A 52,861-nucleotide genomic window follows, 5' to 3' on the forward strand; every position below is an offset into this window, starting at 1 on the left:
AAGGGGTTGGCGGTAGAAATAGGTAAGATGGCAGTAATTCCTTGGACGAACTCTTTTACCAGGAGTTGTAATACTACTATGACTAATTATTTATAATGTACATACATAGGGCGCACTATAAGTTTCCGGAACTGGCCACTTACATAAACAATATTTAAAAAGTAATTACAACATTTGAAAATTGAACTCTTTGGCTGTAGAATACAGTTTAATTCATATAACTGTCACCTGTTTTTACATGGTGGCGTCATTTTAGAAATTGGTTGTCTACATCACCATGGATTTAAGTCGTGAAAATTTTCGTAGTATGATATTCTACGACCTTAAGTGTAATGTAACAGATCAGCGGAGCTTCGCTCGGCTTCAAACTGCTTTTGGCGATGAAGCACCATGCAAGATGACTATTTATAACTTTTTTGCAGAATTCAAACGCGGTCGTGTGAATCTCAGTGACGAATTTCGTGATGGTCGCCCGTCCATTGCTATGAACAACAAAAACATCGATGCGCTGATCTTTGCGCCGTATGATCAAAACAGACAGGCATGTGACATACCATGAAATTCGGGCATCTTTAGGCATAGGCATGAGTCAAATACAATCGATACTACACAAACATTTGGGTGTGAAAAAGCTGTGCTCTCGGTGGATCCCACACAATTTGACTGAGGCTCAAAAAACGGATCGTGTCACTTGGTGCAATGCCATGCTTACCAGATTCAACGAAAGGGCGTCAAGTTTGGTGTGGGTCATAGTAACAGGTGACGAAACATGGATTTATAGTTACGATCCCAAAACAAAGCAGCAATCGAGCGTATGGGTCTTTCAAGATGAGCCGAAACCAATCAAAGTGGCGAGCGTGCAAAGTGCCTCTAAGCGGATGATTACTTCTTTTATTATTAAAACTGGACACGTGGCTACTGTTGCTTTGGAGAAGCGTTGTACCGTGAATAGTGATTGGTAGACGATCATTTGTTTGCCGGAAGTTATTGACAAACTCCGTTAAAATAACCGTTAACGCCGTATCATCTTGCACCACGATAATGCCAATTCTCACACGGCCAGACAGACAAATGAATTTTTGATGGTGAACAACGTTAACCTTATGAGCCATCCCGCGTACAGTCCCGACCTGGCACCTTGTGACTTTTATTTATTTCCAAAAATTAAGAACCAGTTACGCGGTCAACGATTTTCATCGCCAGAAGAGGCTGTCGAAGAGAATGAATAATATGTTTCAGAGATTGTCACAGAGGAGTGGCATAAATGTTTTCAAAATTGGTTCATTCGTATGAAAAAATTCATTAACGCTAGCGGAGAATATTTTGAGAAACAATAAATTCATTTCTGACCATTTAGAGTCTTTTTTTCTTATTCATTCCGGAAACTTATAGTGCGCCTCACATATTAGGTTCTATTGATAATACTATTGTCATTTAAGTCTTATATAGGGTTATTTTTTAAATACCACCAACCTCGCAGGTCTATATTACTAATATCATAAAGATAGATAGATAAAGAACAATTCTGCCATCCTCATCATCTTATGCCAAAAAGCACACGTGTCCATACACAATGCTTTGCTGGTTCTTACAGTGACGTTTGGTAGTGAGTGTTGGGTATGACCAGGTATGACAGAAGAAGCATGAAAGTAGAATTAAAGTAGTGGAGATGAGATCTTTGAGGAAAATTTGTGGAACAAAGTTGAGTGTAGAGTGAAGACTACAATAATACGTGAAAGACGTGGCTTGAAAGAAGATGTAGTGACTAGAATAGAGAAACGGATGTTGAGATGGTTTGGGCATGTAGAGCGGATGGATGTATTACTAAACCAAGAGGAATTACCAAACCAATTTAAGATGCGAATGTGGATGGAAGGATTTTAAGAGGACGTCCCAGAAGGACTTACATTGACCAGATCAGTGATGTCCTCAAAAAGGCTGGGATCCGAAGTGACAAGAATAAAAGAAGTTGTATAAAAAGGGTAGTTGACGTATGTGAGGCTTGAGAATTGTGTCAGGATAGAGCAAAGGGGCGTTGCGTGGTCTCCGCCTACCCCTCCTGTGGGACAAGGGCGTGAGCTTATTTATGTTTGTGTTTCTTCCATGACTTTTAAAAATTCAACAGATTTCATAGATCGCTATAAACGGTAACTCTGTGCAGGACGGGGGTGGGAATCGTCGAGGACGTTTGCACGTTCGAACTTGTTCCACCAAGGACCCAAAAAGTGTCAGATAGTACAACAAAAACTTAAACGTTCATTTTCGGTAAATTTATTAGGCTTTGTCAAATGTCATGGAATAAAAGGTGTGTTGTTTATGATGTTAGTAATATATTCCCGCGAGGTTGTTAGTGTTTTAAAAATAACCATGTATTGTTTCCTTATAAGTGGGCTAGAGCATTGGAATTCTCACGTACGGCGTTGGTATTTCAATCAAGAGGTCGACGGTTTAAATCCCTATGCCACCATAGGGATACATACCTTTGGCTTTGATGTTCAGGTTTGTGAACGTTTGGTAGCAATATTTCTCGCTGAGACAAAACAATGTGACGCTTGCATGTCGAAAAAAGGATCACAACCTTTTGAAAACATGTGAAGTCCCCAAATCGGGATGGTAGAGCGTCGCGAATTTAACTATGGCCTAAAACCTTTCCCGTCACTTGATATTATAAAAAAATGTATAAGTTGATAATGATGCTGAGACTTGTTTCTGATTCCCATGACACTTGGTAAAAGTGCAATATGATAGTGTAATGTTTTATTGTCAAGAATATTTACTAACAATGTCCAAAGAGCTATACACTTATAGAATGAAGATTTAGACTTACCTACTTACCTTTTTGTCTGAATTCAGTTAGGCATATTTTCTCTTCCAAAGTACAGTCATCAAAACATACCGAAACTCTGATTCTTCGAATGTATTAGCGTCATATAAGGCCCTGTACTCTCGTTCTTCATGCGACATACCTACGTCCAAAACAATTACTGTCAAATAATTAATACTCGATCAAATTTAAGATATACGTATACTTATATCAAACAAGCGTATGGAAAAGTTCGTAATGTCCGTTGGTTCGTTCTGTCGCTTAGTTAGCACGATTTGCTGGAAGACGCTGGTTCGAATTCAGCCGGATGGAAAGAATTTTTTCTTAGTGTTAGATCTTTGTATTAATAATTATAACAGACTAGTGGAGTTATTTAACAAACATAATAGATTTAAAATATCATGGTGCTCGAACATCGTGACATTCCATAAACTCAAAAATGAACATTTTATAGTTCTGTTCGACGTTGCGACGGCAGAATTGTCCCAAAAAACGAGACAGGGAGAGAAATAGAATAAAAACTAAATGATAATATAAATTAAGCTGTTATTAAAGTAAGCTGATATTTAAGACAACCTCGATGGCCCAACGGTTTGCCCTCACTTCAGCACGTACAGTGGTAGATTCTCTCCTAAAGCACGCCCTTCTGGCGGAAGTCTCCAGTAGCGCCCTGAGTCGAGGTCCGTGCCCATTTGGGCGCCCCCAGGCCCGCTACTTAGCTTTAAGTTTATTTTAGGGGTTATGAGCCTTCAGCTCGCCCTTTTTCTCCGGTGGCGCAGCAGGCCATCAGCGGCCAACTGCAAAATATCCTTCAAAAAAAAAAACCAACGGTTTGTACTATGGATGCTGGACGTGGCGGGCTCAGGTTTGATTCCCGGAAGGATCAATTTGCAAAAAATGAAGTTTTCTAAATTGCTTCTGTGGAGTAATTTCACAAAAATAATTGAATATCATGGTGGTGAAACATCCTGGCCTTAAAAATTATTACAAATGATTTCTAAAACACCTGAACTAGAATTTCTCTAAATCTCCAGTAATGAACACCAAAAATCCACTAGTTAAATCACTGACACTTTACCAATACAAACAAACGTGTTACCTACTATGATAGAGAATTTTGTCCTACCTAAATCTTATTAGACATGAATTCAAAAAAGATGTCGAACAATGGTACTTGTCGGTCACTGGTGCCACCACCATAACTACTGAATTCCACGTTATCATCCCATTATCCCTTCAACAAAGGACTGTTCCATGAACGCTAGGTTACCAAATCAACCTTCTGCCAAGAACTAACACGAGAGACAGAAATTACTCAAATTATTGTCAATCTTTACTTCTTCACCTTGCAGTTACAATGTGACCTTTTTTAAATAACTAATCAAGGGCTCAACAAATTGGTGTAACAACCGCTATGATGCACATATAATACGATCCAGTCACGAGATACGACAATTTTGTACTGATGTTATGGATATATCATTTCATATCGTTATGAGAAATGACAGTTTAAAAAAGAAAATACTTTTGGTCTTGCCCTGAGTTGAGGGACTGGGAACCAAATACATCTCAAAACACTAGCACTTCTGCAAAATATTGTATTATACTTTTTTTGCAGCCATCATGAGAAAGAGATGGGCAGCGGTAACAGCATCGTGAATATTATCGCTGGCAGGGTCCAGGGTTCATTTTTGAACATTGGACCAAACTTCATGTGTACCCTAAGCCCAGCACATATTTATAAGTTTGTAATTACTAACATTAGTGTGTAAGTTTTTCTTTGTTATACTAACCAATAAGGAGGAATAATCCGAAATAAAGTATTTTGGATTTGAATTTTTACAATTAGAATGAATGACATTATTGAAAAATCTAAAGTTCTTAATCGTGTCCGAGTTAGGGCGCGTTTCCATTATGTCGTAACGTTTTATTTATCATGACTCTTTGTCGTGACTGTATCGTCGACGTTTATTTTATCGTTGAACGACTGTCGTGTCTAGATCGCGACGACAATTTATCGGTTCACGGCAGCTGCCTTGTCGTTTGCACGACAGAAACGTTAGAAGCTGCGATTATCTGTAGTCACATTTTTGTCGTGACGTTTTATTTATCATTGCAGCACTTCCCATTGTCACGACAGTATGTCGTCGTAACTCAAAAGAGTCGTGAACGACAGTTAATCGTGTTGAACTATATGTGAGCAACTTCATTTTTTAAATATACAAGTCGCGACACTTTAAACTGCATGACTATCTGTCGTCACGACGTAATGAGAACGTGCCGTTAGCTCAGAAAAACAATGGATAACGAGTTTTACCTACCTGCTTAGCAAACCCATCTGATGAGCTGTCTCCAAAATTATGCTTCGAAAACGCCATCAACGTTTAAAAATCCTATTTAACAGTAAAGCTCCCTGTGCAAGAGATCGTCCAGGGAAATACTGCCACCATATCTATTGCTGCCGCCAAGCAGTGTTGTGAGCATTACTGCGTTCCGAGGGCAAGGGTGCTGGTGAAATTACAGGCACTGGGGCTTGTCAACTTGTCTCCGGGTAACTTAAGTAACGTACTTGGTGGCACTATAACTGTTATGGTTAAGCACATTGTTTACCACAATGCTTATGGACTACTCAACGAGCTACTCTATTACATTATACGTACATTAGTACTGGAGGCCCATGTAATACAATCCTCACAGGCATGTCTGAATAATGCATGCACTAACTTACTAATAAGTCTTCAATCTAAGTATTAACTATTCGGCGACGAGTCTTTTGTAGGATTGAAGCTTTCAAAACGTCCAGAACTAAAACTTAATACGGAACATTCCGTCCTTATATCGTGGATATTTACCTACCACCCATTCGGTCAAAAGAATTGAATACACTACCGTCACTAGTTTCTCGAAAACAGCAATTTGCTGTGGGGCTGTTTCAAACTGGATCGCTTAAAGGTAAAAATATCAGATGAAATAGTGACCAAGCGCGTCATTTTTCATGAAGTTACTTGCATGGCTTATCTATCTACTTAAAATGCCCACCCTTCGTATACAGGCTGTTCCAGGGTTATGCGGCACCCAGGGAAAGTACTTTAAATATTTTGCTTCATGGAGACGAATTTTATTTCAATAATTAATATTATTCGCCTTATCTGGGAATCGAACCCACCATGTGTGATAGACACCTGTATTTTTTTATGATGCGTATCGAAAGGATCAATTCCTTTTAAGTAACTATAAAATATTTACAATATTTAAAACACAGTCACCAGCACATCGAGCTATAACACTTTTATGCGAATATCGCCTCCAGTGCAATGAACAAAATTATCCGTCAAGGTGTAGCATGATATGCTGCCGTCTCTGCTTTGCCTCCGTGTCCCATAAACGTGAGACGACCTTATAATATTGTTTCCAATGTTCTATCAGTGTTCTAACATAATGTTATTAAAACAACACTCGTAAAGGTAACAAAAAAACATAAAATTTGACTTCACACATTTATTGTATTTTTGTCTAATAAAAATACTATATCATAAAGAGGATATCTACAGCAATTGACAGTCTTGCTGGTTGTACACACTCCATAGTGCATATCATAAAGATCCTTAATGCTTTTGGTGCACTGTCGAACCACAGTTTACAACGGCAGTAATAATTTTACCTACAAAAGCGTGAACATATTTAAAGCATAAGCGCAACATGACAAATTATTTGTTATCCTTTACATTCGTACTTCCCCGTGTCATTTTATTATATGTCACCGTCACATCATGTACTACATACATGTCGGTCAACAAATGAGCGCATGTTACTCGATGGAACAGATAGTTCTTTGTTATCTACACCTTTACGTAACTTAGTCCTAATTGACCAATATGTACGGTATATAATGTCCCGCTTTAATTCACTGCTTTTCTAACATATAGGATGACCACAAAAGTAAAACCACTATTGCCGTTGTCAACAGAAAGTTTCACTTTTTTTTTACGGATATCATTTTCTAACAGAACCTATTTTAAACCTTAATTTACAGCCCTATAAAACCTACTTTTGAAGAAATTACTACATGCGGAAATAACACCATTCAATGGACATTTCTCATTGCACTGTGGAACCAGAAAATCTGCAAATTTCACACTAGCAATGGGGAAACATTAAGAAATAAACATGAAAGAGAGAAAATATAGTGTATTTGATATTATATAAGCAATAGTTTCGTAGTTATAGAGCTACCATACATATAAATAAAAGTAAGTAGAGAATAAATAATTCGATTTGCCCCATTCAGTGTACAATTTTTCAATTTTCACAAACAGATATTTTATCAGAGTAAATTTTTAAGTACTAAAGTGATCCAGGCGCATTAATATAGCTTCAAGTAGTTATAAGTGTGGTTTGTTTCGTCAACGAACACCGTACCAACTCATGGAAGTTCAATCCATCTTGGTCTAATTTTACAACATCAATAAATTTTCGCATGGTACAATTAATAAGTAGGTTATTCGAAATTATAAAACTAAATTGCATACAAAAGGTATATCTTAAGACTCGAGAACATTGTCAGCGTGATCACAATCTCTCGATTGGAAAGAACTGAGCTTTATAACAATAAAATACATTAAGACTTCAACAAGATGTGACTCTTTGACCATTCTCACATTGGCGTTCCGGTGCGGCATTAACTTTTCAATATGAGAAATATTAACAGTTTCGAAGAGACGGCCCCAGTTAGTCTAGAAAGAAACCTTTCGGCTTGACATAACCCTACCAACCATCTTGGTTATACAAGCCAACTCCCGTACAGCGCAAATTTTTTTCGAGTTACATTTTAAGCTTATTTTGTACTTGACATTACAATTTTGTCTATGTTTTATCACATTGAAATTCTTGACTTGAATAACTCCGAAGCTTGGGTTTCAGAAGAAACGATAGCTGCACGCCGTGCTTGCTCGAAATTCTTTCCTACATACTATCTACAATTTCTTGTCCAGTCCCAGTGAACACTTCTCACCTATCTACATAGGCGCACACTTTTCATTAAAAAATAGTCAAAATAATCTTCATAAATATATGCCGTGCCGGTGTCGACCAATGTGAAAACGGCCATGTTCACGGGAATAAAATTGTTCATCACACAAAGCTCGCAGCACAAATGCATGTATCGGATGTTTCAAGTGTACTACTTATTCTATGTTATTTTATTATGTACATGAACTAATTAACTGTCTAAATGATAAACTCATTTGCAACATTCACTTTTAAGGTAGCAACACATCAGGTGGAAATCGCAATGGATTTTTAGTGCATAGTCGACTAATACCTGTATTTGTAATGTTACAATCGAGTTGGTGCAACACTAACTCGTGTCGCAATCGACTTGTCCCGCACTGTTTCTTTCATTTGACATATTTCGTCCCGCGCTTCTAATAAAGCCTGTCGCTAACAAGTTCAAGTGAACTGTTCAAGATCCACCGATTTTTCCAGTATGTCGCTACGCTTAATAGGAATGGATATAAAATAAATTACAGAACTAAACTGAATGTGTACTTTGTCGTATTAGGCATAACTATGATAAAGAGAGAATTCATAGCCGTTTGAATCTCCAGTCCGCATGCACGTGAAATATATAAGATTGCACCACCAATGATGTAGACGCCCGTGTAGATGTTAGTCGCTGTACAAAACATACGCTAATTTTAAGCATTCGATTGAGTGCCTCTACAACAGAACCATAAACTTTTCTGTGATGGCGCTAAAATAACTCTGCGCTGAAAAACATACTACATATGTATATCACAGAAGTTAGCGGCTCTGTACGCGTAAGCGAAATAGCTAAAGACACTCCACACTCTCTAATAAGTCTATTATTAAAAAAAAAGTTCCCAACATCCACACAGACTCGAGTGATTTCGCAACTAAAAACGAGAGTAACCTACATTAAAAATAATCTGTGTATTATTTTTTTATTTCTATAATTTGTCTTATACTAACAGAGTGAAACCATCTACAGAACTACACACAGCATACACAGTATGTACAATTGGAACTATATACACTCGTAACATGGCAAAGGTTTTAAAGGAGCGTCACTTCGCCATATTGAAAACACGCATGAGCATTTCACTCTTCAAACATCAATTATGAAAAAATAAAACTTATTTCCTTCGTTTAGGTACTATGATTCTCTTGGATTTTACATTTATCCTACACGTGACAAAAATGCAAAGAGAAGAGAAGCGTGAAATTATATCCATCTCTTTCCTTCGCATAGATCCATATATATGAATAACAACAACGGCAATATAAGGCAAATTCTGATGCATGCTCGCTACACACTGTGACCTGGCAGACTCTGGTAACTAACGATTCTTATTGTCCAAAAAGTGAAGGGTTTGTACCCGATTGTTAGCTACACATTTAATCATACAGGTCAGATATTTTTAAATATTGAAAAATATTTTTTTAATAGGTATAGAATTTTATTGTGCGTTTTTGTCACAGTACACTAGAATGAACTACGTTCAAAACTATAAGTTTACATGAACAATCATTTTATTTCAACAGCTTATTCAAGGCCCGTGGAGGTGTAACTGCGACCAAAGATTTCATCCGTTGTGGCCACCGCTAAGTACATACATACTGGAACCAAGTCCAACAGAAGTAATAAACTTTAGGATTAATTTAGCTCCCATTTTTCGTTTGGGGTAGATCTGCCCAGGACAGAGTTTCGTATGTCCACTACAAGACTTCATGGCAGAATAGTTTACTAGAACATGTGATTATTTAATCCACGACGTCCTGCAAAAGCCCTGCTCAGCATTTGGATGCTATTCCTGTCCAATGCCAGACCTCTACAGCGTTCGATCCGAGGGCCTTTGAGTGTTCAAGGTCTAGGTGTTCTATGTTGATCTCGCACTGATTGGTGCTACCCTACTACTAGACGTTAACCAGGGCATTACTTTTAATTACACTTCATAAAAACCACCAAATACTGAGATGGTGTAAAGCGTATCCGAAGTTAAATAATAAGTGTTAATAAACTGATTGCTCACGTCATAAACTAGGTAAAGTACTTCGCTTTGAAATCTATTCAATTAATTATAATGGTACAATAAGTAGTAGGGCACGGTATACATATAGATAACACCTAGAAAAAGCGAGACAACAGCGTTTTTTTCAGTTTATACAACATATACTTCCTACCGCTTTAATGATTTCAATGCAAGATGACTCTCAAAGGTCTTGAATAATCCCTAAACGAAAGTGGGAAATCTTGCTTATCCAGACTTCGTAGACCTCAGACTTACAAATTTCTTCATATTAAAACTGTACAAAAAAGCGCTGTTTCGAACCGCCTTGTCCGTGTGATCTCTAAGTTTGCCTTTACCCAGCCTGAAGCGTGATTCTAATTCATCTGATATGTAGGAGTGACATGATGACTGTGTGAAGCCACTTACGTCATAAAACACGCAATTTACTGAAAATAGCACTTTGCTGTATCTACCGTCTTAACTATACACCATGTCACAAAAATATTATTATTTTACACAGATGTATATTCATATACTCATCATAAATATATTCATTTGTACATGACGTGTGTGATTTTTTTAATTATTATTATTTTTTAAACTATTTACAAATGAACAACGTTCAAATCTCCCACTTCTGTACAGGACACAATCGTTTTATATCTACTTTAGTGAATTAAAAGTATTCAGGGCTGTAAAACCTAATAAAAAATAATAACTAAGTACTAAAAATGTGGTTTATGAAAACTAAACTAGTGTTTCTATTAACAATATTATTAAAAATGACACTAAGCGAGTTTCGGCTTTCGAGACACATCATGAGTTAATGGCCGATAAACATCGGTATCTTAAACGGTACCATCTCAAGGGTTCATGGCCTTGCACTTGACAGAGTTACACTTAATAACGATCTTGAATCGCTGTTTAAATAATCTTTAGATCCTCCAAGATCTAACGTCTTAAGACCGGCATTCAACGTTTATTACTTTTCATATATACTGTCCCTGTCTATTTGAAAATTACAAAACAAATGGGTAACTGACTGTTTAAAGATTGTGTTAACTGGATATGACTTCCCATATAAAGTATGTTCTCGGTCATAAAGTATATGAAAAGTGTATTATAAATAATTTTCGATAATCTTGAAATGGAAAAGTTACACACTTTATTCAGTTCTGGAAAGTTCTACATTGTTATAAGATTATGCCTTTGTTACCCCAGATGAGCAATATAAAAATGAATATTTGTTTGTATATCTGTTATGTATGCATTCCATAATTATTAATCCGCTTGCGCTATGAAACTTTCGTGAAAACCATGGGCCCAACAACGAAAAGTTTCATTTCGTTGTTGTGTCCATGCCTAGTTTCTAAAGTGTCAGGTGAAGCAGTTGTTTTAACAAATGTGTCTACAGCCGAAAAGGTGGTTCTTTTGCAGGGCAATGCCAATGAAAAAAAAATTGTTTTTTTTTTCAGTGGCATTGCACCGCCGGGCTCGAGTAAGTTCTCTTATAAAATAGAAGCGGTCAAGTGAATAAAGAGCCAAAGAACCATCTTTAAAAAATTATTCAATTGTGATTTACAGTACCAAGTTTAGTTTCCAAAACGCCACAAACTAACATAAATTGAAGAGAATATTCAATACATTAGTGAGGCGAATAAAGACACAGTAAAAAAGAGTTTGTTCTAAAACGTTATTTTGATTTAAAAAAAAAAATTAAATTGACATAGGTGAGAAACGTTTGCGCGGGAATAAAAAATATTACAGGATATTATTTAGGAACAGATTTTTCTAAGTCCCATGCAACATAAATTACCTGGAATGAAACTAGGAAATCCCCTGTAGATAACGAATTTAACATCGGGCACACTATTCAGAACATTACATAGAATTTAAATAAGTTAGTTTCCCAGATTAATCTTACTACTCACCTAGCGACCACAGGCCACTGCGGTCTTCATAATGGCGTTGTTATATCAAAAACAAATTCTAAATATTATTTATAGTTTAACAAATGCATAACGGTTATTTATTATACACTAGAAAAATAACAGTGACTCCGACGTTCTTTATTCGCTCTCTATATGCCGTGTGAATGAAACCGTGTTTTATAATAATAACGTACAACGCGAGATTATTTAATTATTTATCTATCCATTTGGTATGTAAATACTGTCCTGAATGTTAAATATAAAATAACCAGTTGTACTCTACATTTTACTACGATGTCACAAAAATGAAACTTGGGAACGCTATTTGCGGAGGTTATCGTCTACTTATGCTGGCATTAAATATTACAAATGCAATCAAAATGTAGAGGAAATACGATTTAAATTACTTTGAAGAAGCGTTATTATAGAGTTATTCAAAGAATGACATTGTTGACATATTTACTAGCTAACAGTTCCGTTTATTCCGTCTGTTTTTCAGTTGATTATCGTGAAAATAATAAAGCTATCCACTGCATATTACCCACTATTCTAACCTAAGTTACACTAAAAATAATCTAGGATTATCCCTGACAGTTCATTAAAATCTACACAATATAACCTTGTAACGACGTGCACTAATTTACGTATTTCATAAACAATTTTATGAATCTCACTTTTAAATGAACAGTCTTTGTTTAAATAAATATATTACATTAAAGTAAAAATACCACCAAATCAATGTTAATTTGTTCAATCACACCACCAAATCAATGTTTGTATTCATTATTTTTTCCGTCATCGTGCAAAGGTTACACTGAACTTACTAGATATGAGGTATATCGATAAAAAGTTTTCGATAATTTAATAAATAAACGTATTGTGTGTTCATTCTTAAAGTATGAATTTTAATCATTGGCAACGAATTAGCACATCGGTATTATTTTATTACTATTTTTACCTATAAATTAATGATATGATAAATGTTTTTTGAAATTTTCTAAAATATCTATTGGAATTATCAATTCAATTATAAAAATCGACTTTACCTCGTCCCAATGCCAAACGTCAAATTAAGTGTCACAGGGATCATCCTAGATTGCGTTTAGTATAATAGCAAAATATATTATAATGAATTTGTATACGTTGTAAATATTTAATGTCCTTATTATACTGTTAAAAAGACCCATAATCGTATTGATAATTAAACTTAAGTTTAAGAATACTGTATCAAGTTTGTTAAGCGCAAATATTGTCTATAATTTTTCTGACATCGTTGTAAATACTGTAATACATCTTTACTAAGGCCCGTATTAATAAATACTCTGATACGACCGTGACGTCACTTATACTTAGTCCAACCATTTATTTTACTGTTGACATCTCGAATTCTAATCCATTAGTGATATCCTAATATGTTTCCGATTCGATTTTATTCATGCAGAAGTGAATGTGAGCGGGTATAAAAAAGAAGATATTGTCTGATCGGTATTGTATAATTAACAATATAATTAATGTTTCCGAGGATTCAAGTGATAATTCCCGTTCATATGGAGAAAAATCCGACGATTCATTATAATAAACGAAAAGAATTTATTATAATTATTTATAGTTTATTTAATTTCTTTATCATTTATTAGACAGGTGCCATGATTATAATCTTCGTTACATAATCTGTCGGCTCGATAAATATCGGAGCTAAAGAGCAGTCAGTTTCGATTAATGATGTCAGTTAATATTTGTCAAAACGTCAACGTTTCGGTAGCAACAAGGTATTTATTTTTAGATGAATCCTAGTGGCCGCCATTAAGGAAATAGAATAGAATAGCTAAAGAGCACGTCGCTTCACTATAGTAAAGAAAAATAAACACCCATGAAATATTGCATTTTTTTGTCCATTTGCCTGTCAATATTTATGAAACTGGTAGGTGAGCTTATGTCAAAAGTAAAATAAATGTACAGAAGAGTACAGATGCACAACTATGGGCATCTTGGATGCCATATCAAGAGCCCAAGTCTGCACTTTGGCTAGTATCGCATTATGCCTTAAAACCGTAGCACCGTTAGGATGCATAAAGGAGCTTCCCCGTACGACGTAACATTTCTTTCCCATACGTCGGTGCACTCAGGGCAACTATTAGAAAACAATTATAGTGTAAGCCATCGATACGATAGCATGCATTATAATTGTTACGACTGTCGCTCAAGTGCTGAGTGAGATTTATTAATAAGCGGAAAATTTGACAGTCACTCAAGTGACAAGTACGATCTGAATATTAATCGTGTACTTGAATGTATTAATACGGGCCTTGATATTGTATACCAAAAATTGTTTAAAGGTTCAATATCTCGTTTGTAAACGAAAGAACAACAACTTTCACAATGTTCTTTGTTTTCCGGTTCATTATGTTCGCGTTATTTTGTTTTTAGGTGCGTTTTAAATATGCAACAACAAATACAACGTTATAATTGTTACTAATCAAATTGCGTAAAATCTGCGATTTGAAATCGCACACTAATTGGTCTGTTTTTGTTTAGAGCTCTATTTCCCCGGTCAACAGTTTTCGTAATACTAAACATAAATCTAATTATTCAACATTTAGAACGTAAGCTACAATGGAATTTATATGACATTCTAAAATGGATATTGTGTACAGCTTTCTCTCGATTGCACTAAGTTGTTCTGGTTTCCAGATACAGATTATAGCACTGTCCTGCCACTATGTACAGAGCCAGTTGCGTGAATTATGCTCTATTGTATCTATAACCTAAATTTTAAATATGTACTATCGATGAAATTTTAAATAAAAACTAATACAATAAAAATCTAATTTATTCCCGTCTGTTTTGCGTTAAAATTGGTCATTGTGAGACCGAATAAAAGAGAGGGGTGTGTTTAAACAACCAATAGGATTACGTTGTACACATCTCACTATTTAGGCGCTGCGCAAACAAGTGTCTTGTGTTACAATTCATTGTACTGCCAACAACAAATCAATTAATTAATTCAATGAATCGATTCGATTGAATGAAATAGTTGGAATAACTGGGTTTTATATAACAAAATGCGTGCATCAATTCCGCTGCTGATTAATATAAAAAATATGTGATTCAATACTAAGGGATGATATTTCATACATAAGATTGTTTTTCTTACATTACCTATAAAAGCAAATTTAAAGTTCTCCTAACATTTTAAATCCTTCTTCAAATCCTTACACTTGGATATTCGTTCACTGTGATTAAATTTTCAATTCGCAACACGATTACAAAAACTTTAATTGAATTTACCAAATGAGTTATTTCCGTACAGCCCTATGCAACCACAGACTATTCACAACCAAATTGCTGGAAAAAGTGTTTAGATATCAAGTCGAAATCTTAAAAATATACGTGAGTGTTACTTATTACTTTACTAGTATAATGGATTAGAACGGACTTTAGAAATGAACATTCTATTTTCATACAAAAAACCGGATACAGTCGCCAGTTGCCGGTTGCTTGCATCTAACACAAGACACGTTTGCGCGGCGCCTTAGTGTTAATAATAACATGCCACTGGTTATTTAAAGACACCGTCTTGACCATTGTCAATTGGCCAAGTCGTCCGAAGTAAAGACGAATGCACAAAACACAAGTACAATGGGATGTTACTCATAAAAAGGAAGTCTCTCAATTAGACCTGATTAAGACGTGGTTATTCGCGTTCAATCTACACCATGTACACGAATATTTGACAAAGCTCTCTGCCACTCCTCTTAGATATATCCCGCGTCAAGGGCGAGTTTGCCGTCGCGGCACGACATCAAGACTACTCTACCCAAAACTAACATGTACTCCCTCACGACTTACTGTTATACACTACGGAACAAATGCGCCGCTTTAGGGCGTACTTCGTTTCACATTTTTAATAAAGAATGTGCTGTAAATGTTGCTAGAAGCGTGAAAATATTTTTGAAATATGATTACTAACGCGGTTTGGCAAATTGGTGTTATACATATTCGCGTCATGCACCCAGTGAAAAAAATTGTAACCGCACAATCACATCGTTTTAATGTTACGTGATATGCGGTAGCGAATCTGGCCAATCACATGGTTTTAATGCCGGCGAAACGACAATTGAAACTACTATAATAAAGCAAACCAGTGATTATTAGTTTTAGCCTCATTTAGAGGTAAGCTGGAGAAATTGGTTACGCCTCGTACGTTCCGTTTTCTACAATATCTTTAAGCCGCATTTTCAAATTCTCACGATTCAAATGTAACGTTCTCATGGACAACAGGGGGTTCACTGGTGAAAGCGTAACATAGCGAACCATTTCCTATCTTACCGTGCGGCGGTGTAGCCGCAGAATTTAGAGTGCATTTCGGGTAGGTCGCGACAAGAGGCTAGACCGTTTGCCACCGTACTCAATTGGCAAACCTTGCAATTCATATTTGGTACGACAAACGGTACCCGCAGCAACAAAGCGACGGAAACGAAGAGTAGCCCTTTCGGGAACAGACGAGCGATTCGCGAATCGGTTACTTCTCGACCGCCGTCGCTTCGCGAGGAGCGAGCGCTCAGAGCTTCCTCGGGCGCGTGAGGCGGCGCTTCTTGCGCTCGGGCGTGGCGCCGTCGCCCGACGACGAGGCGCGCCGGCGCAGCGGCGGCGTGGCCTGCGGCTCCTCGCCGCCCGACTCGGCCCGCGCCGGCTCCTTGGCCGCCAGCGGCATCTGCGGACGGCGGCCCGGTTACGTGTCGTTTGTGACATTCGCGTGTTCTTATGGCAATACTCTATTTGGAAATTAAATTGTTTTTTTCGGATCCAAACGAACGAAAAAGAAATATACGCGGTTCAGACCAGAAAAAAAATGTGAAAATTCTTATGTTTTTGTTATGATACCAAGTGACGGATGGAGCAAGTCGTGCGCCTGGTGGCAAGCGACGCGCCTGTCCATAACAGCTGCAGTGTTACTCAAAGCTTTAAATTGCAAAAAATTTAGGGGCACTGCCACTGCGCTCGTCACCCTGAGGCATAAACTGACAAGTCCTTAATATGCCCGTAATTCCATCTTTAACCTTTACTCTTCACACAGTGTAAGTAGTGTATGTGTAACAATAGCGAAAACCTAACAATTCAACATTCTGTAGGACTGTAAAAGCCAACAATTGCCAAAAACTCAAAACGCAATATTAGTTTGAGTAAACTGAAAATTAATCCGTGTATAAACCTTTTCATTGTCACAAAAAAAACCTCTTGTGCGCTTTTTTATTTACCAGTGTCCCAAAGATGCTGGTTTTCGTGCGGTGTATCGCGCTACTGCTAGGCTGGGAGGGAGAACTAACCGGCGGCAGCACGGCGGCGGGCTGCAGCAGCGGCGTGTCGCCGGCGCCGGCGGGCCCCGCGCCGCTGCCGCTGGCCGTGGCGCTGGCGTCGCTCAGCTCCGCGCCCACCTCCGCCGCCCACTGCAACACGCCGATCGCTTCGCGTGAGCGCTAGCCACATCACCGGCAAATGGACCACGACTCAAATACTTCCCGGTCAATTTTCAATTCAACTTTCACCTATTTAAATCAGGTTTCAGAAATAGTTACGTAATTACTTTTTAGTTTATAAACGCGGCGCACATACTCATACAGTTTTAGGGTCCACTGAAAATCAGCATCGTAGCCTTTTCTCGGCGGTGACATTAGCTGAGTGGATTTTTTCAACATGACATCTACATAGTACACAATAGTCTTGACTATTTAATGTTTGCCGTGTTGTTATGATTTTATTTCTATTTCATTTTATATGCATTTTATTTTAACTTTTCGTTTTAATTTAGCTTTATCATTTTTTATCTTTCTTACTGAGTATTTTTGTGTTGTGGCATAGTAATAAATTTCTATTCTATCCTCTTCGATACTTGACACGACAGGACACGATAATCAACTTAATAAGTATAGTATACTATAGCAATTATCTCGATATTTATAAAATTAATTGGAACAACAAAATGATAGTGTTAGCAATGTCGTGACATGTGTTAAATGTCAATCTCAAAAAATATCACAAACCAAATTTGCCTTCCCAAAGTTTATTCTTTGTGTATATTGAGTTTTCTCTCTGTTTTGCCATTTATAGATAACTATCAAAGAAAATTACCTTACCTTGAAAATGTTGAACCCTGCTTAAAATACAACCCAATGATTATGAAACACTCCTCATAGATAGATAGTAACGATAAAAATAATTGTTATAGTCCATACAACTATTTATTATACATTTGACAGCCTGACTACTAATCAATTAGTGATGTCCTAACGCGTTACCGATTCGGTTTCCTAAAACAATCGATTTTATTTATAAAGAATTTTAATTTTAATTCACAATTAATTCGTCAAACTAGGATAGTTTTTATAGTAAAAAGTTTTAATCGATTTAACACATTGATATTTTCAACATTATATTAAGTATTCATCATAATTCATTAGATGGGTACCAAGACCTATACAAAAAAGAAATCAACTTGAATAATTTTGTTTACATTAATTGTCGGTTTGATAAATACCGGAATCGGAGCTAAAAAGTACGTCGCTTCACTACAGTAAAGAAAAAAAAAAGAGTCCATGAAATATTGCATTTTTCTGTCCATGGTTGCTTGTCAATAATTAAGGAACTTCATAGTCACGCTTATGTCAAAATTATAATAACGGTTTGACGGAGTATTTTGTTTTCTTTGACCTCCATCTCACCTGATGGAAAGTGACAATGGAGCATGCAAACTTAAATAATGCCCACCCCCTATCGCCTTGAAAAGGTCCAAGTTATAACCTTCAGGGAACAAATCTGCAGGCAGGGAATCCCGCTCCATAGCCGATCACCATATAAATGTGGAGAAGCGTAACGCTTCGTGAGAATCTTTGGAATATCCACACGGGCCTAGATCCCCGGTGACGGAAAGGCGGAATTAAATCGTGTAACAAGCAGGCGACTTAACGGCGGTGTTCAATCCCTTTAAACCAGTTTTGAGTACCATAGCATAGCCTCGCGATCGGCCACGACCTCACCTGGCGTCAAGCGACGGCCGACGGCCGACGGCTGCGAAACGAGCACCCTTGAAGGCATACCTGCGCGGCGGCGGCCAGCGCCGACGAGCGCAGCGCGGCGCCGCACTCGGCGCACAGCGGCGGCACGGCGGGCGAGCGGCTGCGCCAGTACTGCAGCTCCGTCTTGCACTTGTTCAGCTCCTGCGGCACCCAAGCCTCGGTTAGCCCCCCCGCACGTGGGTCATTTCTAACCGCCTTCTCAATCCGAGTGTACAACTCCGGAAAGTGGTGAAGGAAGCATAAGTGTGCTTACAATTCCACTAGTCGCTTTCATAAATGAAATGCAAAGAAATTGCAAATGACACATAGGTAAATCTGTTCCGCCGTCCAGAGAAAAAATAATTTTTTGAGGTATCGTAAAAAACCATAACCCAGTTTGGAATATTGTAATTGTTTAATAATATTTCAGCTATGCATCGTTACTGATTAATTTTAACTATTTTTAAAAGAGAATTTATATATTTGACCATTTGTCACTTAGCCACGTTTTACTTAGTGGACGGCAGTATTCCTTTTTTATAATTTCAGAATCCAATAGACTCTCATAAGAATATTTCTTCAAAATCCAAATGAAAAACCTAATTATGAGTATGTCATGTCTAACATTTGGTGCTGCTATGTAGTCTGCTAAGTCCACACTTACATAAAACTTGTCTAAATATTTAAGCATAAAACAGTAAGCGGATTTTTCATCACTTAGCAGTACACGGACAAACTCTCTTTTTGAATAAAATAATGTAAATATTTAAGTATGCACTTATACATACAAAATGCATTTATGTATTTTACCAAATGTGCAATAAATTCATTTTAGGCCAATATATACAATTTCCAGTATACCAGATTATAAAAAATAGGAGCTTAAATACAAAAGGTTCATTGTAACTTTAATATTTGAATTGGTAACAACATATCGTCTAACGTTCAAAAAAATATCAGCCCTATTCAAAACGAAAGAGAATGCACTATAAAGCAGTCGTCGAACCTGTAGTAGAGTTTGAAACTTGCGGCTTGTCTCTTCGTTCTTCTTATCATAATCGTCGAGACGGTTGGCATATTCCAAAGTCTGTTTTTGTTGCTCCGCAATCTGCTTCTGCTGTTCCGCGATCTGTTTTTGCTGCAATGCAGTCTTGCGCTTGCAGCTGCGCAGATCGCTGCGCAACGCCGACAACTGATCGTTGTATCTGCAATACAGCAATGCTTTACTAAGCAAATACAAAATAATCATCATAACTGTAGACTGTCTACACAACCTACAAAGAAAAAAAAAACAAAAACATTTCGATGGTTTTCTAGAATAGTAGCTTAACATAAAATCAACTAAATCATCAGAAATATGATTTAAAAACAACGGCAGATTATCTAAAATGCAAAGCAGACGAATTGTATAAAGGCGCATGTCCTCACTCGATCATTTTAAACTATAATAATTGAGATCGGTTACCGGAAAGTGCGCAGAACCGGATTCATCCACTAGTTTGCCACTCTTAGGGTCGTATTCCAGAACTCTACTCAATGCTCAAGTCAGGACTTGAGTATTGCAGTGAGCACTGAAAATCATACTCAAGTCCTTGCCATTAGGGTCGTATTTCCAGTGCTTGAAATCATACTCAAGTCTGCTCAAATCCTGACTTGAGCATTGAGTAGAGTTCTGGAATACGACCCTTAGAGGTGAAATATTTTCTTGAAATTTAAATGGGACCACTAATGAGGTGCCCTCTTTCCAACAAAAAAAAGAATCATCAAAATCGGTTCACAAATGCCGTTATTGAGAATCTCCTCCGTTTTTTGAAGTCAGTTAAAAAGAGCGGAGTCTTTTAATACAATTTAGCTAATTCTGAGTGCACCTTATTAAGACAAAAATGAATAATTTTGGTTCAGGCCTCTATTCCGAAAAGCAGTGATTTATTTGAATATCGCAGATTACATCAAGCGGTTCTGCTAGATGAGACACGTATCATTCGCCGATTCTTGAACCTGAGACAGTGACTACGGTCGACTATGCCATGGATGATTGCCGGGGAATATCGCCTTTCCCATTCGCAAATTCAAATTTATCTTTAAGGCCAGAAGAACGCAAGAATAAGAACAGAACATAAAATTTTAAATAATAAATCGATTAATATCTATTTTCCATCAAATTTGCATAACATTCCTGACAAAGGCGGACAATATATTGTCATTCGCCGCTGTATCGTACAACTCGTTGCAATCTGTTACCAGTTTCTTGGTATTATGGTACAAATCGATAAAACATACAACAATAAGTAAATTCTACTGTAAAATATTTATAAAAATATAAAAATATTTATAAAATATAAAAAAATATTTTCTACTGTTAGGTTAGGTTACTTATAATTATCTATAATGCACTTCTGGATAGATTTGAGCCACTTTGCATTTTCATTATTAGAAGTCCTAAGCTTTTAAAGTTTGATTGACCAAAAAATATTATGAATTTTTGAAACTGGTATAGTTAATGTCATTTCCATAAGTCCTTGTTAAAAATTTGAATTTGTAAAACCAGAGAAAACTTATCGAGTTCTTAGGTTTTCGCGATTGTTACACATAGAAAATGATACTATTTTTTCCGAATTTAAATCGCGTATATTTGTTGTTTCAAACAAACCAACGTTACGGATCCCTTACAGGTCCCATGGTCACGGTTGACTGTTTTGTATAAAAACAAATATACGCGATTTAAATCCGGAAAAACAGTTTCATTTCCAGAGGAAATTTATTCTTCAATGAAATAAGAATGCAAGGTGGCTCGAATTATGTGTCCGGGAGTGTATAATAAATCCCTTAAAGATAGAAATACCTTAGCAAAAAACAGAAAGTAACAACACAAGTCTTAGACCCATAAACAACTCAATGTCCAGGGGGTTGTTTAAGGGTTTCTACTCGACAAAACGAAAAGACAGTGTTAAGTACGAAGCTTCATTTGCATCATGCGTATTTGAATTTAGTCAAGTATTTTTTTTATACCGTCAAGTAATGGGACGACAAGTCATGCGCCTGATGGTAAGCTACACGCCTGTCCATAACAGTTGCAGTGCCACTCAGAGATTTAAATTGCAAAGATCTGAGGGGCACTGCCACTGCGCCCGAGACCCTGAGACATAAGTTGACAAGTCCCATGTGCCTGCAATTTCACCAGTACCTTTACCCTTCAAAACTGTAACACAGTAATGCTGACATTACTGCTTGGCGGCAGAAATAGGTAGGTGGCAGAACTTACCTGGACGAACTCTTTCACAAGGAGCTCCACTGCTACTCAATTATATATCTACTGCTACTAATTTAAACAGGCCTTACTTCTTCATGCCCTGTTTAATGCGATGTATCCGTTTGCGCAGCACCATGTTGCTCTGTGGCGGCGGCGGCGAAGGCGGGAGGGACTCCTCCATGTACGAGTACGAGTTGTTGACACCGCGGTCCGCCGTCGCCGGCGCAGCCGCGGACGACGACTCGAAGCCCGACGGCGGAGGGGAGTCTAGACAGTTATAGGACTTACTGCTTTCTCCCGCTGTAACGTGGCAAAATGGTTTCCATATCAAAATAGACAAGTGTTAACAACACTTGTAATAGTACTGTTCCAGTCTATACACAATACACAATTACCATCAACTGTCAAGATATTTTTGGTTTTAATTGTAATTGACAAAGTTTATATGCCAAAACCAATAATGGTTATTTTTAACTCTATAGTAATCGGGTGTTTCCCCAATGATAGCAAAAATTCTTATTTTTCACAAGGCTTGTGCTTGCCTAAGTGAAATGTTTTGAGTATAACATAATTACTAACCTAAAAGTAGTTTCTCGAAAAAGTAACCAATTCAAATTTAATATTGCATAACAACAATAACACAATAATCGCTATGTAACAAGTATTCCTGCAACTTTCTAACTTTTATTTATCAACTGACAAAAATATCAGGCGCCATTTTGCATTACATTTCCCTCCAAATCGGTAGAAAATTTTGCAATTAATTAATGCATATAAATGCATTAACGCATTAAACTGATTGCTAGTCTCCTGAACTTTTACTTAATAAGAGATAACTAGAGATAAATCAAACTGTAACAGCGCCCAAAATAAATTTGATGAAACATTTTTCAGTTTCGTGAAATTACTGAAGAACAAAAATGTCAACAATACGTTTCACTGCTGGGCACTGGTCTCCTCAAAGGAAAGAGATACAGACCATAGTTGCCATGCTGGCCCAATGCGAGTTGGCGACTAAACATGTTTTCAAGTAGTTGTAAACCTTCCCCGATTTCCAGATTTCGTCGCGATCTTTTCCTTCACTGCTAGCAAAAGATATTGCCACTAAGCATTTACAAATATACGGAAACATGGATTCGAATCATAGTCTATAAAGTTTTAGGCGCAGGCCATATCAGCAAAATTTGCTTACCTAACGTAGCCGGGTATCTTTTCACACTGCGAACTAAGCTAACCAAACGACGTGAGGTAAGTTAGCTACCTTCATTCGCGATGTGGCCTGCGCTTCAGGTACAAGCCGCAACAGGGTTTCGAGCCGTCGAATTCTCAATTGAAAGTGTTTTTCATTACTATTCTCAAACTGGGCTAGCACAGCACTTAAGAATTTGTCACATTTCAATAATCCAATATTTGCAAATACGTAACGTTTTCAAAAGAATTATTTTCTACTGTAAGCCTGTGATTAGACAGAAAATATAGTCATGGTTCAGATCTGGCCCCCGATTCAGAACTCTTCGATATTTTAACCGAAATTCGATTGAATGTCGTTTTTTTCTGAGAACGTTCGATTTGGATACGATATCGTTATCCTACAGCGTTTACGGAGTTAGTCGGTGAAATAGATCATAAGAAAAATTAAATATATATAATCATATTTTAAGGTTATGTCCTTGAATTCTAGACGTAGGCTACAGGATATTCTACATTTATTCCACATTCTGTCTCATATTAATTTTAACAACAAGTGCAATCCACGACGCCTTCCTAGACCATTCGTATTGAATGTTTATACTAATAATACGTCTTTTTACAACCCTTTGACGAGAATGTGTCGGGCCTACAATGACCTTATGGTTGATTCTGGCGATGATTTAGGGATGGATATATTTGATGATAATGTTAAAAGACTTTGCAATCGAAACCACAACCACCACGGTTTCTCTCTTTCATAGTTATAGTAATTCTATTTTATTTAAGGTTACAGTTTTATTTATGCCTAATAATTTTATATTAATTTACAAACAATTTATATTTCCAACTAAATTGTTTACTCATGATTGGTCATGCTGTATGTACATGTTTAGGTTTGCATTCTAGAATAGAACTAGTAGTAATGTTTTAGCTTTTGTTAAGGAGGGAATGTAAACTGTTTTGTAGATCTAATTTAAAAAAATATATAATATAAGAAATTAAAATCCTTTTATATACATTTTCACGACTTTTAAAATATAGGAATACCTTAAAATAAATCAATAAAAACCAGACTTAAACTAATAAGAGATTTCCATATTACATTCTTGGTTTGTAAACAATAGGACGGTAACTTTAATTCGATAACTGTGTTCTTAATAACGTTTGTAGCCTTTGCTGGTCGAGAAGTTCGAGTAATCCTACGGGTGCGACGTCATTTCGGTTCGGTCTCGAATGCGACAGTTTGACGTTCGATTTGGGTGTTGAAGAAAAAAGAAATCGGTCGACAACTGAGTTATCGTAAGGTTCCTGAATTGACCCCCTGATTGGATTACGTATTATTGACTTATACTAAGTATATTAAGTATATGTTTATGTTCACGCGGAAACACTTAGCATTTGGGCGAGCGGAGGTGATGGGTGGGTGCCCCGGTCGTGCGGGCAACTCCGATCAGTATTATGAGCACCTACCTGCCGAACTAAAAAACGAATGTTGTGAGGAAACGTTCAGGTGCAGACTGAAGAACCTTTAATTCGAAAAGTCCCTTTAGTCAGTAACAGAGTACACTCAAAGTACTTAATAAATAATTAAATTATTTTCAAAGTCAAAGTCAAAGATTATTTATTCCATAGGTAAAATAAATTTACACTTGAAAACGTCACATTTAAGCTACTGCTCGTTCACTACGCCGAGTTCCCTGAGAAGAACGAGCAAGAAACTCTAGGCATTGCTCTTTTCAAATAAACTTAAATGCTATGGAATACACTTTGAATCAAATTTGTGTGGATTCTGGAGCTATGTCGTCTTTCCATACATCTTTATCTAACACGCAGTCTTCAATTTTGTAATATGATTTTTCGATATATATTATATTTATTAATAAATTTGACATTCATCGTATTATTATACTGTAATATACATTTATTAGTTATTAAGTACCCATATCATTGACGTACCAACAAATGGACGTCGGGTCTAATACAAAAACCACGAAAAAAATGTCCGAAGTTAACCTATACAAACGTAGTGATACGTAACGAAATATATAAATAAACGTAAACTCAAATTATCCGTAATTCAGAAAACCGATTTATAATAAAACCATTACGTTTTCGATTAATTTTGATGCTTTTCACTAGCTTTTGTTTTGTAATCTTTCTAAAAAAATACATTTCACATTATGAAAATTCAGGCTAACGTTTTTTCGGGCAAATGTAGTTTCTGACTTCTGATAGGTAATCCCAAAGCGAAAAACGAGTACAATAATATTTTGTTAGTTATTGCTAACATTTAATAAAAAAATCATTTTAAAAATAAGATTAAAATCAAAGCGACTCTATAGTTTCTTTGTTCTAAATATTTCAATCGCTTGTGGTTCACAATTGAAAATGACCAAGAAGTTTATATAAGCTTCTTGAAATTGACGTAAAGGGTCTCTTTCCATCTTTTGCGCATGCAATGTGTAGAAAAAGGGCAGTTAGTTATTTGATTATTTTGTGTGCTTTTGTAATTTATACTCACGATTCATTTATATATAAATTACATACTATAAAACTGTACAAAATAACACTTTTAAATTACAACTACGATAACACAATATATTTGTTTAGTGACAATATGATACAAAATCCTGTTTTTACAGTTTACTGCAGTAATTTTTACAAGTTATTATTATACAGTACTGTATGATTGACAACCGCGCTGTCAGTTGAACAAACGAAGACTGTTGCGCGATTGACGCACTGTATGCGATTTTAACGCCCAATAGGTGCGGACACTTCTTAGCGCGAACCCGACGTCCATTTATTGGTAGGTCAATGACCCATGTTGACATTTTCTGTATACACTTGACATTGTTAGTTCAACTCAATTATATATTAGTTTAATTAATTATGTTGATTTTATATATGTACACTACTGTGTACTTATGACTCTCTATTATATAATTATTTCTTCATTCTTTTGTAAACTGACGCTCACTTTTCGAAGAGTAGTATAAAATTACGTGTAATCGTATTTCTATGAAATTTGTTAAATATATTACCCTAAGATATCACAGTACAAAACTTATACTCTGTTGCATTTGAAGGAACTCAATAAAGAGCGGCAGAGACGGATCTCATAATAAAGATATTCAATGCGCATAAAGACCGACAATAAATCTATACACTCCGATGTTTGTATCCATTACATAATCACATACGTGATTGACGGAAGTTCATGTAACAACACCATTGATCTTTCAAGGTTAAATCTGATAGCAATTGACAATAATTTCTTATTGATATAGCAGGAAATAACTAAGTTATATTCCATAGCTCAGGTTCTGCTAATGAATATGTAAATGCTACAAGGAAATAGAGCTTTTAATGTTAACAATAGTTTCCCGACAAATAGACTAATTGCAATAACAAAAAAAAGAATACGACATTGATTGTTATTTGAAAGAATGAGTCTCCCAATCACCCTTAATCTCCCATTCATTGGGCGGAATTATAAAACCGTTCTGCTTTCGAAATTATGTCATGTTATTATTAGGTAATATAACATCCTGGACGAATGTGCTTGTAATTCTATGTATATAATTTTTATGTTATCTTTATGGCTGTTTATTACTGAATAGAATAATATTGCAGGCTATGTTCAAAGTGGAAATAGCTACAGACCGGAAGTCCCCAAACTTTCTTGTTTCATAGACCTCTTTCTATTCTAAATATTGATTTTTACAAATCCGTAGACTTCAAATCTGTTTTTTACAGCTGACTTAGTACTCTTCACTTTGATAAGTTTAACAGTGAATAATCTCAGTACAGAGTACTAATGAAACCGACCTCAAAAGTCATTCAACCCCTTGTTTGCCACCCTTAGAGGTGGAACATTTTCTTCAAAATTAAATGGAACTACTTCTGAGGTACCCTCTCTCCAACAAAAAAAGAATCATCAAAATCAGTACACAAATGCCAGAGTTGACGCGTAACATACATACAAAAAGAACCTCCTTTTTTAAAGTCGGTTAAAAAGTAAAAAAACATGAAGTTTTATACATTTATCTAATTGAATCTAGACATATCTTCACCATCTTTCTACAAAAAAATTGTTTTAAAAATTTTACTTCATGGGTAATTTTTATATCTCTTAAAAGTATTATGTAAGTACAGATGGCTGCTCATCAAGCTACATTTTTAAGAATCTTGTCCCAATGCACTGGAGGCGATATTCAACCAGCGTATAGCTTGCTGTGCTGTTGACTGTGCGTAGGTACAGGGTCAAGAGCATGTCAAGCTTGACACTTAAGATTTAAATCCAACTCTATGCTGCTTATGATAAGAATGGTACAAAGTGTCAAGCTTAACATGCTCTTGACTGTACTATCAGTTATTATTTCAGATTGGATTATTCCATATGGAAAGACAATAAGTTTGGTCAAGACTTTCTTAAGTAAGTTCCAGTTTTGTGAATCATGGTTATCTTTTTCATTGACATGGTCGTCATGCAGGTAAGAGTTGACCTTGACCTTTGGAAGATCATTGAATAGACATTAAAACCAGATTTATCTATTAAAACATTTTAAAGTATAGTAATGATCACCTTGTCTCATTCATTATGTGATAAATATCTTGAACTATTTTATACCATGTGATTAAAATTACTTAATATATTTGTGACATTGCATAAGTCCTCTAAATCTTGTTTAAACCATATAGGTAATTAATTATTCATATAAGAAAGTTAGTCAGATACTTACGTGAAAATGCCGTGGTGATGTCAAAAAAGTCTGTACTAAAATATGTGATCTCTGGCAAGTTGGGCTCAATGTGCTCCTTGAAATACTCCATGGCCATAGTGGTCAGATCAAAAAGTTCATCTGTCACTTTGTAAGGCCGTGCTAGTTTTGTTGTTGTTTTTAAATATGATAAGATGCTGTACACCTCATCCAGAATCTACAAAGAGAATTGATTGTCAGAATTAGTAACAGTATTTTAACCACACTGTTTTTAACTATGACAATTGCATAGATTTATTAAGCAAATCAGAGGAAGTTGGGAAATAATTAACTTGGTTGTCCAATAACAAACAAAAATTTGACTTTTAGTGGTTATCTGAAAATAAGAGACCTTATGTTTGATGTCAAAAAGGTTTTGTCATAACATCAAGTGATAAATTAATCAAATAAATCAGTTGTTAAATATATTTTGACGTAACTTGAAGAGGTGTAATGATGTAGAATATGGATATATCTGTAATATTCAGAGAGTCACAATAAATTACCTCTCCAGGGAAAAAACAGCAATGTTTCCTCTCAATGTGTTTGCCAAACGTCATTTGCAGGAGACTAAGTCTCATGTGCAACGTCTCTATTATGTCAGATTCACAAGCCAGAGGGTGACTTCGACGTGCAGACTCTCTGCGAGGCATTTTAGCCTTTATCGACTGAAATCTATGCAGCATTTGATTTTGCAACTTTTGAAATGTAAAATTTAATATACTGCTACATATTGTGTTGAATTGGCGGTTGACCTGCAAAACAATTACGTGTAAACATGACTAATCTAATGGACACACTGGTTTCATTACAGAGGCATGCATTAAGAGTCCATATAGCATACATCAGCATAAAGCAACCTATTGTAGGCATTTATTAGCGATGATGTGTCCATACAATGTTGATGCTTTAACAAATTTTTTTTGTGCCTTATATGGTATTAGGTGAATCTTTTGATGCTGATGTATTTAAACTAATAAGCAGGTCAACTTTCATAGTTTTTCTTCCATTTAAATAACTTATTGTTATATAAATGTACAATACTGTTAGAAGTGTCTGAAATATACACTGATAAGCCTACATATATTTAGGTTTTCTTTTCTCTATAGAGCAACATGAGTTTACTAATTTTTACATGTAATGTATACATTATTCAATCTGTCAACACACATTAAATAAATTGTTCAGACTCATATAACATTTGTCAATATTTACAAAAAAAAAGTACTTATTAAAAAAATAACCATTCTCAATTGTGAGACACTTTTGTATCCCAAGTAGCTAAAGATCTTTTCTAGGACTTCAATAGGCAGATCAAGAAGGCCTGTGGAGTAGGTCTTCGGCGCAGGCACCAGAGTGCTGCACTTGGTACCGCCGTGCGGGGAGGAGCCGCCGGGCAAATGCGCACTGGAGTGGCGGGTGACGCGCGGTACGGCCGCGGGCTCCGCGTGCGATGGACCCGCACCCGCGCTCGAGCCCTCGCCGCCGCCGCCCCCCACGCTACTCATCTGCCTCGTCGACACCATCTTACCCAGTTCACTCTTTATTATTACTCTGAAAACTTCAAACTTTCATCTTTACAATCACTCCCCAAAATTAACAAAACTTTTACATTACAATTACCAGGATTCTATTACTAGCATAAAGAGAAGACATTCGACTACAAAAACGGATTACGGAAAGTGTATTAACTGAATTTTTAAATTAGAATAAAAATAAATTACTTCGCGAGTCACTACACAGTAAATTCTAAAATGGTGGCCATGGCTAGGCCTAATCACTTGAGCATTCTTATATGATACGGCGGTAATTTCTGACTGACAATTTGAAATAATAAACTACATATAACACTCACTCAAGAATTCATGCACATGTTTTGTTGGTTATAATTGAATTTTAATCTAAATCAAATTTTATTGAGACGCAATAGTTTCAAACGCGCTACGCTTTCACAAAAAATATCAATTTTTTTATGAAGTCAAGCAAGAGGAAGATGAAAAATGTTCAGCCACGAAACCATAGACAAGATTGTAAATCTTTTTTATTTTGTCTCTGTATATCAATCCACTTATAGTGGCATCCATAGTCGCATGATTGATATATTCACAGAATTCATTCACAGAATTTCACCAATAATTTATTTTGTGATCATCAATTTAATTTATATAACAGCTGCACGCCTGGATCAACCTTTTATAATCGTTATTTATATAATTTATAGTTATTGTTATTTATATAACCTATGAATTAGACCAAACTTGTACCCACGTTCGTTGGAAAATATTTAAAGTTATACCTGCTATACACAAGAGTAGCTTGAAGAGTAATATAAGAAACTACCGGTCTATTGTTATTCTCTCAGTATTTGCAAAAATAATCGAAATAGTTTGCCTGTATTCGGCTATAGTATCACAGCTGCGTGGATGGTTTTGTGACGAACAACACGGTTTTTGCCGCAGCACTCAATTTTCTTCAAATCTTCTGAATAAATCCAGGTAGACGTTGCTCATTTCAACTTCCGAAAAACTTTGGATCGGGCCAATAATGACCAATGACTACCTAGTTAATAAAATTCTTCTGTACGTGTTTTTAAGACAGAAGGCAGTACGTCGAGTACGAAAACTTTAAATCTTTCCCTTATACAATTGCTTCTGGTATAGGTCAAGGTAGCAGTTCCGGCCTTCTCCTTGTCTTAGTGCTTGTTAAAAAGACTTTTCTACGTCTGTAAACTCGTCTATCTGCCCTGTATTTGCTAATGATGTCAAACTTGCTTTATCAAGGAAATGCAGCGCGGATTTTGATCTACTCCAGATTGATACTAAAACAATTTTCGCTTGGAGCAATAAATTTTAACGATACTACTTAAACGTAATGAATAGTAAATAAAGGTGAATCAGAATCTGTTGATGAAGGAAAATAAACGATTTCAGATTACGCGTAAAAAATACACATTAATTATCTTATTTATTATACACTGGAAAATGCAGTGAGCATTAATATAATTGGGAAAATAAGTAAATAGAGATTTACCTACACATTCTGTAATAGTACAAGTTAAAAAAAAAGTAGGTATTCTATCCTAGTTGGGGATCATAATAGAAAATAATGTGAGAAATTTCCAGCATAAAATATATATTTTTTGCTAATGACATTCTGGTAGACATGTAACATTTTGTGTGTATGTACGTACATACGTACATGTACTCTTTTATTTAAAACGCGATTCAAGAAATTTTAATCATTTGGAAAATCATCAATCAACTAACATCAAAGTCACCTCTCTATTTCTAAAATGTTAAAACCGTTGTAAATCGCGAGATGGAACCAGTGATCAGGGTTGCCAGAAGTAAAAGATTTTTTTGTACGTGTACAAAAATTTAATTTTCTGTACAGGATGAAAAGCACCAGAAGAAGATTGACACTTAGAACTTGAATTCAACTCGACTAAGAACGAGTCCAAAAATTGGATCCAACTTATGTTATAGTGTACACGGCATGCAACCCAGTTTTAACTGGAAATTGTATACAAGAGTACCGTAAAAAAATTTCTAGATTGAGATATTCATCATAATAACTTTTGTAGAACATAACCTGATGAAGGGCTCGATTTCAAAGGTAACACTCCGCAGATGAGCTTGCAGATGCTGGACCTATTACTACTAGCTAAGATTTTTCTCCGGGAAGAATGCATTAATGCTCGGGAGGTATCAATGCATTCGTCCCGGAGGTTGGATATCTGGGTACAAGTCGATGGTCTCGAACAGAACTAACAAAAAATTATACAGCCTCTAAATGCACATGAAACACCGAGGTTTGGAAAAGCATAATTCCAACCTAAAGCTAACTGAGAGTAAAGTTTATACATTCTGCCTTGAAGTAGATGAGATGCTTTTCCACTGTTTGCATATGTACTACAACTGCAGAGTTACAATTCTATTCACCATGTCTAATTAGCTAAACTATCTTCTAATAAAGTACTATGTTCCATCTTATGTTTACCATGTTTTAAGCAACCAAAATAATTTCATTTAATTCCAAACCAAAGCCAATGTTATTTATTAATGACTCATGAGAGTCACTCCTTGGCAAACATATCATGCCCCAGTCAGAGGATGGCAAGAGGTAGTAAAAAGTAAAAACAATCGAAAGAAGTAAAATCTCACCGATTTATACCGATTAGTAATTAGTTTGATCACAATGTATTGTCAATTCTTGGTTGCATTGATACAGGTACAGACCCTGAATGAGCAACGTATTAATTACTCTTCTATTTTTTTCTTGACGAAAACCGGAAGCACTCAGATTTTTCTTGAAGAAAAAATACCGGGTTAAAAGCATCAAGAATAAACAAGTAATTTCACAAACATAATTAAATATCACGATGGTCAAATATCGTGACATTCAATTAACTTAAAAATTATTTATTAAAGCGACATTTCTTGTCAGCTATTGATAGCTGTAAAGGTACCTGGCTGAGTGAAGAAATAGATTTGTCGCAGTTGGCGCTACGGCAAAAAAGTCGTACATATGCAAATGGTGCAAGAATCCGCTTGTACCCATCTGACAACCCTACGGATAAATGTCACTGTCAATCGTTTTCGAAAACTATCGAAAACTTCTAAAAATTGCGTAATGGTAGCATAAACACATAGATTTCGTATATTCCTGGTTATCAAGTGCCTATATAAAATTAAGTGCTGTGATGAAAGAAAAGTTATAATAAAGAAGATATGTTTTATATCTAGTCATACAACTACGTACCTAACCTAACTTCGTTTTTGTGTTATGCTTTAATATCCCGGCAGTTTTTGACGAAAATGTACGCTCGCTGCGGCAGTAGTGGATCTATTCAAAACATACATCAAACACCGTCATCGTCAAATCATAACTCAGGTCGGTAAAAAGCACGTAGATGTGTCAAAGTTCAATTTGTACTTGTTAAAGGTGATATCTATTTATTTCGCAGATAAGAACTCTCAAAGATAAACATGGTACCAGTACCAGTGTATATTATAGTGTATTGATTATTATTGTTGTCGTGAATATTAATTTTCATATTCGATATTGATAATTTCATATCATGAATGTATACTTTGGTAAAACAAAATTAAGAACAACATAATATAAACAACCCTCTCCTCGCTACACGCATACACCCACAGATACATCCATGCACACATACAGTCAGGACAATATAAATGGTAGAAGTTTATGGCATAGCTAAAGTTTCACTGGTTATTGAAGATTCAAATTCTAGAGCATTGTCTAGTGCATTGTGACATATTATCGAGCTGAACACAATGACACTTAAAAAGCTTGACAAGGAGCCCTCCCCTCATGACCTTCAAACCTTCCCTGCACAACACTTCCCCTTACATCTATTATCTAAGAATGGTAAACAACATACAATAGCATGCCTATTAGGCAAGCTCCGAGCAGTATAATTTAGCAGGGTGCACACTAAACTGTTATACAATTTCATAGAGAACTGAAAATACAATGAATCTTGTCAGAAGTCTAGCTCTTATTATAGTACAAACCCATTAAACTTGTGTATCAGTAAATTTGTGTTATTAAATATTTTACTTTTATGTCTGTCTCCTGAATGGTTGGTACTTCAAGATTCATGGATATCCTGAGTCTTTACAAACCAAGAAGATTGTGCTACGGTCTTTTTACATAGTGGAAATATTGCAGTATCATCACATTTTTTATCTCCTCCCAGCTTTAGAAAGAAAGAATGAAAACTGTATATTGTACAAACACAGACACGCATATAAACAAAACAAAAACAGGACAAAAAATATAAAATTAAAATGAATATTAAAACAACTTACACAATTAAGTAGTCATTTACCATCATGTGTGTCGCGTCTGGTACAAACGGGTACAGTATTTAATCTGTAAAAATTTATTGCCTTTAATTGTCTAAGACAGGGTTTCTTAACCTGTGGTCCATGGAATAAGAGGTCTATGCACGTCACCTGTTTGAATTTTTGCGGCCTTTGATGGCAATCCATTGTAGGAGTGAGCGAGATGCACGTCTTTGCAACCCGTGAGCCTTTCTTTGTCTATTTATTTATTATTAATAGGTGAGCAGCTCGAAGCTGATATGCCTATACCAAAGCTGTGTTAAATTTTTATAAAGTCCATGAATTCACAAATAATCCTGAATCTATTTGTTAAAGTCCACAAAACACTAGAAGAACTTAAAGACGTAGAAGACACAAATTCTTCTTTTTTAACCACCTATCCAGCCAGTTTTTGAAAGTGTTCACTGAGCTAGCATTAACCATGTTCTCAGGCAACAAGTTCCACATTGTAACCACTGTGTTGCCGAGGATGTGGTGGGCAGTGTTGGTGACTGATGGCCTTTGGACGATTTTCATTTTGGGACCCCTAATATTCCTAGAGTGTACTGTTTTGAAGCAGTTGTGAAGATCTGGAAGATTGTAGAACCCATGAAGAATTTAAAAAGTTTCAATTAGATCACTCCGTACCCTTCTTTCTTCAAGAGTAGTGAGGCCCATGAATTTTAATCTGTCCTCATATGATTTGCGACGAGCTCGAGGTATTTTGGTTTATTATTAATTATAAAAAGATTGTACTAATCTAAACCTGGTGGCACAACAAAAACTTGCATAGGTTTATCCATGCATCCCAAGAAGTTCTTCTTCATCTTTTTGAGACGGGTCCATGGGCTCTTTAAAATTTCGAGAAGTGTCCATGATTAGAAAAAGGTTAAGAAACCCCGGTCTAGGACATTTGTTTTTAGTTCTGCTGTATTTACTTGTGTTGTGTTGCTCATTTTCAGAGGATGAGGACGATAGTGGAGACAACAAGGCAGCAATTAGCTTTAAGGAAAGAAGAAGGGAGGCTCACACACAGGTAATAATTTAGATCTACAGTTTATGAAGTCAGTTCCATCCTGACTAAAGCTCAATTTAGTAGGCAGTAGGCAATCAGGAGTGCATGTGAACCAGACCATATGTAGTCAATATGAAAAAATACTAGGCTTGTGATACACCTTAGTTCTATCAGATTTCAATTAGGAATTAATAGGGTTAAAAGTAAGCAGTGGCTTTGTTAAGTATTTTCAAGTAATTCTTATGTTTGACAATTAAGAGATTTTACTGAAGAGGTGGGCAAAAGAGTTTAGAATAGAGTATAAGTTATCCTTGGAAATGAAACTGTTTTTCCGGGTCTAAATTATGAATATATTTTTGTTTTCCTTTTTTTTTTTCAAACAAACAAACCTTTTCAGGTTTATACCCTTATAGGCCCATAGTTTTTTGTTTGATAAACAAAACCGACCTCAGAAATCATTAATCCCCTAGTTTGCCAACCTTGGAGGTGGAATATTGTCTTCAAATTTAAATGGGGCCACTACTCTTTCTAATAAAAAAGAGTCATCAAATTCACAAAGTTATCATGTAACATACATGTTTGCAAATGGAATAAAAACAGTATTTAACTGTGAAGATCTCTTTACATCCTTGTTCGTCCAGGGAAGTACTGCCACATTAACTATTTCTGCCGCCAAGCAGTAATGTGAGCATTACTGCAGGTTTTGGTTGAAATCACAGACACATGGGACTTATCAACATATGTCTCAGGGCGACGGACGCAGTGGCAGTACTTCTCAGATCTTTGTGATTTATTTAAAGCTCTGAGTGGCTGTCACTGTTATGGACAGGCGTGTTGTTTGCCACCAGACACACAACTTGTTCGTCCCATTACTTGATATCATGGAAAAAATCTTTACATTAAATATCTTATTTTACAAAAATATTACTTTACAGTAAAATGAGTGAGTTATCTTATTTTCCAGGCGGAACAAAAGAGAAGAGATGCTATAAAGAAAGGCTATGATTCTCTTCAGGATTTAGTACCTACCTGCCAGCAGACTGATTCTTCAGGTTACAAGCCTAGCAAAGCAGCTGTGAGTTACCATGACTATTTCATATGTGCCATCATCACCTATCTCCCACTTGGGTAGGCAGGCACTAAGCAGCTCCACCTAGTACCATCCTGATATACCTTTTTTGCTTCTTATACTCATGTTAGTCTCTACTTACAAACCTATTTATGCTTGATAATTTTGTCATTGCCTAAGATTCTGACCCTGATGTATTCTTTTTTATTTTAATTTTTTTATCTTGTTTAGGCTACAGGCCTTATTAAAACAGGCTATTGGCAGTTGGGTGTCAATGTCGGCCTTGTGATGTCAATCCCTGTGGATTATTCTACTCTATCATGTCGCCTCGTAGTGAGAGGCAAGACCTGACATATGTGGACAGAGTTTTAGCCCTCTTCGCCAAAGTGTCACCCAACACAACATTTAACTCCCCAATTTGCCAAATATCCTCTAATTGAAATTGGCTTCTTAGAGCCACATAATGGCCAGATTCCATTAAATGTAGCATTTTATCTTCAAGTTTGTTACAGAATTTACATAGTGGAGATTCCGTTCTTTTTATTTAGATTGTAGAACTTATTTAAAGGAAGGTGGCCAGTACGTAGTCTAAATGCCAAGACCAATGCATTTCTAGAAAGTGCGCCGTCCACAAACCAGGGCTTTCGCGGTGGACGCACTTAAACAGTTTTGTATCAAATTGCTTTCACTGCAGAAATCTCACCATAGATCTTACTCCACATATTCATATTTAGATGATTTCTGCAGCAAGAGGTTTACATGACGGTTCCATGGATTCCGTGGTAGCCTCTCTTGCTAATTTATCTACTATTTCATTCTTCTAGTCCGATGTGTGATGGAATCCATTGCAGCATTGTACACATGTTCTTGGACAGTAAAACCCTGGTGTATGCACTTAAATAACTCAACTGATGCTAGAAAGAAAACATAAGTGCACCATTGCCCTTGAACAATACATCTTCGCCACCCAAAAGTTACACTTGGACCGGCTGATGTCATACATGTCGGCTGGTTTGTTGCGAAATCCGTGAGCTCTGTTACATTATGTACCCGACGACATTTCCAGTGAGACATGGTCTTAAAATCGCGTTCTTTTTACTTATTGATTTACCCACAGGTCCTTCAAAAATCAACAGAATACATCCAATACTTGCAACAACAGCGGCGGCGACAAGAGAACGAACGCAACGCTCTACGAAAAGACGTCGTGGCTCTCAGAATCATGCAGGCCAACTACGAACAGATCGTGAAGGCACAGCATTCCGTGCCTGGCCATAATGAACAGAGACTTACAGACCAGGATAAGTTCCAAGTGGTAAGTTCAAGTATAAACTGGTTTCCATAGTGTGTTAATAGGTGTCAGCTGACTATGTTTCGCTTATGGATCACGAATCTACTGGCATTATCTACCTAGATTATCAATTTGATTTGTATTAAGGCGTGGTTGACCCTGACTTTCCTACAGAGAGCAATGGAGTAATAGAGACGTATCTCATTATATAATTGGTAGATTTAGTTTTAAGTTATAGCTTTTGATCCATGAGTGTGTTTTAAAACTTTATATCGCGCCCTCAAAGAATTTTCAGAAAATTTATAGTACAGTTTAAAAACATAGTTGGCACCAGCCATTGATGCCATTTGGTGCGATGTGTAAACATTTGTTTTATGAGATAGTTTCCGCCTAAAAAAACTGCTCGTGTTGCTAAGGTACCTTGAAATTCCGTCCTACTTTTGATTAAAGCCTCTAGAAATAAAATTTAAACATACATTTTTATCGCATCACATTTGCATTGTTACATAAAATGAAACGCTATCGATGAGGAGTTAAGTTCTGTATTAATAAATCCATCTCAAGTACAGGGTGAATGTTAAGATTATTATGTAATTCAAATTACTAATAACTTGAGTGCATAATAAATTTTGCACTCACTTACTGCTCACGCATCCATTTGAAACAATATTAATAAGGGGGAATTTGGAATATTCTCTATATAACAGTCCAAATTTTCGCTTATTATTATAGTTTTAGGTCCTAATTACGGAGGTCACGGCTACTTGAGTTGGTATCCAAGATGCTGATGGTCTGTCTATTAAGACAAAAATTTTCAGTTGGGAATTTTAACGAGATTTGAGTAACAGTAATTTGAATTATCCTTATCATCACCAATAAATATTGTAAATGTTAAATGTGTGCATTTACAAACATGTTAATATACAAAAAAGCAACCCCAAGAGTTTCTTACTTTTAGGGAGTTTGCCTTTCGAATGAGTATAGTCTGTCTTTTTTGAAGACGGAGTAAAATGACATTTGTAGGGTTGCCAATTCTCATAAAATTTGTGGTAGTCATTTTGTTGACACTTATCGATACATTGTGAAAGAAGGTATAATTTTGCTTAAAATGTCTGAATTGTTAATGTTATGACGTTCTAATAATTACTAATTGCGTGGTTGCCTTCTTTATTCTTATTTTGACAGTTGGCCTACTAGTATCGATATAGAATATTTATCAACTGCGATCACGCAACACTTTTGCACAATGAACTGTCATTTTACTCCGACTTCAGAAAAGACAGACTATAGTTTGAATTATTCTTATGCATGCATGTAACGTAATATGTTTTTTAGTTCCAGGCAATAATGGATAAACTATTCGAATCCTTCGAGGGAGTACAAACCAACAACTTTGCTGATTTCTCGGCTGGTGTTTTCAATTGGCTGGAGGAGTACTGCAAGCCGCAGTCGCTGCGAACCATGGTGCATAGTGTGTTAAGAGAACAGAGCTACACGCCTTAATTATATAGTATGTACTTCTTAATGATGCACTTGCCCTGGTAGGTATCCATTCTCTTCCTGCTATTTAGGTCGGTTTAGTAAGCAGGAAGAACTTGTCATTACGTTTTTCGATTCCTTCATACTTAAACAACCTCACAATTCTCACATAATTAGATTAAACTTATTAATCAATCTGCGTCAAGTGCACGATCGCCATTAACGTCACAAAATAAGAGGCGCCTTTTGACACTTGTCATCGCAACGTAAATAGAGATGTGAACTAAACATATCGGTAACAATATGCAACTTTTTTTTAATACCTAGTCACGGGACGAACAAATCGTGCAGCTGGTGGTGAGCGACACGCCTATCTATAACAGTTGCAGTGCCACTCAGAGTTTTTAATCGCAAAGATCTGAGGGGCTCTGCCACTGCGCCCGTCACCCTGAGACATAAGTTGACAAGTCCCATATGCCTGTAATTTCACTACCACCCTTACCCTTCAAAACCGAAACCCTGTAATACTCGCAGGAACTACTTCCCTGGACGAACTCATTCACAAGGAGCTCTACTGCTACTTATTAGGAAGTAACTCTTACAGTTGACCCTTTAGATCCACTTTATAAAAATATTATATTAGGTATTCAATTTGTATTGAATTGATATTAAATTTTTTTGAAATTGCTCCATTAGTTTGTTATAATTATTAATACAAAGATTGAACACTTACAAAAAATTCCCTTTATCCGGCCGGATTCGAACCGACGTCCTCTAGCAAACCTAGCCAGACGCTATGACAACTAAGCCACGGAACGAAGCAGCGGACGTCTCGAATTTTTCTGTATGTGCTTGTTGTCGGATCTTTTGTATTTGGTTTTCGACTTTTTGGCGCCATCTATGAGAAATCTATAAAAGTATTTCGTTGATACAGGTATTTTTTCAAATTTGATTATGAAAATAAAATCTTTTCCTATGAAGCAAAATATCCTATCTACAATATTTGAAGTGTTTTCCCTCTGTGTCCCATACCCGTGGCACAACCTATACCTATAATACATATCATATGTACACCTGTTGCCCAAATAGTTCAGTGAATCCTTGTAAAAAAAGAGTTGACTCCCTGACGCTATCTTATCACGACATAATATATACCGTTAACGGTTTTTTGTGAATTTTTTACGCAGAACACATGTATGTGTATCGCGGCTGGCTACCAGAGCAGGTGTGTTTACATTATAGGGTGTAAAACACTCTACATTTACATCGAAGTTAATTTTTAGTTATATTTTAGGGTTGATCTACATTCGATTTGCTGTGTAATTTTCAGGTTAGTTTTCTGTACCTAATTTTGGTGACAATTTTTATTATTTAAGTGTTCCGGTATGTTATCGTGAAATATTAAATAATATTTCAAGATACTAACTACACTTGAATATTAAACAATACCTTATGATAGTTTTCTAGAAAATCCAAAAAATTAAAATTGCCACCGGAATGAGAAAACTAACCTAATAATTACCCTACTACAAAACGCGATAATCGTCAAGTTCTCCTGTTTTCGTGGTTGCTAATGGAAATGATCTAATTAGCGTATATTTATGATGGTCATATCAGTCAACCGTGGCCATGGGATATGTAAAAGTCTCGAAAAGTTGGTTTGTTTAATAAAACAAATATACGCTATTGAGATCCGAAGAAAATAGTTTAATTTCCAACATAATAATTGTTTTAATTGAATTATAGACATCGTACTGTTAATAAAATAGTGTATTAACTCAAAAACTGCATTTTTTTCAGAATCGATGAAAAACAAATTACTCACGTTTCGTGAAAGATTATTAAAATTTATGTATAAGTTTGAGTTTATTACAAATATTGAAACACTTTTCTTTTTTCCAAAATTATATTTAAAAATAATTATATATTTTTGAGTAAGGACTTTTTTGGTCCAGAACTAACTCAAAAAAAATTGTCTCATTTTGAGTTATATGTAACTATCTACTATCTATTGATAGTCTTTTAATTGTTTCTTACAATATTCTAACGACGGTCTTATTGACGTGTAGAGAGAGTATTTTGAGTTACAACACTATTGTAATAGTTGTGGGATATATTGACATTACTTCAAATGTCGTCACTTTATTGACTATCTATCGTAAGTTGCAAATGGTTCACAGTAATGTATTTTCAGTTGAGCACCTTTTTTTTTTTTTTTTTAGCACCTGACATTTTGAAGTACTGCCCTGTTGTCATACTAGCGCATTTCGGTAACTTGTCAACTTATATCTCAGGGAGACGGCGCAGTGGCTGGGGTCTCTCGGATCTTTGCCACTTAAAGCTCTGACCGCCACTGCAACTGTCACTGGGACCATCACCCTGACACGTCACATGTGCCTATAATTTCACCAGCACTCTTAGTAATGCTCACATTACTGCTTGTGCGGCAGAAATAAAATATATTAGGAAGTTCCGGGTTATATTCCCCGTTAGATCAATTTGAGAAACGATCTTTTCTAAATTTCTTCTGGTCTGATTGTTCGTTACTCTGGTGATTGGTGTGGTTAGCTGGCACTTATTGTTATGATCGATTTGACGGGTGGAGAAAAACAGGCATGACAGAGCGATTCAAAATCAAGGTTTTACTTTGTGTAAAGCGTTAGCTACCAAATTGTCGAGTCAGTGTTTAAAGATTGGGATTATTATAAATAAGTTAAAATTTTTAAAACCAGTTTAATTTTACGAGGGCTGCTACTTATGTATCCGGAAAATAAAAAATAAGCAAACATGTATGACTAAATATAGTTTTATTGTTTTTCAAAGTATTCTCCACGATGATCGATGCACTTTTGCATCCGTGTAAACCAATTTTTAAAGCACTTTTGCCACTCTGACTGAGGTATCTCCAAAACGTGTTGTTTGAAGGCGTCGACTGCATCTTCACGGGTCGAAAATCGTTGACAACGTAATTTATTCTTTACATTTGGGAATAAATAAAAATCATTCGGTGCCAAATCAGGGCTGTACGGTGGATGACCAGTTAATTCCACATTTTGACCTTCCAAAAACTGAGTTGTTACGCGTGACGTATGACAGCTGGCATTGTCATGGTGAAGAATGATTCTGCGTCGCCGGTTGTTTTTTCGTATTTCTTCAAATACCTCAGGCAAACAAATGGTCGTGTACCACTCCGAATTAACCGTTCTACGATTTTCTAGTGGCACTGTAGCCACATGACCATTAATACCAAAAAAGCAGGCCACCATTTGCTTCATAGTGCTTTTTGCACGAGTTACTTTCGTAGGGTTCGGCTCATTTTGAAACACCCACACAGTTGATTGTTGTTTAGTTTCGGGATCATACGCATAAATCCAGGATTCGTCACCTGTGTAGATATTATAGACAGCCTTTGAGTCACCACGGTTATATTTTTCGAACATTTTCTTGCACCATTCGACGCGAGCATCTTTTTGATCCGTAGTTAACATGTGCGGTATCCAACGCGAACAAATTTTTTTTACAGCTAAATATTCATGCAGAATCTTATTAATGCTCGTCATACAAATGCCCAGACTCGCCTCTATCTCGCGATATGTAACATTACCGGTCATGCATTATAAGTTTTCGCACAGCTTCAATGTTTTGTGGTACAACGACCGATTTCGGGCGACCCTCCTTAACCTCGTCCTTGAGCATACTACGTCCACAATTAAATTCACTAAACCAGTGATACACAGTGCTTTTTGATGGAGCTTCATCACCAAAAGTTAAATTGAGTTGATCTATGCACTGTTGTTGCGTTAAACCACGCCGAAAATCGTAATAAATCATGGCACGAATATTTTCACGAGTAAGTTCCATTTTCGCAGCGAGATGACATTTTAAACCCGCCAAAAACAAAAGACTAGCGACACAAGAAAAAAAATAAAGCGGCCAGTATTTTTAAAAAACTTCAAATTTTGCTATGGAGGTTAGATATAGCGTTAAAAAAATTCGGTATTCTGGATTCCGGATACATAAGTAGCAGCCCTCGTAAATGTTTTATTATATTCTTGCTATTACTTTTGTGAGGGAATATAAAAAAATATGTACATATAATTAAATACGTTATGTAAAATTATGAATTAAAGGTACAGTCGTGTTATGGCATAGTACAGATATTTTTGATTCAACTTTTAACCTTAAGAATGAAATTTGTAAATAATCAATGTTGCGCCATGTTTTATGTAGCGTGAAATCCGTCGTACTAAAATTAGTGCCTTCTACATTAATAATTTGCCATATAAATATAACTTTCTTACACAATTTATTAAATATATTTTGTTGTTTACAAAAACATGGTTTTATTACCCTCATTGTCAACATCGTCACCCATTTTGCGAGTCACTACTGGGCACGGGTCTAAGAAGAGAGTTTGGGAGTCACATGCTTTCCCAGGGTTGTGAACCTTCGAAGTGCAGTTTTCATCACAATGTTTAGGCGCTGCGCAAACGTGTGTTTTGTGTTGGATACAAGCAATCGGCAACTAGAAGCGAATATTCATTTTCATACAACTTGTAACAGTAGAGCTCCTTGTGAAAGAGTTCGTCCAGGGAAGTACGGCAGTACTTAGTAAGTACTTAAGTAAGGTGGCAACCTTACCTATTTCTACCGCCAAGCAGTAATGTTAAGAAAGAAAGAAAATACATTTATTTGTTTACCACAATGACACTACAAAAGACAAAAAAAAAGAGAAAACGGAACTAAAACAAAACATTCAATGTAAAACATAAATAAATAATTACGAAACAAAAACTGAAACACAAAAGAAAAATGTATATACAAGAATTTAATAAAATTAAAACAGGAACACATGACAATCTCTGAAACATATTTTTCGTTCTCTTCGACAGCCTCTTGAAGCAATGAAAATCGTTGACCGCGTAAATGGTTCTTAATTTTTGAAAATAAATAAAAGTCACAAGCTGCCAGGTCGGGACTGTACGCGGGATGGCTCATAAGGTCAACGTTGTTCACCTTCAAAAATTCATTTGTCTGTCTGGCCGTGTGAGAACTGGCATTATCGTGGTGCAAGATGATGCGGCGCTTACGGTTATTTTTACAGAGTTTGTCAATAACTTCCGGCAAACAAATGGTCGTGTACCAATCACTATTCACGGTACAGCGATTCTCCAAAGCAACAGTAGCCACGTGTCCGGTTTTATTAAAAAAAGAAGCAATCATCCGCTTAGAGGCACTTTGCACGCGTGCCACTTTGGTTGGTTTCGCCTCATCTCGAAAGAACCATACGCTCGAATGTTGCTTTGTTTTGGGATCATAACTATAAATCCATGCTTCGTCACAAATTCGTTGAGTCTGGTAAGTATGGCATTGCACCAAGTGACGCGATCTGTTTTTGAGCCTTAGTCAAATTGTGTGGGATCCACCGAGAGCACAGCTTTTTCATACCCAAATATTTGTGTAGTATTGATTGTATTTGACTCATACCTATGCCTAAAGATGCCCGAATCTCATGGTATGTCACATGCCTGTCTGTTTAGATCATACGGCGCACAGCATCGGTGTTTTTATTGTTCACAGCAGTGGACGGGCGACCATCACGAAATTCGTCACTGAGATTCACACGACCGCGTTTGAATTCTGCAAACCAGCTATAAATAGTCGTCTTGCACGATGCTTTATCGCCAAAAGCAGTTTGAAGCCGAGCGAAGCTCCGCTGAGCTGCTACATTACACTTAAAGTCGTAGAAAATCATACTACGAAAATTTTCACGAGTTAAATCCATGGTGACAACCAATTTCTAAAATGTCGCCATAATGTAAAAACAAGTGACAGTCAGATGAAACAAACTGTAAGTATTCTACAGCCAAAGAGTTCCATTTTCAAATGTTGTAATTACTTTTTAAATATTATTTGTGTAAGTGGCCAGTTCCGGAAACTTACAGTGCGCCCTATGTACGTGGTACTAAATGTTCACAAATGTATTTAATTTATAATTGACCTCATAGTTACATACTACTACAATCGGCCTACCGCTTAACTGAGACGGTTCCTGAGTTAGCTGCGCCACCAGAACACTACCCACACGAGCTGCGCGGTGCGGGCGAAGTGATAGTGTTAGAGTCATAGTAACAGATACATATGTCCACAGAACACTATACTCACAAGTAGGAGAGTGGATATGTCGCGCTGCACACGGGATATTTTTTTATTTGCGAGAATTCGTCGTCGTTCAGCTATTAAATTCTAGATGGCAGCACATTGATTGAAATTTCAATATAAAATCAAAACGTAACTTGCAATAGTACGTACCTATTGAACTATCAACGTTATATCTTTTTATGTAATGTTTGAAACTAGGACAAATCATTATTAAGATTTTATAATGTTTCAAATTATGAATGTGTGAGTTTTGGCGACAGCGGTGGCTTTATGGCGCATTTATTCGATACGCCGCCGCCGCGCTGCGACCGCGTGCATCTAACTGTCATTATAGTACGCTCTATTTATTTAACTTTTATGTTTTAACTTAAATGAACACCCTGGGCGCGCGGGCGAGTCTGGCTTGTCTTTGATCTACGCGGCGCGGTTGTATTATTCAGAAGAATTTAAATGTTGTTGCCTAGTAAATATAATTCAGATTCGCCATTAATGTACGCGAAAGCGTGGTAAGCTTTCGCGTCGTGTATCAGGGCGCTAACAAGATTCGTCAATATGTAACTTGATGTGCTGCCGTGTGTATAATTTTTGTGATAGTTTAGTAGTAATAGCAATTGTTTCTCACAAATGGTGAAGGACAACATCGTGATGATACATTTTTGTTTTATAATATCTATTGACGTGAGAACAAGTCGCGCGCGTGATGATAACCTACACGCCTGATCATAACAGTTGCCGTGGCACTCAGAGCTTTAAATCGCAAAGATCTGTGGGGCACTGTCGCTGCACCTGTCGCCCTGAAACATAAGTTGACAGGTGTAGCGACAGTGCCCGGCTTTGAATGGTAAGGGTGCAAAGCCGGAACACAATAATGTTGACATTACTGCTTGGCAACCCTTGGAAAACGTGTGGATTCCCTAGTACTCGAGGAGACCCGTGTCCGCCAGTGGTTGATGTTAATGAACACAATGGTCATCCTTTTTGTTTTTAAATATTTTGTTTTAGGTTACATTTTTACGACACTAGTTATTGATGTATTAATGATAGTACACTTCTAAATTGCAAGTTCAATTGTTGGGTACCATCGACAATATTTCCATCGATTAATGGAAAAAAATAATTTTATAATCATATTTACAATATATACTTAATTGAATAACAGCAATCTGAAGTTACCACAACATCTTATTCCAATCACAGTGTACAAATACTTACATAATCGAATATTCTATTAGGATAACTAAACACCAGCTTATACGTTTGCACATTTTACGTAATTTACAAACAAATAGTACAGTCAGCTTGAAAATTATCAAAAAGGTTAAGCTAATCAAATATCAGACACACATACCAAAAACTTTATTGCGTCTGTATCCCTTACCTTCGAAGAGCTCAAAATATCTGGCGTTATAAAAAAATCTACTTCATGTCAACGAATTCAAAGTGCATTAAGTGTTTTATTGCATGTCAGGATGTTTCACCACTATGATGTTCAATATTTTTTTGTGAAATTACTCCACTAGTTTGTTATAATTATCCGGCCGGATTGAACCAGCGGACCTAAAGAATACTTTTATGTGCTGATTGTCGGATCTTTGTATCTGGTTTTTAACGACTTTCTAGCCGTAGCGCCATTTATGAGAAATCTATGAAAGTATTTCGTCACCCAGTTAGACACCTTTACAGCTACCAGCCCTGGCTAGAGATGTCGCTATTCACAGTAATCAAGTGTTTTATTGAATGTCAGGTTTCACCACCATGGTATTCAGCTATTTTTTATGAAACTACTCCTCTGTTTGTTATAATTATACATATATTGATCGAACACTTAGACAATTTTTTTCAATCCGGCTGGATTCAAAGTGCATTTTTCATTTGTTTTAGATTCAATTTTAAATGCACCTTAAATTCGATATCATAAGGTAGACATGTTGTGCGTTCTGCACTTTTATCGGTACTTAAAAATTACTTGCTATAAAATAACTTTTCTTTAAGGTTTCTTAACTTAACTTTTCGATGGGTGATTTTTTTTACGGTTCAGGTTGTTTCCATGCTGGCTGTACCTAGATAAAGCCTTATGCATACCGTACTTATCGATTTAAACCACTTACAAAAACTATACATTTATAGCTAAGCAACTAGAATCTATTTGAAAAGGTGAGGTTATACAGAGTGTTTTTTTAAATGGGATAGTATGGGAAAATCCGAAGCCATAAATTGTACAAGGAAATCGCCTAAGGAAGCATTTAGTCTTTTTTTGTGGAAACAATTTTGGCGAGTCAATTTTTTGGTCAAGCGTGTGTTGTCCATAAAAATTAATGAAACTGTTTTTTTGGTGCTGATCGACTCAGTTTCATGTAAGGGTTATCGGGATAGCGGAAGTTGGTCAAATTTAATCAAATGTTTATCATACTAGATCTTTTTATATTTTATTATATACAACTGCCTCCGTGGCCGAACGGTTACCCTGCCGGACTGCCACGCAGAGGTCACAGGTTCTATTCCCGGGTCGGGAGAAATATTTGTATGGTCTACATATTTCTCTCTTGAGTTTGGGTGTAATTTGTGGTGTGTCCATGACACCCGCGACACAGGGTTTCCCTAGGGCTATGTTGAGTGTGTGCGTTATTATTATATCTATTTTAGACTCTCAGCTCTTCTAAGGCAAAAAAAAGATTATATTTTGAATTATTATTATTCTATTCATAATTTCATACCAAAAAATTTACAGTACCAAAATTGTTTTCACAAAAAAGACGAAAGAGTGTTCCTTCTTTCCTTACATCTTTTATGGTTTAGTATTTCCTCATGCTGTCCCATTAAAAAAACACGCGGTATAGTAACTACCACAGACTATAGACTCCAATAATAATTTGATACTTCGGGTAAAAACCCGTGAAAAGCGTTATTATAAATTACTTATATGATGTAGTTGGTTTACATATTCAAGAGTTACATATTATCGGTCTGTCTACTCAAAGCTGTTATTCGACAAAACTGACATTTATAAAAAATTTAAAAACGATACAACATTATCTATATAGGTACTAAAAAAAATACATTGAGAAGAAAATAATTCCAATCAAGTGGATAAGTTTGTCGCGTTTTAATTGAATCAATTGTATTACGACACGATAAAATTTCTTAAAATAATAATTGTTGCTGCATTGTGTTTAATACGCACAGGTGGAAAGAAATTACATTATCAGTTTAAAAAAACAGCGTCATCTTGTGTTAGGGACCGGTCATTCGACCGTGCAGATTTTTAAAATTTATTGGTTTTGGCAGCATGGCTATCTACTTAAACTGGTTCTATAAATGTAAAAGAATACAATAAAGGCTTAAATGACTAAAAAGAACTTACAAACAAAAAAATAATTATATAACTAAAAAAACGTCAAATATTACCTACTAATAATAAGACGAGATGTAAATGCCTTTTTTCATTTTTTATTGCTCTATGGTTTTTGTCTATGGTTTGTTCGCTCAATTCTGTTTTTGTGTTTTGTAAGTTTTCTAAAAAATATAATTTTGAACTACTTTACCTAGATCTTGTTTATTACAATTGTTTTTTTTTGTGAATTTTTATTTTTCCTCGTGTTGTATTCATGGTAGTTTGGCTTTTATGACTTTTTTCTGAAGTATCGATATGATTAAGTCGATGGTAACAATATGGTAACAACCTAACAACATGGTATACATTTACCGCCGTTTTGACGCGGAAACGCAAAATGGCAAACGAGCAGAATGTCAGATTCGCGGAATGCCAGATTCGCAGAATGCCAGATTAGCAAAATGCCAGATTCACAATATGCTAAATGTCACTGCCAGGAACTTCAATTAGGTATTACTAACTTAAACCTGTCTACTCAGAGACCTTTGTCCTGCGTCAGGAGGAGGAAGGTCTGTTCCTGATAGTGACGTTTGGCATTTTGTAAATCTGGCATTTTGGTAATCTGGTATTTTGCGGATCTGACATTCTGCCCGTTTGCCATTTTACGTATCTGGCATAATGCGTCAAAACGATTTCCGCAATTAAAGAGACAGTTTTATTTACCCATAAACTGGTACTATTTACATTTATTTATTACACTTTAAGGTTATATTAATAAAATTCACTATTAAACGCGATCAGTCTCAGTCGGCTGCGATAGCAAAGTGACGTCCCCCATGGGATAACTCTCAGTCCGTCTGGCACACGCGGCTTGCTTGGCCCTCTCTCTCTTAGTACCACAGCACAATCTCTTCAGTACACAAGCGTAGCACATTAACAGTGAAAGCATTAGAAGAAGCCCGACTATAACTGTGACTATAAGGAGGATGCGAAGCTCTCCGTTGGATTCCAGCTGGCTGCTTGAGTTTCGACCCATTGTTGCCACCCACTCAGGACCGTCTGAAAAAAACATGAAAATTTTTAAACGTTACTTAACATTATTTATGACCAGGCTAAATAAAATAAGTATTTGTTGGTAAAAATGGGCCACAGAGCCATTCACAGAAAGTACGACATAAGTACAAATGACAAATACTTATAACAGGAAGTAACACAGCAGAAAATACTCGCGCACTTGAATAAGACTATCTATATCGATTTATCGAACTAGTGAAATAAGCTATTGAAATATAATCAATAATTAACAAGAAGCTGATATATATTACTGGTTTGTTTTTTTTTATATGAAATAATAATAGTAAAAAATCCTTCGACTCGACAGGATTTGAACCTGTCCCCATTTATTTAGCAACTAAGCTTAGGTCGTGTTTACTAAGTCGATGAATTACAAATCAATAATACATGTTCATAAAAAGCAACGTCAATGTCAGCTTGTGGTAACTGGAAAGTTACCGGCTGAGTGAGAAGGTTCATAAAATGTCTCACAGATGTCGCTACGATGGCGAAAGCGGAAAAAACTCAATGCAAATATCTCAGACATAGAAGAAATTCGTCGACGTAGTAAACTCGACCTGTAACTTAGTTGGTAAAGCAATGGGGACGGAATCCTGTGGTCGCAGGTTCGAGTAAAGTCGGGTTGAAGGATTTTTTCTTTGTGTTCGATTTTTGTATTTAATAATTATAAAAAAACTGTATAAAACAAATTTTCACCACGCCGATTTTACGCCGGGTAAATTTGTCAGTGGCGGTGGCGTGATAAAACCATTCAGGTGTTTAAGTCTCAGACTATGGATTTTTTTCCATCCTCTACGGCTTAAATGTAGTCTTACCATAGATAAATGAATGGACGAAATTTTCTCTTTATTAAAAATACAATGACAGTACAAAACAATAATGTTAGGCCATTGACTTACAAAGGCATATCAGAATAGGTTACTGTGTAATAGGCGTCCTTATTGCTAAGTAGCCATTTCTTCAACACAACATTGAGAAAAATAAGTGATATGCTAATTTAAATAAATACGTGATAATGAATATTGAATAAAAGAAGTTTTGTACAAGAAATACAGCAAAATAATATCACTGTGTAATAACAATAAGTGGATAAGTAAAAGGATTGGGAACAAAATTGGGTTACTTGTCCTTGCTTTTTATCTTTTGTGTTATATCCAGGGCCTTCATCCCGGGAAACTCGGTTCGAAAATTTCGAGTGTCGACAATTTCTTGGCATTTTCGAGACTCGAGACTGAGGTCTTCAGTCTCGGGAATGTCCAGGCTTTTGAGATAAAAATCACTTAATTAAAAATCTACTAGATACACAGTATTTTTTAGGTTACATGGATATGGCAGCACTGTGGAATGGAGCTTAGTATAATGCGCGGAGATTGAAGAATGGTCGTAATAAAATCAGTATTTGTAACTTTAAAAGGCCTTACTTAGCTACGAAAATGAAAAAATTACTTTCATAAATAAAATTTTGTTATTATTATTAATACAAAGATCGAACATTCAGAAAAAATTACTTCGATCCAACTGGATTTGAATAACATCGTGCCAAACCGTGTCAGACGCTGTGCCAACTAAGCCACGGAACGAACTAACTAAGCAGACGTTACAAATTTTTTTATGTGTTTGTTGCACATCTTCGTTTTTGGTTTTTAACGACTTTTTGACGCCGTAGCGCCATCTGTGTAAAATCTATTTTTCCTCTCAACCAGGTACCTTTACATTATAACAAACTAGTGGAGTAATTTCACAAAAATAATTGGGTATTATGGTGGTCAAACACCGTGACATGAAATAAACTTAAAAAACACTATACATTTTTGATTTTATGATTTGTGTTATTAAAAAAGTTTATTAAAATATCATGTTTTAACTGCTTAAATGCCTAGCCTATAAGTATGAAAACCTATTTTAAAGTGCTGAGTCTCTATATTTTTACCGGGACGCGGAAATGCAGCAAGATTGAAAGCTTTAGTTATATTTACAAAGCAGGGAAATAAAATGTAACAAATCCTCTTAGTAGAGCGTACTTAAAAGTCTTCTTATATTTCCCAAAACAAACGCTCGCGTTTGATTCCGTTTGTAACAACAAATTCGGTTTGTAATATAAACGAAGATCTTGTTTTTAGGTCAACGCAATAATTCATTCTGTCACTCGTTCTTGAAATTGAACGACTCTAGTTACGTGTTTGAATTTCTTGAATCAAACTCTGCTTCGGGAATTTAATGGTTTCCTTGCCATACTTTTCTGCATCGTAACATCAGAAAAACATTGTCAGTGGTACAGCACAAGCCCTTGACACCTATAACATGTAGGTAATCATGAACGTACACACACACACAAACACAAAGTCAAATAATTTTTTTTTTATACCAGTGGTGGGATAAGTCGTGCGCCTGGTGGTAAGCGACACATCTACCCATAATAGTTGTAGTGCAGCTGAGAGTGCACTGCGCCTGACACGTCTCATGTGTCTGTTATTTCACCAGCACTCTTTAAAACTGAATATACTGCAATACTGCTTGGCGGCAGAAATAGGTGTCAGGTGGCAGTACTTCCCTGGACGAACCCGTTCACATGGTGCTTTACTGCTACAACATGTCTTATATCGTAGGTAAACAAATTACAGTTGAAATCGTCATATTAATTAAACTATACTGCTCATTCGTAGGTTAGACTCCCCTGAGAAGATACTCCAGGGGTTGCTCTTTGTCAATAAACATTTGTACACATTTATCATTTACAATATATATTTCAAACATGATAAATCGAGACAACCTGTTAAATTAAACTTGATTTAACGCTGATACAAAAAAAAATGCGGGCAAAAAGATAATTGGCAATTTTTATAAATATACATTAATATAATATCAAAGTTTATCAAATAACTTTTACGTATAACACCAACTAAATCTGTTGAACAAAATAAAAGTAAATACAGCGTGACCGAAAATAGAGGGCTAATCAAGAGAGGCTTGAATTTATTAAAAAAGTTATCAGAGCCCTCGAACTGATTGGCTTCCTAATCAATAGTTATTTTATAATATAATACTATCTACCCAACGTTGTCCTACTAAATATATTTTGGACTTTCATTCGTTTCTTTATTATTGATTGGGGATCACTAATAATATAATGTATTATAGAGCTCCTTGAAGAATTTGTCGAGGTATAGGTAATTAATGCCAACATACCTATTTATTTCTGCCGGAAAACAATCAAAGTCAATGTCAAACACTATAACCAGCACACTTACCTTTCAAAACTGAAATGGAGTAATGCTCACATTACTGATTGGCGGCAGAAATTAGTAAGGTGGCAGTACATCCCTAGACGAACTCTTTCACAAGGAACTCTACTGCTACAAAACCCTTTATTTCATAGGTAACAAATTAAACTTGAGCTCATTCGTAAGCCCGTGACAAGTGTCTGTAAAACCTTGTACACGGGGTGATCTGGGGTCAGGACCTGAACTTATTGATTAGATATAGATATAGAGATTGATAGGGAAGGTCAATATAAACAAAAGTTAATTAGAAAGATATGGGGCTAGT

The 52,861-nt window shown here is 36.1% G+C and overlaps 2 protein-coding genes across 2 annotated transcripts; one reads left to right on the forward strand and one right to left on the reverse strand.

Moving 5' to 3' along the window:
* Window positions 1-13,408: 13,408 nt before the first annotated feature.
* LOC113231834 (F-box only protein 28) lies at window positions 13,409-29,831 on the reverse strand. Its single transcript, XM_026466368.1, has 9 exons — window positions 29,824-29,831; window positions 29,287-29,596; window positions 28,549-28,797; window positions 28,025-28,220; window positions 22,178-22,388; window positions 19,845-20,043; window positions 18,881-19,000; window positions 17,045-17,233; window positions 13,409-16,500 (listed from the first exon to the last, which is right to left on the reverse strand). Exons 1-9 carry the CDS (start codon window positions 29,829-29,831, stop codon window positions 16,348-16,350), a joined length of 1,635 nt encoding a protein of 544 aa, XP_026322153.1. The 3' UTR covers window positions 13,409-16,347.
* A 2,857-nt stretch (window positions 29,832-32,688) lies between these two features.
* Window positions 32,689-39,145, forward strand: LOC113231691 (max-like protein X). The gene is made up of 5 exons (XM_026466154.1): window positions 32,689-32,935; window positions 34,857-34,930; window positions 35,874-35,984; window positions 37,096-37,293; window positions 38,605-39,145. Exons 1-5 carry the CDS (start codon window positions 32,860-32,862, stop codon window positions 38,770-38,772), a joined length of 627 nt encoding a protein of 208 aa, XP_026321939.1. The 5' UTR covers window positions 32,689-32,859; the 3' UTR covers window positions 38,773-39,145.
* The last annotated feature ends 13,716 nt before the right edge of the window (window positions 39,146-52,861 follow it).

This window comes from Hyposmocoma kahamanoa, unplaced genomic scaffold, assembly GCF_003589595.1.
Source record: "Hyposmocoma kahamanoa isolate Upper Pololo Valley unplaced genomic scaffold, ASM358959v1 66, whole genome shotgun sequence".
Lineage (NCBI taxonomy): Eukaryota > Metazoa > Arthropoda > Insecta > Lepidoptera > Cosmopterigidae > Hyposmocoma > Hyposmocoma kahamanoa.

Coding starts and splice junctions, on each gene's coding strand:
- LOC113231834 (XM_026466368.1), bottom strand. Junction 17,234..18,880: donor CGCTGGCCGCCGCCGCGCAG/GTATGCCTTCAA, acceptor GGCGTGTTGCAG/TGGGCGGCGGAGGTGGGCGC. Junction 16,501..17,044: donor CCAGCATCTTTGGGACACTG/GTAAATAAAAAA, acceptor CGCCGTCCGCAG/ATGCCGCTGGCGGCCAAGGA.
- LOC113231691 (XM_026466154.1), top strand. CDS start 32,860: ATGTACGCTCGCTGCGGCAGTAGTGGATCTATTCAAAACATACATCAA. Junction 32,936..34,856: donor ATCGTCAAATCATAACTCAG/GTCGGTAAAAAG, acceptor GCTCATTTTCAG/AGGATGAGGACGATAGTGGA. Junction 35,985..37,095: donor ACAAGCCTAGCAAAGCAGCT/GTGAGTTACCAT, acceptor ATTTACCCACAG/GTCCTTCAAAAATCAACAGA.